Genomic DNA, 72,089 nt, shown 5'->3' with positions numbered 1-72,089 from the left:
CCTCCCGCAGGCACGCCTGTGGGAGGTCCACCAAAGCCACGGGACCAGGGGAGCCTCCGCAGGCAAGCTACAGAAGGCAGCCTGCCTGCTGCCCTCGTGGTGCCGGCAAAGCGCCCCCCGCGGCTTGCCGCCCCAGGCATGGGCTTGGTATGATGGGGCCTGGAGCCGCCCCGGTCTGATTCTTCTCTCACTTATGTGAGCCCTGATTCAGCAAATCACTTGCTTATTTTTAAGGATGTGCTTAAGTCCCATTCAGTGTGATGTAAGCACACGCCTAAATGCAATGCTGAATCTGGGTCTGACACTGGTGGATGTGAGGAGTGGCTCAAAGGAAGTCAATGGAGCACCTCCACTGACACGCTGCCTTTACATCCTATAGTCAAACCCCACCTTTTCAATCAACACACCAGCACTGAAATGTATCATATTAAGCAGCAAAAGGGCATGATCAGGGTAAGCTAAGGTTTGATTCACAACACAGAGTGTCCAGCTGCTACACTGGTGAAAGACATCAAAACTGTCCACACTGCCCACTTTTCAAAGGAGAACTTTTCTAAAAAAGGATTTTTTTTGTTTACAGTGAGATCTAAAGGCTCATAAACTTCTCTGTACTCATGAGATGCTATTGCCTTGGTGTGAGATCATCTGCATCCAGAGCAGCATGAATTGCAGCAACAGTTAATGAGGTGATGAGGGTCCTTTCTCTCTGTCTAAAGAAGAAACCTAGGCCCCAGTTCTCCTCTGGCTGAGACTGAAGTCACTCATTTGAATTCAGGTGAGTCATGACCATTAAAAAATGGGAGTACGTGATGGAAAAATCAGGCTTAATACTCCTTTAAAACTCATAAGAGCTGTGTCTTCTACTTCCAGCAATAGAGGCTGATGTTTAAGATTCCCAGCTTTGATCTCTGTTGCTGATGATGTGCCCAACGTGACATCTGCAGTAGATTTTTATTTTCTAAGTATACTTGGTCCTGCAGCAGGGCAATGGACAAGTTGACCTCCTGCGGTTCCTTCCAGCCCCATATTTTTAGGATTCTATGATTATCCACATCCTTTTGCTTCCTAAAAACTGAGCAAAATGATTTGAGTTTGAAAGGATCTCAGCCTGATCTAAAACTCACTGAAGTAAAGGAGAAATCTCCCCACTGGCTGTGTCTCAGGCTTTGCCTCATCTTAGTATATCCCAGTGCTGAGAAACCACAATTCTTCTGGGATCTAGAGAAAAAAAGTCATTCTTTTAAGGAAGCATTGTTTTGTGCCAAGGAAATCCATTCCTTTCCTATCATTTCCTTTATTGCAGCTGCATTAATTACTGGGTTAACCTTCACAGTTCCTTTGTTTACTAGAAAGAAAAGGCAATCAAAGGAGCAGCGAAGCCTCTAAAACATTGAAAAGGAGGCTGATCAGTATGACTCAGGAATGAAGTATGAATAGGGATGTATCCTAGACCTTTACAGAAATTAGACACTAAAGCAATTTCTAGCTTATAGTGAAATTCCTAGGCTTGTACCCTAATCACTAAACCCTCCTTCTGCGTTTGTCAGGGGGGCAGTGGAGGAAGCTCTTGACTAGATGATAGAGGCGGGGCTGGGCCAAATTTATATAAGTGATGATGTGACCCTGTGAGTCAAGTCAAACACCGCTTACTCAAATATGCCGGGCCCACCCTGCCCCGTGTCATGAAGGAGGGGCAGGTGGGCCAAGCTTCGGTGAGTAGCTTTGTGACCTGGTGCATGGATTTGTCATGTAACTCAAAATTGGAGCAGCCAGACAGGTAACCTCTGCCTCCTCCTTAGCAAAATTCTGGCAGTGGCCTTACCCCTTCCGTTAAGCTAGTATTAAGGAAGGTCTGAAAATAGGGGAAATATCTCACATGGTGATATGTGAAGGTGTGGGCTTACCTGGTGTTCGCTAATACATGATAACTAACATGAGGAAAATCCTAGTGAAGACAAGGCAGTTTGTAGTTCTGACACAAGTTAGTAGGTCAATGGTAAAGACTGTGGGAGAGCTTAGGGTTTACCTCAACCTGTTAACTTGTGCAAAAACTACCCTAGGGTTTTATCTCATGTTAGTTACATAGGACTGGATGGGACCTCTTGGGTCACGAAGTCCAGCCCCTTGCAGCTGCAGGCAACCCTGTTATGTAATCCTGTAAACTGATGTGAAGTATGAACACACATTTTGCTTAATGAAGCAAGGCCAAGCTCAGGGCTCATCAGTGCTTCCATTTCACTGCCAGAGATCTGCTGTTTGTAAGAAAGCTGGAGGTGCTGCTTGTTTCAGAGTGAGAAGAGCAAAATATTCACGGGGACACCCACCCTTCCTAAACCCCTCTGCAGCGCTTCATTTGTAATGAAAGAGGTGCCAGGACTCAAGACATTTTTTTACTTTCATAACTGATGCAGCAAGCCCAGAGATGATGGGGCGATGAACTCCTGGGCTTATAGGTGCCGGGGCTCAGCCTTGGCAAGTCCTGGCATAAATTAAGCACTGCGCCTCAAAAGTATTCCAGTGCTTAACTCCCATTAATTTCATTAGGAGCTAGGCACCTTTGAGGATCTAGGCTTCTGTGTCTAGAAATGAACAAGTTCTGGCTGAAATGGCTGAGTCCAACTCTAGTAACTAACAATAATAAAATTTCTATAATAAACATCTCCTTCCTAGAGGTTCTGATAAGCATTTCCATTTTTAGTTTGGGGGCAAACAAACTCTTTTGCCTCTTTTTGTTGCTGTTGCAGCTAAAGAAGGAGCAAAAGCCGATTTTTTAACTTTTCCTGTAAATAGCGCGTTAATGAAGACAGATGGGTCAGCAGTATAAACAAAACCTCTATCTCAGGCTGGTTTTTGTTCTGGCTTTTTTTCCCAACATAGTAAGCAACCCAGCATCAACACAGTTCCCATCCTATTAACCATGCTTGCTCCCCAAATGCTGAACTGGGTCCTAAGGAAGTTTAAATTAACATTGGGCTGTAGTTTTTCAAACACTTGGAGTAGATGTTATAAGTGCCAGAAAATCATTTTTTATGAAGGGCATAGCGAGGATTTGACTTAGTGTTGTGTACAGAAAATGCTTCATTGTATCTTTTCTTTTATTGGTGGCTAAGGCTGGATTTTTCAAAGGGGCATGGGGAAATTAGCATCCAACCCCTACTGATTTTCATGGCTCCTTTGAAAATTCCAGCTTAAATCCCCTCTTTCACATAGGCAGAGCTCTCAGCTGGATCTCTGTTCACCCTGAGAAGTGTTGTTTAGTGCTGGAAGCAGGAGTCAGGGCTCCGGGGTTCTACTTCTGTCTCTGCCTTCTGAGTGCATGACTTTGGGCAAATCACTGAGGAACAACATTTTGAAAAGGCCTCAGTTTTTGGATGACCCACTAAAGAAACATAAGACTTGATCAGCAGAGGGTCTGAACACCCACGACTTCCCGCTGACATCAGTAGATCTCAGTTTGGGCCCCTAGAATTAGAAGCTGCCAGGTTTGAAATGTTTGGGCCTTAGCTTCTCTGTGCCTCATTTTGCCTGTCTGCAAAACAGAGGCAATTATATTAGTTATCAGCCCAGAGTGTGGTGAAGGCCAGTGAGTCCCTGTTTGTGAAGTGCTACCCAGGGCGCTGTAAAAGTGCAACGTGTCCTTACCTGAAGTCATCTGCTGTTTTTCCTTCAGATCTGAGTGTCAGAGAGCTGGCTGTGTGAGGGGTTTTCAGAGGCAAACTCCCCTTGTCCGGGCTCACATCTCCAACCAACAGCTAATCCCAAATCTGGGTACAGTTACCTCATGGCCACCTCTTGCTTCACAGATGGCTGCTGCAGGCCAGATTCCTTAATTCCACTCTTCCTGGGGGCATCCCGACCTCCCCGCACAGGCAGCCACATCAAGGACCTAAAACTGGAGTAACTGGCTCTCTCTCTGCCTCAGATTTAAAAAGAGCCATGAGGGGTTTCAAAGATGAACCAGGGCACCACAGAGACTAGATTTAGGGGCAGGCAACTCAGGCAACCACCTGGGGTGAGGGGCTTGGTGGCGCTGGACTCAGGGGGCTGTTTTTGTGGTTAGCTACAAAAGGGAAAATAGAACTTTTGCAGTCACATGTTTCAGCTATTCCGTGTGTGGATTCATTTTTCACTAACCACCTAGAATGTTCTGGGCCTTTGTAGAATCTTGTGGAACCTTCCAGACTTTCTGAGAACTATGTTTTCCTCAAACCTAGAATGCCCTCACAGGTATATAAGGGCTGAGGTGTCGCCAGTCAGTCAGTGAGGTAGAAGTACAGATTAACAGATCCTAGCATGCAAATTCATTGTCTTATATGACAGGGATAAATCATGCATGCAAATCATGCATGAAATAAAAATTAAGGTATTCAAACATTTAACGAATGGAGGGGGAGGGGTGCTGAAGACACCCCTCACCTGCTGCGCCATTTTGTCTAAGGCCAGCCCTGGCAGTGCAGGGAAGGTGATGACCAGGAATAAGGGGATGTGATTTGCTGGGAGCCAGAGCCCAGTTCATAGATGCCGACTTTCTAATTTCTGCAGGGGTGCTTGACCCCTCCTCTGCTCCAGGCCCCGCTCCCTCCACCTCCTTTGCCCCGAGGACCCACCCGGCCCTGCCTCTTCCCACCCCGTTCTGCCCCTCCTCTGAGTGCGCCCTGCCCTCACTCCGTCCTTCCCCCGCACCCTCTGCTGAACAGCTGATCGCAGTGGGCAGGAGGCGCTGAGGTGGGGAGGGGAAAGAGCTGATCAGCGGGGCCGATTTTTTTTTTCCCTGTGGGTACTCCAGCCCTGGAGCACCCACGGAGTCAGCACCTATGGCCAGGTTCCTCTTACACAACAACCAGCCACAGCTAGGGAGAGAGAGTGCTCTGATCTGCTGCCAGTTCATCGTGTGGTTTTCTCATGCAGCTCTGCCTGCCCTACTGGCTCAGCAAACCACTTCAGACTGCTCACAATCTCAGGGGCTAGGGTTATATAGAGCTGAGGGCAGCGGTGCAGGAGAAGAAGATTCTGAGCTACCAAGTTAGGCTACAGTTCCAGAGCCTGGGGATGACCAGATCTGCAAAGTGCCAAGAAACCATGAGATGGACTGTGATCTAGTGGAGAGAGCATGGAACCATGAATTAGGACTCCTGGGTTCTGTTATCTTCAGCCAGGCCTAGAAGGGGTAGTGCAAGAAAACCACATGGGAAAGTTTATTTTGGGGCCAATTTCTAGTCCAGTTTTGCAGATCCAAGAGATGTAGATAGTTTAGAGAAACATCAAAACTTTTAGAGGCCTATCTGAGCTGACCACAAATGCTGAATCTTTTCCCCAGGGGAGAATAAAACTCTCAGAGGTTCAAATTCACTCAGAACCATGTATGTTGATGTGAGAGCAGAACTCTGCAACCCTCGATTGCATCAGCGAGCCTTACTAACACGTGATTTACACTCTATTCCATGCTGTGTGACTTTGGACTTCAGTGCTTCTGTTTCCCCTCCCATCCTTCGTCTGTCTTGTCTACTTAGGTTGCAAGTTCTTCAGGGCAAGGATTGTCTGCCACTATATGTTTGTAGAAGTACCTAGCACAAAGGGGACCTAAAATTGCTTGGGACCTCAAGGCTATGTCTACATCACTGGAACTATAGCGGCATAGCTACAGTGCTGTAGCTACTCCAGCATAAACCTGTAGTGTAGATGCATCCTATAGCGATGGAAGGGGTTTTTCTGTTGCTGTAGAAACACTGCCTTCTCGAGTGACGGTAGCTATGTCGACAACAGCTTTCTTCTGTTGACCTAGCTGCATCTACCCCAGGGATTATCTTGACATAGCTATGGCACTCAGTGGTGTGGATTATTCCAACCCCAAGAGTTGCAGCTATGGCGACTTAAATGTTAAGTGTAGACCAAGTGGTATGTGCTACTCTAATATAAACAATAAACAGTCAGAAGTAGGAATCCCATTGAAGTTGATAGTTTATGTGAGCAAAGGTTGCTGCAGTAGGTAGTTTGCAAAGAATATATCTTTTGGTAATGTGCAACATTTTAGGAATATTTTGCAAAATTTATTAAAAAAAGAACACTCCAAAATTGAACCTATTTTCTTAGGAATACCTTTTCTTTTTTATTTAGCTTTAAAAAATAAGAGTCAAAAGTCCATTAACATTGACATCAAGCAGGTCAGGAAAGAAAAGAAAATCAGTTTAAGCTACTAGTTAAAGTGAAAAATAAATGAGTAAAAAATGTAAGAAGCAGGAATCATAAATTATATATTTTTTCATTAATATAATTAATCTCTTCCCAGCCCTGGAAAATGTTTCAAGAGATTCATATTTGATTTATTGTTAACAGCATGTGAAACATTAAATTTTGTACTGTATTGTTTTTAGTAACTAAGGCCCTGAATCTCAAAACATTGCTATATGCTGCGATATAAAGTATGAACGCAGGGAGACAATGCCCATGCTTTAAGTTAAGCATGTACATGTTTGCAGGATTGGGCTTAATTTATTAGTTTAAAAATGGCACAAAGAAAAACTCTCTTTAAAAAAAATAGACCACATACTCCCACTGCATCATGCATGGTCATAATATCAACAATATTTATATTGTAGTTGTAATACGTGGATCAGCAAATTGTAGTTACCCAGTTATCTTTTGCACTGGATTGAAGTCATTCTATTAAAGCAAATGTCCTTTTTTTAAACAGAAACCTCACAAAGAGAGGAAATATTCTGATCAGTTAAAATCTCAGGTTATGAACAATAGAGAGCATACACAAATGCATGGTTCATGAGACATTAAAATTTTGGTTTAACAATGTTTTCCCAAAGAACATCATAATAAGGTTTTTCTTACTGATTGCCATTAGGGGGTTTATTGCACATTCCTCTGATACCTGGTTTCTGATACCTGGGTTCCTCTGACTGGCCGCAGTCAGACACAAGATGCAGCCACTACTAGCCAGGGTTAGTGCCTACAAAGCCTAGTAGCTGAAGTGCCTTCAGCATTTGCCTCTTAAATGTGGCAAACCTGCACTCTACTAGTATCTTAGCCATTTGTTGTACTGCAGTATAAAGGTTAATTAATAATAGACTGGATGACCCACTGTGCTAATTTGACTTGGTTCCTATGTTCCTATGTACTGAACTTGTAAATGCTGAACATGTAATTTCGCTTACAGGTAAAATTACTCCTGTGCAGAAATGTTTGCAGAATTGATCCCTACATTCTATTTTATTTTTTTTTACTCATACCATGGACCTTATCCTGCATGTATACCATAGGCAATGGGACTTTTCTTACTCTTTTTACAATAATGTAACAAATCTATGACAATTTATTATTTTACCACATGGCTCCCTTATGGTGACAAGTGCAGGAACAGAACAAATGTCCTTTTGTAGCCTCCAACTACCTGAGCTCAAGCTAAAGGAGATTCTTCACTAGCCGTTAACAGTATAGGTCATAGGCTATGCGGTTGAGCCTTTCTGATGCTATTCAGTAGAGGAAAGGGGTACAAACATACACAAGCCTGTTGCAGAAAAGAGATGATAAAATAAATGATGGATTATTGCAAAAAATAATCGTTATGCCACTGACACGGTGAATGGTTTGTACGAGCTTCATATGAACTGCAGATACTTTGGGCATGCCATATTAAAAGGTATTTGTAGGGTTCTCACTTAAAATGATTCATGTTAGTGTATTAAGAAGATTTCATATCTATTACATGTTTTTAACCTGCCATTTATGCAAGGTTAAGATTATGAAGTTGCAAAGCGGAATGGTCCATAAGGAAATGACAGTCATTTTCCCGGCTGATCTAAATCAATGTAGCTCCATTGATTGAGCCTGCTAGTTGGAAATGTACCACCTACTCTGCACTACTTTACAGTAGACTACATAGCTAGAGCACTTAAAGCAATTATATCCTTGATAGAGCTTGTATCTATCAGACAAGACTGTGCATTCTCCAAGATGCTTTCTTAAATCACTGTGATGGATTGTCTGAAGGCAGGAAAGATGATAATAATGTACTATATTTACAAAGATCTATACCAAAAACAAAACAAAACAAAACAAAAACCTAACCCACTTTGGAGCAATGCTCAACAGAAGGCCTCAAAATATAAGTTGTTCAGTACAAGGTTTTATCGGAGTGGGAATACATATGAGCACAAAAATAAAACATTTTGTATTCTACATTATATTACAAAGGCAAACAGTCAATAAATAGATCAATAAATAATGGGAAGCACAGAAGGGTTTGCGTGGATGGCGGTGAAACTGGTTTCAGTTGGTGCTCGATAAAGTCTTTTGTGTTCATTCCCATGAGGTGTCAGAGTCAGTTCTTTCAAAGACAAGTCTCTTATCTCTTCCAGTGAAGATAACTTTGCCTTAAAAGTGTAGAACAGATGCAGGACAGTACAGTAGGCTCTGGCGGAGGCTGGGGGAGTCAACGTCACTTACACTTCCCCAAGAATCTGACAAATTTGCAGCTTAATATAAATAAAGTGAAGGGCCTATTGTTTCTCAGCTCCAACACCTTCTTATCACTATGATTTGTTGCAGAAGAGTGGCGGAAACATGGCATGTGACTCCATCATATATAGTTTAAGTGTGTGTGTGTGCAGGAGAAGTGTCTTTATGAATTGACAACTTCAACACGTACAGAAAGGAAAGATCCTCTCTGCATAGTTGGGGTGGAGGGATTTCCTTTTCTGCCTAGGTTTAAACAGACTAAGCACAGTCTTACTTGCCATTTGAGTTGGATTATATAGATTTAGTTATACACAACATATTAGCCAAATGGAGATCAGGCTCCCAGCCGGTGTAAATCAGTGTATCTTTGAGGAGTTCAATAGAAGTACTATGCAGATTTTGCCCAGCTAAAGTCCTGGCCCTTGAATTGCAACATTCATCAAATGTGGAATTTTATATCCAAAGTCAGCAGCCCTGCTATATGCAAGGGATTTGATAATAAACAAATGGTAGATTCTTGCTTTGTGTAATAGCAAAGGGGCAGTCTGCCAGAGCACTGCCCCCACCTAATATTGCAGATAGGCAGTGTTTGGTAGAGGGGTGTTAGAAGAGGGGAAATGTTCTTTCTTTTCATGGCTTCCATCCCTCCAGGGGTGGCTCTGGGCACCAGCACGCCAAGCGCATGCCTGGGGTGGCAAGCCACAGGGGGCGCTCTGCTGGTCGCCGCGAGGGCGGCAGGCGGATTGCCTTCGGCGGCATGCCTGCAGAGGGTCCCCTGGTCCCGCGGCTTCGATGGACCTCCAGCAGGCATGCCACCAAATCCGCAGGACCAGGGACCTCCCGCAGGCAAGCTGCCGAAGGCAGCCTGCCTGCCGTGCTTGGGGCAGCAAAATACCTAGAGCTGCCCCTGCATCCGTCTCTTTGGATACTGCTAAACTATCCCTGCTAAAATGGCTTTTAGAGCCAGAGTAAAATTTTCAAAAGCAACTAAATGACTTAGAAGCCTAAGTCCCACTGACTCTTAATGGGGGTGATTGCTCCAAAGAGTCAGATTGTCAAAAGTATTGAGGTACCTAAAGATCTAGATAGACACTTTTGAAAATCCCAGTAGATGCCTAAGCAATTTAGAGACTAACTCTCAGTGATTTCAATGGGAATTAGGCACCTAACTCCTTTAGGTGCTTTTGAACATCCCAGTATCTTTAGGCACCTAAGTACTTTGAAAATCTGGTCCTAAGCGGTTACATCTGTTTGGGAAATGGAGTTTAGGCACTGAACTCACTTTAAGCATCTACCCATGACGTTTGCCCTTTGAAACGTACCAGCTTTCACCAAATGGGATGATTTTGCAAAACGTTTTACTTGGTTATTTGACAAAGACTTTATCTCTCAATCTTAGCCAATTATTCAATCCAAACACTCAAGTGGGTGTTACATCAGGTTCACAGTTTCACTGACTGCAAATTTTAATGTGAACACAATCACTTCAAAACTGTTTTAACTAACTCCAAACACATCAGCAAGGAATTGTTTTCTACTGAAATGCAATGAAAAGTTAGGGCATAAATACCCAGGAACATTCCTGATAATAAAATGTTAACTTGGGCTCATGGGGGGAAGGGAGGGATGGAAATGCACCTATCAGAATATGCCATAATGTAAAGCATGTAACATATCGCTTTATTATGTTTATTCAGTCCATGTTTTAATCCCTGCAGTGAGGATGCATTTCAAACACTGTCCTTGACCACAACAATTTTTTTTTTAAGAACTAAAATCCATGAATGTTATTCCATGGCATTAAGGTTGTCTATTTTGGGGCAAAAAACCCCAACAACCCAATGATTTGGTTTTCCTTCTTTATTTTGTTTATGAAGGAAGCTTTTCTCATAAGAAGAAAAACAGCAAGAAGAAGTAAGCACTGGAACAAAATATACATTCTGTAAAATCATATGACCTGTTCGTTCCCTATGACATGAAACATACAATTATCTGTACATGCCTCATTAAATAACCTTATTAAATAGGAAATGCAAAATGTACAAATTTACAGACTGAATTATTAAATACTCCCTTGGTGCACGCATGGGGCATGCATTCCTTTCTACTATCGGCAGCCACACTCTGAAACTGCCATCCCCTCATATTTGAACTTGTAAGTAACCACTCCTGCATCTAAGTAGAGGATGGAGATGGGATCAAGCTTGGTAGGCACACAGCAGGCTTTGGAAGCTTTCTGAGGATTCTTCAGGTGAACCAAAGTCTGGACAATGGCATGTTTAGTTGGCGTGACGTGTTCAGTTAAAGGGTAGGAGCACACTCCACGGCACTCATAGGCTTCATATCCCGTCGGGGCGATGATCCAGGAATCCCAGCCAATCTCCTTGAAATCGATATAGAGTGAAGTCCTTTTGCAATAGTTGCCCTTGGCATTCCTCCGGATCCGGGCAGTGGAGTCGTAAATGATGTTGGAGCGCATCTGGAGAAGCGCCTCTTCACCTGGTCCTTTGTGGAAGTTGTCCATGCCCAGGTTCTCCAAATCCAGCAGCTGCTCATGGTCTATCATTTCATCAAGTTCCTGCTTTTCCTCCTTTTTGTCATTGCTCAGGTCATCTGAGAACACAATCAACAGAGGCACATGCTTGGCCTCGGAATTGATGTCAATATCGAGTTTCCCCTCTCCGTTTGGCTCTTCCCCTTCTCCGCTCTCTATCTGCACCTCCAGCCTGTGAGTGGTCAACTCTGACCTACGCCAGTGCCTCATGGCATCTGTGATATCAAAGGTCTCCCACTCACTGTTGGTGCCGTAGATCTGCCTGGATGCAAGTGCCACCATTTTTCTCTCCTCTCCTTCTCTCCCCGCATGGTTGTTCTCCAGTAGTTCAAAAATAGTGACTTTCCTATCCAGCCCATCATAGAGTATTCTGTCCTGCTCCACCAATGTGTAGAGCCTCAGCTCTGCCATCGTGATCTCTTCATGGTGAGGGATGGAGACATTGAAGAGAAGAGGGTATTTCCGGATTCCTGTGACACCAATAGGGTGGGAAGTCAGATCTGGAAATGGCAAAGATCAACATAAATAAACCCTTTGGAACTGCAAATATTTCCAGCAGAAATATGCATGTATGGAACTCAGCCTTGCATACCTTGTATTCCTTGGTTTCAGTGTGAACAGTTACAGGAAAATGATAATAAATAGGGATAATGGATTGTCACACAAAAATTTTATTCATGTCATCAATGAGGTGGATGGTTTGTATTGGATCTTCAAGGAAAACAAGGTCAGATCATGATAATGGCAATGATCTTGGATTTATAGCTCTCTTTCTTCCAACGTGGCTACAGAAGTGCTTTATAAAAGGTCTTTACTGATTGTACCCATTATGTTTATGGTATATAGGAATCACTTTGCCCAGCACTGAAATGAAACCACCTCTGAAGTGCAAATATAACAGCTGTTTAAGATATGAATATCAACATTGCAAGAGATTTTAGGATAGGAAGTAAAGAAGAATACTATATCCAACTGAAGACACATGGGGGATTGGAGATGGGCAGAATGACACAAAAGTAGGCTGCATTGATATCTGTTTATCTTTTTGTCTATTAAGAAGGGATCTGCCTTTCTATGGAATATCCAGTAGATCCCCTCATAAATAGTGAGATCTCCTTTACCTTCAGTTGATCCTATTTACAGAGCCACACTCCTCAGGTATATATAGTGAATTTGTATCTTCACTGGTGATCTGATACAACACATTAAAATCCCTACTGCTGATCTGCTGTTACTGATGAAGTGTTACATAGATCTCCCAATGGAAACAAATGATACCATAAGCTTCCACCAGTGTCTGAAGACTGCAACCACCAAGGAAAGAGACAAGTTGTTTAGGATGATGCAACTAGGCTTATAACTAGGAGGAATGGGAAGTTAGGTCTTGATCCAAAGCCCACTGAAGCCATGGAAATATTCCCATTTTGACATCAATAGGTTTTGGATCTGTCTTGAAAGGAGCAAAAGAAAACTGCTGTACTTAGGAGCTTTTGAGAGTATTAGTTAATCAAATGTATAACAAGCAAACAATCGAATCTAATCTATCTATGTTTACACATGCACCATCTGCATTTCTTCATACATATAGGAAATTTAGAAAAATGTTTGTTTTTATTGCTGCATTTCCCTAATATCAATAACAACCAGATTAGGAAATACAGACTTAGTGGACCTTCCTACAAGGGTGGAGGGGACGGACTGCATGGAACGTGTACATCTCTGATTTCTATGACTCTGGGATTGATATATTTATGGAAACATTTGGTTGACACAGCTACAAATATTGGCCCTAAGCTAGTAAAGCACTTCAGCACGAGTAGCCCCATTGACTTTAATGGGACTTCAGTGTTTTCTGATGTTTGCAAACCCATCTGTTGTTTAAAAAACAAAAAAAAATTGAAGAGGCCAAACATGAGAGGTCCCGTTTGTCCTCTCTTCCCATTGACTTTAGTTGGGAGTTTGAAAGCACTGCATGTCTAGTGGGCGTGACTCACTTTAAAACTGGAAGTGGCACCAGAATTTAGAGTGACCTCGAGGGCTTCCCAGGCTGCAGGATGCTGGAGAACAAGTCCACTGTCATGGGGATATGTACAGTCTTGGGGTGGGGAAAAGTCAGCTGACTGCATAGAAGATGGATATGAATAATTCATTGGAAGGGGTTAGGGACACACCCTTATGGGAAACTGGGTGTCTCACTTCCTGATTAGAGAGAAAAATAAGTCAGGATGGGCATCTGCCCACAAGACTGGCTGAGCAGGAAAACTCAAAGGGTCAAATTCCCCTCTCACTGTTACCCGTAGTTCCTCATTGGTGTCAATGAGGAGGCACTGGTGTCTGAAGGAGGAGGATTTAGCCCAGAAAAGTTTATTTAAATTTTTAAGTGATGACCACATTAGAATCATATCTGCAATGGAGCCGAATGGCTCCATGAGCTAAAACTGCTAATGAACAATCGTTATAAAGTTCTACTGCTTCCAGCCATTCAATTTCCATTATCATCTTCTACTAACACAAGCAGATGTGTAAAGATTGCATTGTGTGATCTGTTCCTTCTCTTTTATCAATATAATTGCAAGCACTTTATTTTTAACCATTCAAAGGCACATAAGACATAAAATTCAGGTTCCCTAGTTGTTATTGACTTTCTAGGCATACAAAGGAGAGAGAATTAAAATAAACTCTCTGTACTATATGTGTGCATATAGAAAGCATTTGTATTAGCATATGAGTATCTGAATCTATGCCTGTATTTCTGGACTAGAAGAAAGGACAGGAACCTGCCAAGAAAGTAGGAATTTACCCTGAGTTTGACATGGCCATTGCAGACTTCATGTAATGGTGAAAAGGATGCTTGGCATCTCTGTTGTGTTTACAAAAATGAATAGAACTGTGCATTGTTAAATTTACTAAAAATAAAGGATGACTGCTGGTTTACACTAGTAAAACACATAGGATTCCCCCCTCAGTATACTGTACTTGCCCAATTATAGTCCATTTATATTCCTGATACTTTTTCATCTTAAAATTGCAAGTGTCAGAAAAGGACAATACTCATTACTCCATATTCCTTCAGGGCCAGATTGTGAATGCCTTCTCTATTCTCATGAGCAGTCACTCATCCCGTGGTCTTCAGTACACATAAGTGGTTTGCAATCCAGCCCTCAGTCAATTAAATGTTATCTATGTGTTGAAGAAATGTACAGTTAAAGTGGATTTGAACTTTAAGGCAGAGCATTTTAAAACCAGAAACATGAGGCTGGATAAGAATGCACGTATCTGAATGAGATATAGATTAGCCCATAACTAGTCAGAGCATCTAGCTGAGTTGACAAAATTAGGTCACATATACTCAGTGTTTGCTTTGTTATCTTGCAGTTTTGGAGTTCATCAGTAAAACTGAGACTGGCATGATAGAAGAGCCATTTTTATTTGAATTATAACATGTAAAGCAGAGTTGTTAGAAAAAAATCAACTCAGTGCTACTGGCAAACAGAATGTTTCGGGGGCATAAATGATTTGTTGAAAAGCCTTTTTATATATAGCCTACATTGTTACTTATGCATAAAGCATAAAGAAATCATCATCAGCTAGTATGTGAGCCTTACATTCCTCTCATTATATAGCCATTGCAGGAAATTTTCAATGCACGATATTTGTAACTGTCTAAACTCATGATTTTATGCATTTTTTAGTAATTTTTTTTTGAAAAACAGAAATTACTTCATTTCCTCAAAAATGAACACCAAGGGTTAGCAAAAGTCATCATAGAGAGCTGCTAGCTGCAGATATTTCTATATATTCTACTGACTTTACTTCACACACCAAGCCTTGGGACCCATTAAAGACTAAATTGGGAAAATATTACTAGAGAGTCATTCACTGTTTGGTTAGGAATCCATGAAGAAATTGGGCTTCCCAAATGTGAATTTGTACCATTGTTTGGGTTGTGAGATTTTTACCATTAATTCAGTTACCATCTGACTCTCTTTGAAAATCGGATGCCTATGAAGGTAAAATATAAGTGATTCACATGCTTCCTGGGATGATGACGATTTATTTGTATTATACACCGATAATATTCAAACATAAAAGAAGACATTGCCCCTACCCTAAAGTGCTTACTGTCTCAAAGATATAATAGGCAAAGGATGGGAAGAAAGGTTACATCAGAAAAGTAATGTGAGCTGGTTGGTTATAGGTACATGTCATGTTAGTTCGTTAACTCCATCTGCATCTCTATCTAATCGCTGTAAACTCCTTTTCCCCCCAGTTCAGTCTTCATGCTCCACGCATTGTAAACATGTGTCTTGCTGGTTATAAGCAATGCCCACTCATTCTTAGTTCACTTCAAGAAGTATGGCTCTTACCTTCATTTTGGAAGCTTCTAACAATATTTGCGGATGGCATTGAGGTCCTATCAGTGGCAAACCTGTTGTACAGCTCTAACATGTATTCTGGGGCCTCCACCTTAGCTGTTTCATGCAGGGGAATATCAGAGAGATTCAATGTCTTCAGGAACTCGTTTTTCATGTTCTGAAGCAATGTGCTGAAATCAACACCGTCCTGCTCCGAAAGGAGCTCATCAAAGAGGGGCACTTCTTCCTCCAGAGAAGTCTGCTCCAAGCTCATGATGGGACTGCAAGCTGCAAGGTGCACCAACAGAGAGAGGGTTGCCCACAGCTGAATGGCAACAGTATCCATTCCTCCGCTCTAGCCTCCAACCGCACTCAACAAGATTTAGCTCTCGTGTGGGCTAAGTGGCTATTTTATCCTCTGGGTTGTGTGCAGCTTGTGTCACAGAGTTGACAAGTTTGGAAGCCCTTGCCTGAAGCTTGTGATCAGTCCTTGCTTGCGCTCTCTCCCTCCCCCCCACACCCTCCCAAACCAGGTCTCAGTAATTGGATATAACACGCTCTCTCCTATGGTAGCCTTGCCTCTCTTATCTCTTGTAGTGTAAGCTGTCCACCAGATTTTCTGTTGCTATCTCACAAACCCCCTCTCCCTTAATGAGCATTTTGTAAACATTCTGCACTTGGACCCTCTGAGATAGGCCAATTTTCTCCTTGGACTGGATCTGCCCTTCCTTTTCCCCCTTGGAGCTGACATTTTTTGGCATGCATGGCCAACTTTTATCCATGCAGCTTTGTTATGATTTCAGCTGAACATGCAAATGACACAGAGCCTAGGTCTAGGATTTTGTATTCTATACCAACAGTAAATAAAAGCCCCTTAAATATTAACAGAGTTACACCTGTGTCCTTTGTCCCCTATTCCAGAGCTAAATTGTCCAGTCCAAGTAAAGGCTTTACTTAGATGAAAAGCATTTTGAGGCAGGGACCATCTTTTTGATCTGTTTGTACAACACCTAGAACAATGGGATCCTGGTCCAGGCCTGGGGCTCTTAGGCACATTATTAATACAAATAATAAATAATAGCAACAATAATAAGATCATGGGAGGCCCTGAAGACAACGGAGCTGGTGCGATTATATTAAGCAGTAGAAGGCAGAGATTTTGCACTCACTGCAGCTGTGGGCTTGTGTTTATGCAGGGGCTGCATTGTGGAAAAAGGTTTTGGGGACAGGAGAAATGCAGGCAGGGGACAGCCTCTGGCATGGCCAGCAGATCTGTGCCTGGATCTCCTCTCCTAAATACGGACACTGGATACCTGTGCTGGCACCACCGTCTTTGGCCCTGTATGTGTAAAGGGCAATTAGCAAATGTTTTTAGCAGAGTTTGTTTTAATAAGTTGTTCTCTTTATAAACTATTGTTTCCCGTTCAACCCAAAACAGCTACACCAGCTGACTGGGGAAGAGTTCTGCTCTGATGACCTCCACAGAAATGTTTAGAAACAAAATCAGCAGGGAGCACTGAAGCCATTGCAAATGGCTCATAAAATGTTTATGCCCCTACTGCTTCTCATGTGTCTGGCTTGGCAGGTTACATTCACTGATGAGCTGTGTTACATCTAGTGTCCTCATTTCATTTCCCACCAGTGAGCTGTGTGGTAACTGGCAAGAAACGAAACTTTAAGGCCCACAAACTGCTGTAGATCAATGCACGGTGGCTGAGGGGCAGTACGTTGTGACCAGAACAAGTTGAAAACCACAGAAAAATTTTCATGGAAAATGTTCAACCTGTTTTTAGAAAAAAAAAAAATTGGGGGCAAAGGAGCGGGGATATTCAGAATTTTGAATTTTTTCCAAAATGTTTGAGTACTGCAGGCAAACAAATAAAAACAAAGGGTACAACTCTAGCTAGCTTCATTTATGTTGCACTCATTTATGCAATTTTGAATAAGGACAATTGTATTTATTCAGCTAATTTTCACAAAGAGGAATTTTCATTGATTAAGAGCATCGAGCCATACATTTATGTCACCCTTTTTTATTTTGTTTCATTCAAATACTCTCCTCTCAAACAGCTTGCCATTTTACTATGAAAGTTTAATGAAATAAGTGACCAAGCTCATTTTTATTGTTACTTATAGGCCCAACTGGAACCAGAGACTCCTTGGAAGAACATTCAGAGCGGGATCTGAATTTCATGGCTATCTATGAATCTGAACCTGAATCCCCAAACTTAGTCTGTATCTGAATTTTATGCTTTTGTGGATCTGAGCAGCCCAAAACTTAGTGAGGTTTTGGATCTGAACCCAGATCGTCATTATTTATTAATTAAAAAGTGAAAGCGCAAAGGTCCTTTCTTGAGTGATTCATCTCTAGGCTATGCTGCATGGGAGGTGGTGGGGGGATGCTGACTTTATGTCCATCATGAAATCGAGATTAAGGAAGTCACAAGTTACTGCCTACAAGTTCTTCATAGTTTTCCATCTCAGCGTGTCTGTGTCTGACCATTCCAAGAGGGAATTGTGGCATTTAGACTGTTTTGGAAAAATATGTTCTGACGGGTTGTAGATTTACCACAAGGGCTATGCTGCTAGCTGTAGACAGAGGTGGTTTCAAAAGGTCCTGTTTTTTGATTGACTGGGTTTATGCAGAACACGGGACCTTCACCTCTGCCCTTTATCTTTGGCAGTCTCTTGTTGCATTCTTAGCTTCTTGACAAGTCCTGTTTTTTGTATCAGGATTTATTTCAGATATGCCAGATGTGGTCAACACCAGGGGCCGTGCACTGAACTTGTCAAACACCTAAAGGTTGCACTGATTTTACATATAAATGTGCATACCTTTTGCAAGGAGGTGAGCATCTACTGAGAGATAGTGCATGTTCACAGCTTCCATTGAATTCAAGGGATATTGAAATTGCTCAGCAGCTTGCAGGATTGGGCCCTAACTGCCCTTATCATCAGTACATGGTCATATCTGGCTTTTCCTTGACAGATGAACAGAAATTGCTGCTAGAGTTCACCAGCAGCAAAATGCGGATCTGCATTTAAGAGCTGGGAAGTGTCTGAATCTACAATTTTGCTCTGACCCATTACAGGCAGGACTTTGCCATGAGATTCAGAGCTGGAAGCGGGTTTTGTGTGTGTTAGAATCATAGAATATCAGGGTTAGAAGGGACCTCAGGAGGTCATCTAGTCTAACTCCCTGCTTAAAGCAGGACCAATCCTCAAATGGCCCCCTCAAGGATGGAACTCACAATCCTGTGTTTAGCAGGCCAATCCTCAAACCACTGAGCACTCCTTCCTCCTTGTTTGTTTGCTTGTTTGTAACCAAGGTTTTGGTTTAGTTCTCACTCTATCGCTGTGAGTTGCATTTTATAACTCCAGGGACTATCTTTGGTCTTTGGCCACATATTGGAACAAATTCTTCTCTCAGTTAAACCCATGCTAATCCAGAGTAGCTTTAGTGGAGTCACTCCTGATTCATGCCACTGTAGATTACAATCTCTACCCTACAGTGCAAATTTGGTTTATTTGGCTATAAAATTACAAAGCATTACAGTGATTGTCACATTTTGCAGCCATCATACACCATAGACATCAGGAAAGACTGGAGTATACAAGGTAATCTGACATATATCTCGGAAACCTATAAATGTGCCATCTCTCATCAATACCTTGTTACAAGCAGAATTACAGCTCAAGCATTCTAAATCTCTTCGCATTTCCCCTCTTGTCTGATATCTTTGAACAACCCTTCTAAGGGCGACACAGCCTACTGTCTTACACAAACAAGCCGCTGCTGAATATCTTAGCTCACTTGGGTTAGCCCTTGTACAGCTGTTGGGGGGTTGCCAGATGTACAGTACCACTACATGACATCTGGAATAAAAACAGTTTCCTGTTTCCTTTGCTTTGCAGGATGAAGAATTTAAACCATGCAGCTTTCATGCTGAATTAAAAGGCTGGATTTCACAGCCTAGAAATAAGGCTGTTATGTTTCACTTTTCCACTGAAACTCATTTAAAAGAATTAGTTTTTTCTCATATATATTCACATCATATGTGTGATAGAGGTGAGTGGAAAAGGAAATGTTCTTTGAGCTAAATGCAGAAACCTATGTTAAACAGATTAAGCAGGCTAGCTGAAGAGGGAATATTACTGATCCTTGCTGTGATCATTAACTTTAAGGCATTAACAGTGTGCCTGTTTATGAGCAATAAGTGACATGACAGGTAGGCAGCATTGTAGCGAAGAGAGCTTTACTGAGCATGCAGGGAGGCCAGTGTTACATACATGGGCTTCTCCTGCAACCTGATTCTCCTTCATCTAAAATCAGATTTAATTTACCTTTTTTGTTCTTGGTAGCTAACCTGGACAAAACACTCTAATGCACCTTAGGGAAGTTCAGGTGAGGGAATAGCGCAAAAACAGAAAGATTATTTTAATAAGCACTCAAGTAGATATAGCTCTGCTCTTTTGCTGTGTTTATTTAACAGATAGTTATTTTGGGATTAAAGCAAGCCGGTGATGTCTCTTCCCTCCAACTGAAATCAATAGAAAGATACCCATTGACTTCAAAGGGCCTTGGATCAGAGTCATGGGGTGGCTAATAAGTGCCATGTAAATTTATAATGCTAGCTACATTGTATTTTTCTTATTAATGATACTGTAAATTCTCTTCTACCGTAGTGTCAGAGAACTTTCCAGAGATGTGTTTTGCGATGTGATTGACAATCTAAAGAAGGATGGGATAATTTTTGTCCCACTGATACATTTGTAGTTGTGCATGGTATGGTATAGCTAATGAAATCTCAAGCTTCCTTCTGGGCTTAAGCTGATCACAAGAAGGTCAAGGAACAATGTCTCCTCAGCACATGTAGGGTGGCTCATTTGACATTATTTAAATAATATTTTGACCTTCCCTTGAAGATACTGACCTTTGCCGGAGATGGGATGGGCCCCTGGTCCAATGTGATATCACAGTTCTTACATCCCCATGAAAATCGGGGAACCTGGAACAATCCATGGACCACAGAAAGGATTTTCCCCCTTTTATGTGCTGAGCATGTCAGGGGTGATACTGCGCACCCTTAATTCCAGTTAACATCAGTGGGAATTGAAGGAGTACAGCTCCCCGGAGCAGCTCTGTTTTTCAGAGGGTCATTCCTTAATGGAAGTGGCTCCAAAATGGAATCTGATCTTGGGTCGCCCACACCTTTTGCCTAGCAGCGGCCTCTCTGGGTTTCTTCTCTCAAGAGGCAGTGGAATTGCAGGGGTCTCTGAAGGAATGTGTGAAGCATGCTTGGTGCTGAAAGGCTAGAAAAAGAAGCAGGGCTTTTAAGAAGTGTCAAGGTCGAGGATATGTGATGATTGAAAGGGTGTGATCCTTATTTTTGCAAGAGGAAGTGGGGAAGAAGAATGTGAAGTGATTTTTAATGGGATCTGACCTTTCGTCAGTATAATTATTTTTTAAGTGACAATCATCTGTTCTCATTACCCTGCCTAGAACTGAGCCTCCCCTGGAGAAAAAGTATGATACTGTATGTGTGCTATCGAGTTCTGGATTTGAACTTGTGGGTAGTTCTTTTTCAAATCTGGTACAAAAGTTTGTTAGCTAGGTATAATAAAGTCTTGTGTCTTTCTCACCATATGAATCCAGTAAGGTAGATTTTAGATATGCAGTAACTAGTTCCGTTAGAGAATTCTAAGAATTTTTTGCATCTATATACAGAGCTGGTCAGGAAATTATTTTTTTCTTTACAAGATTTTGTTCATTTTTGTTGAAATCTATCTTTTTTGGTTATCATCAAAACACTGAAAACCAAAAGTTATTCAGTTTTCAGCAACTGTAAAGCAATTTTTTTCAGTTTTCTGACAAAAATCTGAACTATTTAAAAAAAATTGTGCAAAAATTTCTATATAATCAAAGAGGCATTTTCCAGGAAAAAAAATCCACCACCAAACAACTCAAGTCAAAACAACATTTCAATAAAATGTTTTGATCACCTCTAGTATATACCACAGCACCTTTCATCCCAGCTAAGGATGGGACGTGTTCAGGCTCAATCTAGCTCTAAACTTTCCCAGAGTATGATAGGGATTGGATCCAGTGTGTTCTCATTAGAACTTTTGTTATAGAGCTGAGGTCCAGATCCAAATCCCAAACTTCCTACAAATCCAGGGAGGTTCAGAACCAGTATCTCGTGCATACCTAGCTCGACTCCAAAGGTCTCAAAGAACTGTCGAAATATCATTTAATTAAGCCTCATACTTTTCTGTGTTATTGTTACAGCTGCTCGAATTCTTCACTGCAAACAATATTCATTGTGCGTGGAATTCATTTTAAAGCTCCTCCTTCTGTTCTGCTTACAAATTGCTCATGAACTGACCCACATTTCTATTGGTGTATCTATTATTTGTAAGTATTCACCATGTGAACAAATATTTTATATTAGTATTTACATGATAATAATGCCTAGGGGCCCCAGTTGAGACCAGCACCACATTGTGCTAGATGCTGTACGTGCAGTGAGAGGCAATCCTTGTCCTGATGAGGTTATAATCTAAATAAACATGATAGACAAAGAATGAGAGAAAGGAAATATTATTATCCCCATTATACAGATGACACTGTGAGATTGAATGACTTGCCCAAGGTCACACAGGCTATCTGTGGCAGAGCCAAAACTTGAACCCGGCTCTCTAGGACCTAGGTCCAGTGCCCTGCTTTAATCACTAGCAGACATGCTCTGTGTTCCCAGTTCTGCAGGTTATTTGCCTTTCAGTATGAAGCACATTTTGTTTGTGCATTAGGATGTAGCAGCCCTTTAAAAAACCCTCTCTTGTCTCACTTTCAAGAATGAATGCCTTTTCAATGAATAACAGAGTGCTCTAGCTCCCAGTCATGATGGGCCTTTTCCACTCAAGCAATGTAAGATTAAGGAAGGTGAAAAGTATGTATTTTCATGGGATAATGTGCATGCCTCTTACTTTCAGAGTCAGCATGTGCAATATTTCAAGGTCCATGATGCCAAATACTGCTTGTCCTTATAAATGCACTAAAAAATCTCCTTCTGAAAAATACACACATTTTATCCACTGCAGGATAAAGGCAGAGAGAGGATGCTACAATAACATTCTATAACAGTGTTTGGGTCAGATCTCAAAATTCACATTCAATATACAGGAGGTTCCTTAGCCCAGCCAATATAAAGATAAGACCCATTCAAAAAATTTAAATCTGGCAGATTTTGTACATTTACTTAAACCTGAGGGTGCTCAAATGCAAGGATTCTGGTTCAAGGTCCCTCTCTAATTGGAATGACAACACTCGTGCATGTGCTAACTGGGGAAGTGATGGAGCAATGCGACCCATGCTGGTCTAGTGAGGGCAGTGATGTGGTAGGATGTTTTCCAAAATATGGGCAGGAAATTATTAGGAAAATTCCCTACAATGGTCTCCATCAGAAGATGGCTCTGGCATGAGGTAACTGTTGGATGTGATATGGGAGATAAAAAGCGTGTGACACTGACAGTGTGATGAGCTTTCAGTGGAATAACTAAAATTAGTTTTCAATCCCATATCTCGCTAAGTCCATCTGTCTTGGTTCATGGCTGTTCTTGGGTTCCTTTCCATAAATGGACTGTTCCCAGCTGATTTCTGATGTCATTGGAAATGCGTAAGATGGTGTTAAAAAAAAGACGTCCGGAGGGAGAGAATGTACAATGCCTTAGATATTAAGGATATGCTTTAGCCATATGCACGTCACTGGGCTCAATGCAGGGGTAATTGGGTGAAATTCTATGGTCTGTGTTATACCGCAGGTCAGACTAAATGATCTGATGATCCTGTCTGGCCTTAAACTCTGTGACCCTATGAAACAGAAACACAAGATATCACGAACCCTCCAACCCAGGGAGAAGAAGGAAAGCTGTTGTGTGGCCATATTGGCAGAGAGGAACTGGTGCAGCATGCTGTATAACATGATCTTGTGAAAAGAACATTGAAATATCCATCACTAGCTTTATGTGGGAAGTCTGTGGCACATCTTCATTTTCAGCTGAGTTCTATTCCTCCCTCTACCACTTAGCTGCATGACCTTGGCCAACTCATTTCACCTCTCTGTTTAGACTAAACTCTTCAAGCAGGGAATGTCTCTCACTATGTGTTTGTGGAGCAACGGAGTCTTGATCTTAGCATGAGACACTAGTTGCTACTACAGTACAAATAAACAATAATAACAAATCCTCACCCTAGCATAGAGACTGAGCAAATGGGTTATAGGTACTATGGGCATGAAAGGAAATTCTAAAGGAGATAGTTACATTAAATGGGTTGTTGCACGGAGATGAGGCTGGGGGATTTTGCTCTGATGACAGGGCACCAATGGAGACTCCATTGCTTCTGTGATCCCATAGGTCCCCTGATTGCTATGTCCATAGTAGATTGTAGGCATTCGTGGGATATAGATCCGTTGTGTAGGTTCCTGAAAGCATACTGGTTGTATCAAATTCACGGTGTTTGGCAGCTGCAGAGAGTGAGGGTAGAAGTTGTCCCACACCGCTGATCATGGTGAAGTTTTAAAGTGCCGTGCAGTTATTAATAAATATAAAAGATAAATATTAATATTTATCAGAGTTTGTAAACGAACAGAAGAAATGAGATGAACTGAGAAGCCCAGATTGTGGAATGGCATAGAGGATATTTTAAATTGGTTTGGTGACATGCTCTCAGTGTCACTTGCAGAGCATTCAGTGCAAACATGTTGCTTAGCTGTTATACACAGAGTCCCAGGTAGCTCCCAGGTTGCTTGTTTCCATCATAGTTATCTGGAAGAGCAGCTGTTTTCTAGTCTGCTTGGTTCTTTTTTATTACTGTCAATAAAAGGCAACATCTTCTAACGCTGCTCCATTATGCATTACAGAAATCAGCCTCCCAGTGGGATAATGGTGCAGCAAGCATCAAAGCACAGTGCTTGAAATATACAAACAAATCAATGTGACCTTATAGAAGAATGACAAAGCAGATCTATGCAATGTCACTCACTTCTGTAAGTTCCAGCATTCATTTTTCTCCTTCTTTGACTCTTTAGTCCTTTCTTGGGCCCTAATAAGGCAAAACATTTGCATATGTGCTGCACTTTAAGCATGTGAGTATTCCAAATGAAGTCAAGTTAAATGGGCATGTATGGGAGCCCTCGGAGGGTCAGGTGGTCCAGTGGCAGCGCACCCAGTATCCCCTCTCAGAGTAAAAACCTTTCAGTCCAGTTCCTCTCCAGAGGATGGGGTTAGCTTCACCTCAGGTTGAAATGACCTTGCCTGCTTCTTAGCAGAGGAGGATGAAGACTGGAATGCGCCTCCTGCAGCGAGAGCAGTTAGGAGGGGAGCCCAGGCCCTCCCAATCCACTGGGGTCCAACCCGGGCCCTATGAGAGTCAACCACGTCTGGCACCGTGGAGCACCCTCAAAAATACTCTCCCTGGGTCGTTTCCTACCATCTGCCTCTCCCCCATGGCTCCAAGTCCAATATAATGTAACCAAAGAAGAAGAAAAGACACCTAAACTTTCAGTCCCAGCTGGGCTCAGAGTGCAGTCCTGAGCCTTCTTTGGCTCCTTTGTCCAGGAGCCCTCAGGGTAGGTCTCTCCTCCTCTGCAGCTTCTCCCTGACTCAGCTGGGTAGCTCCCTTTTAATCTTCCTCTCCAGATGGAGCATGATTTGCAGGTCTGGAGGTGCAGGGCTACATGGGCCCAGTATTGTCCTTTAACCTCTATGGGCCCAGTGTGGGGTTTGTCCACCTTGTCATAGGGTGCTGAAGTTAATTGCCAAACTGAAGGCTTCCTCAAGAAATCAAATAATTACCCTCAAACTCCTGTCGTGTGTATGTGTGCGTGTGCATAGATGCTTATCCCAAGGGAAAAAACATCATTTAAAATGTAGTACCTGCAAACCCTGAAAAAGTTCACAGACCCATGTCTTTCAGCTGGGGGTCCTTTTCTATTTTGGTAAGGGAGGCAGTGTGGACATAGGGCTTAGAGCAAAACTATTGTTGCTACATGCAATATGTTGTGTGGCTATGGGAACGTCACTTGAGTCCTGACTTCTGTAACATAGATCTAATAATGTCTCCATCAGGACATTGTCAGGTTTAATCAATTAAAGTTAGTAAAGTGCTTTGATATCTTCAGCTAAAAGGTGGCAGCTTACTATACAAAATTAACTCACATAGCACAGGGGGCATGTTATTTAATACAACTTCCTCTTCACTTCCCTGGGTCAGCACAAAGCCCCAAAACAAAAGGAACGGTGGGAAGTTCTCACTGGAAATGTTTGGAATTTTTTCCCTCATCATCGAGGTCTTTTGTTTTAACTGTTGGGTGTTGCAGCAGACAAGTTCTTGGGGAGCTGCTGTGACATTGACAAAAGCAAGAAGACTGACCAAAGTCTTTTCACAAATTTCCAACTTTGTTCCAGACTCCTGTTCCTCTATCTTCCTCAGCTGTGTCCTGGGGGCTATTTCAAGATTTGCATACTTTTCCTTAATGAGAATTCCATTTAAATACTATGTGAACCCTAAAAGGACAAAATTCCAAGGAGCAATTACTTAATGTATCCTGTCCTTTCTTAGACAGCTGTGGATGAAAAGGCATGGTTGAAAGAAAACATAAGAGACTAAAGGTCTAATAAAGAAATTATTTAGTTGATAACTATAATCCTCTGAAGTTATTTAATTGATGACTTTGATACTAACCCAGGGCTTGATCCGGTTCCTACTGAAATCAATCAATGGCACTGGATTTGGCCACAAAACAATTGTATTAAAGTTAATGTTTAAAGTCAAATTTACACAAGTTAAATGGGAAGGTACTGTACATCTGGGGTCAGGCTTGGGTTATGAGGGATTACAGGTATCAGTTACAAGATTACAAGAAGTGCACAGGGTTCATAGAGTCGTATGGTGAAATCCTCACCCCTACTCCAGTCATTTTATGCTGGGCAAAAACGCTATGTAGCACAAAGGGTCCCAAAAGCCTTGCCTGTGGCCAGAGGATTCCCCTGTGGCCCAGGCACTGCAGAAACAGCATCACAAGCGCTAGCGAAGGAGGTGTGCAGGGATGGGACTGCACCGGGAAGGGCATGTCGGGGGTAAGGATGCAGCACTGTGGAGATTTCAAGCTAAAGCCATCACAGGTCCCCAGGCTGCAAGCTCTGTACTGCTTAACAGCCCACAAGCAACTCAATGAAACTAGAATAAGCAAAAGTAGACAAATTTGTCTAATCTTTATTTTGATTATATATTATATATTTTATTTGATGTTGGGATTGGGAGGAAAAAACACAGGAGAAGTACTGTAAATTGTATGGGCTGAAGTAATACATTGATCAAATGTACACAGTAGCCATGCAAGTGCAGCTGCAAGAAGCTCTAACATCTGAAGATATAAAGCTTATCATGCCTAAGGGTTTGTCTCTATGGACATTTAGTTCATGATAAGCTGGGGTGTAAATCTACCGTGCACACAGTAAATGTCTGTGTGGACCCTGGTGTAATCCACTGGCAAGTGTTATAGGTCTCCCAGACAGCCAACATACAAGGACTGAACCAGGGCCCTTCAGCGCTGAAAGCATAAGCTGTGATATATTGAGCTAAAGCACCACAGCCCGAGGCTTTACCAACTTGCATCCTCTGTAGCTCAGCACAGAGAGGGACGTCTAACACACTCACCAGCGGGTTACACCAGCTCTTAGATGCACTGCACAGAATCATGCCCAAAGGAATTAAGACCACAACGAACTGTTATGATGGACCATTTTCATTACCACTACAAACAGTTCTTTTTCTCTCCTACTGATAATAGCTCACCTTAACTGATCACTCTCCTCATAGTGTGTATGGTAACACCCATTGTTTCATGTTCTCCATGTATATATATATCTTCCTACTGTATTTTGCACTACATGCATCCAATGAAGTAGGCTGTAGCCCACGAAAGCTTATGCTCAAATAAATTTGTTAGTCTCTAAGATGCCACATGTACTCCTATTCTTTTTACCCTGACTTGTTTAACACAAGCTGGAGAATCTCACCCAGTAATTCTTGCACTGACGTCCTTATCTAGCAGATCGTCTCAGCCCTGTATCTTAAGTCAGCAAAGCATTTAGAGATGTGCATCATTTTAGACAAAAACGTGCAAGTGTCTTGCTGACTCAGGCTGGATCTGAGCCCCTAATGGTAGCCAGTGAGTTTTTCAATCTCGTGCTGTGTTCTAGCTTTCCCCTAAAGAAACGTCCATGCTTTAGAAATTTGCTCTGAGCCCGTTTTGAGGTGTTTGACAGTAACACATTAAGTGAGGTCCCTGGGGGCATTACATTGAGAGCTAAGCCAGGGCACTCTGCCACTAGCTGCAGATAAGTGAGCCCTTTAACACCAGAGACTGCTAGGGGCTTGTTCCATGCTCTCAGTAAGATAAGCTGCCATCCACGCCTCATATAAGACACTCCTATCTGCCAAGCGACTTTGAGAAAAATGAGGAGATGTGCAGGCTGATGGAAAGCACATCACAGATTTGCCCAGTCTATAGCTTTTGGACTCTGCTGGTGTCACTAATTAAATGGGGTGAAACTGGGGAAGGCCTTCAAATACAGAATTTGTTCAGTGTATGTTATACATGTTAAATAACTGTATTAGTAATTATTATAATTCATAATAAATGTTGGTGAAGAGAATGGAGGAGATTCTTAATGCACTAGTGTATGACCAGCCAAGTGACCCAATAACTCAGGAATGCTGACCCATATATAGTCTTTGTGATCACCATCAGTTCCATTGTTAAAGTGGGACCCCACTTTGGCTAGCTTCCAGGACAGAAAATAAGCCTTGTGCTATGAGGAAATGATTTTTTCCCTTCTGAATTTTTTTTGGCAAAAACAAAACAAAAAAAATTTTTGTCGGTATTTTTCATTGGGGTATAGACAAGAAAAATGACACTCCCTAAACTGAATATTTTTTCCATTTTTAGCAACCAAGCGTTTTCAGTTAGAAAGTTTTTCTGGAGGGTTATGACCATGCAGTCTTTGACAAAATAAAAATATTTCCATTTTGACAAAAAGCCATTCTTTACTGAAAAAAGTTTCAGTGTAGATTTTTCAACCACCTTCACATGCAGTTTTATGAGAAAAGCAGCAAACCCAGCTCATTCATTCATTTGCAATATATTAACTAACCCATTTCACTTTCAGTGATAATAAACATAACTCCACACTAGATCTTTTGTCCCGTTTTGGACAGAGACATAAGAAGGAAAGGAAACAACATGGTGAACCTAAGATGGATAAAAAGTTCAGAATAACATCTGAAGCCTTTATGAAAGTTCAGAGTAACATCTGAATCAACTTCTGTTATTTAAGCCAGAGATAAGTCAAATTCTCTACAACATTTCTATCTAGGAAGACGAGAAAGGGGAAATTTGAAATTAGCTTGCGTGATAGACAAGAGTAACAGAGAATTGGCAGTTTGCTGTCCTAATTTTTCTCTGTTATGTAATCTGAAGCATCAGTTTCCAGAATCTCAGGGCTTGTCTGTATGAACACTTAGCTCTCACTTAGCTCATGGCAAGCTTGTGTACAAATATGCCCTACACTAGCCTGCTGCACACTAAATGTTCCCTAATGTGCTTTAATCTACTCCCATTTCAGACTGAGATAGATCAAAGTGCACTATCAGTGTGTGGCACCAGGGTCCACACAGACATTTAGTGTGTGCACGGTAGATTTACACCCCAGCTTATCATGAACTAAATGTCCATAGAGACAAACCCTTAAGCATGATAAGCTTTAAATCTTCAGATGTTAGAGCTTCTTGCAGCTGCACTTGCATGGCTACTGTGTACATTTGAGCAATGTATTACATCAGCCCATACAATTTACAGTACTTCTCCTGTGTTTTTTCCTCCCAATCCCAACATCAAATAAAATATATAATATATAATCAAAATAAAGATTAGACAAATTTGTCTACTTTTGCTTATTCTAGTTTCATTGAGTTGCTTGTGGGCTGTTAAGCAGTACAGAGCTTGCAGCCTGGGGACCTGTGATGGCTTTAGCTTGAAATCTCCACAGTGCTGCATCCTTAACATGTCCCTCCTTGTGCAGTTCCACCCCTGCAACACCTCCTTCGCTAGTGCTTGTGATGCTGTTTCTGCAGTGCCTGGGCCACAGGGGAATCCTCTGGCCACAGGCAAGGCTTTTGCGACCCTTTGTGCTACATAGCGTTTTTGCCCAGCATAAAATGACTGGAGCAGGGGTGAGGATTTCACCATACAACTCTATGAACCCTGTGCACTTCTCTTTTATTGGGAGTGCATGAAAACAGAGCTTTCCACTGAAATTGGAGTTGCTGAGTTGACTGGCAGCCATGTTACTAGAAGTGAGGAGTTTGGAGCTGGAGGACTAGAGGAAAGGAATGGAAGGACTGGAAGAAAGGAGACGGCAGGGGATGAATGAGGGCATGACCATGAAGAATCCTAAGGCTTTTCTGCAATGGATAAAGAAGCAGGGGGGCATGTAGCGTGTGTGATGTAATGGATTTATTTGTCTAGTTTCTTTTTCTTCCACATGTCAGTGGTTAGAAGATAACTAATTTGAGGCCCTGTGGACAGAGCAAATATCTGGGATGTTCCTTTCATCTGTTCTATTTCCATCTCTGGTATTGCAATGTGTTTCACCTGGGAGAAAGTCACTTACTCTCTCCCTGCCTCACTGTACCCTTTTATAAAATGGAAATGATCCAATTTACTTTACAGAGATGTTATGAATTTTAATTAGTTATATTCCTAAAGCACTTTGACATCTTTTGGTAATAAGCCCTGGGTAAATGTAAAGCTTTATTGCAGGATAATTGTTAATGGTTATTTATTACAATACAGAAGTGGCAATTGTCCAGGGGTTGAAAAAATTGGGCGGGGGGATTAATTGAATTGAGCACTTTTCACTTTAAAACAAACATCTCAACTGTATGGAAATAAAAAATAATAATTTTGATACTCTGCATCCTGACCTATGTTTTACTTCTTGATTCATGTGTCTCAAGTTGATCAGATAATGAGGTTGTTTTTTTTAAATTAAGTTATGGATTTCATCTAACTTAGTTTTTCACCTAACCCAATAAGAGCAACACACCAGCACTAACTAACAATAATAACACTGAACTTGGAAGTACATTGAGGAGCATCACTGCTTTGATTACTGTAATCATTTGCCATCTAGTGGTCAATGAAAATTACATCAGTAGTTAGTTCTTGCTCCTGGCCCAGACTATGTGCTGTGGAAAGTTCATTTCAAATGACACTGGAGAGCATATGTTTCTTTAAACCTGTAACCTAGCAAAGCCTAACTCACCTTCATCTGAGCCAATACATTCAAACTTGGGTGCCTACATCTCGGCACCTATATTCAAATTTGGTAAATGTCTCCACTCTCTCTGGAAAGTTCATCCTTTTCTCATGAACATAGTTCTTGCATAGAGTTTAAGCACAGATGAGACCACCAGACCAGACAGTCTGACCACCTGTATATCACAAGCTACTAACACCACCCAGCCACCAGCGCACTAAACCCAACAACCGAAATTAGATCAAAGTATTACAGCCCGCAGGAGATTAGACTGTCATGTGCCACAGGCAGAGAACAGGAGGTACTGACATGCACCAATGTTCAAGGTTCCTGCAATGGCTGGGAATTAAATACATGAGATATACCCAGATGATCCTGGCAAGTGGCCCAGGTCATGTCATTTGTGCCTTCATTGTCTCAAGGCTAGACTGTAGCAAATTGCTGTTCACTGAGCTTTATGCAAGCATAGCAACCCATTCAAAATTTGGTCCTCTATGTTTTCCCCCCTAAAGCTTAAGTGTTTGGTATTCTCTGCTGGCTTGGATTTGTGTAATCATTTAACGCTTTTGCAAAGTGAGTATAAAATGCTATCAAATCCCAATGGTTGTGATTCACAACCACTTTGTCCAGGTGTAAATGACTTCAAAAGGTGCAGGGAAGTGGTGAATTAGATCCAATATTTTAATTATTAAGTATAACCTATTGAATTTGATTCACCACGCTGCCTGAGTTCTGTCTACAGTGAGCTTTATACTGGTGGAGATAATTCACATGCAGGGGAAATTCCCCGATGCAAATATCCAGCTACTTTAATTGCGTAGTACAAAGTGTATTCGGAAGATTGGAGAATCTGGCCCATGCATCGGATGAGATAGGCCCAAACCTGCAGTCTTTACTCACTTGACTAGTCCCATTAATTTAAATGGTGTTTTTCACAGGAGTAAGGACTTCAGGATCAGCCCCCTGTTCTTAAAATGATTACAGTTGCCCAACATGTTATTTATAGCACAGTGTTTCATATATTGTCCCATATATTTTTATAAACATAAAAGCAATACGTTGAATTCCACATGATGCATGAGAGATATATGGAAACTGAAGGGGGGAGTTGTTGTGTGGGATGGGATGAATACTAAAAAGAGCCTGGATTTCTGCATGACGTGTGTGTGATTAGATAAATACTTGTGCTTGGCAGTGGATGACCATAGACCTTTACTGCCCCACTGATGAGCATGGGGATTGACAAAGGTTAAATGTAGCAGAGCTTGAGAGATGAGACTGGAATTTGTGCTAGTTCCCACCATGGAATACTTGACATATTTTAACTGCTTGTCAATGTGCATTGAATGATACCAGCTCTGGGATCCCAGACAAGCTTTTAATCACCATTCTGGTTTTAATAAGACGGAAATCCATTCTCAGTATTATGCTGATATCTTGGTCTGGGATTAACACCCTCATTAATTAGACTAGTAAAAGCTGCTTGAAAACACTCCTGATGGGCATATTCACATACATACACACTCCCTCTCTCCTCTATTATAAAATAAGTTCCCAAAGCTCTGACATAGCATAGAACTGGATCAGAGCCAAATTAAATTTAACTCCCTATTGCACTTTGACGGAAGTCAGCAGTTGGTAGGGTTCTTTAAGATAACTTGCAAAGAGTAACAACCCTGCCCTGTTATCTTCTTATCCTTGCTTTTCTTCCCAGATTCCTTCCCCAAACTCCTCTTAGGGTAGGTCTACACTACGTGCCAGATCGGCGGGCAGTGATTGATCCAGCAGGGGTCAATATATCATGTCTAGTCTAGATGTGATAAATTGACTCCCGAGCTCTCTCTCGTCCACTCCTGTATTCCACCTCTGCAAGAGGTGCAGGTGGAGTTATTCACGTAGCTGAAGTTGCGTAACTTAGATCGAACCCACCCCCACCCCCAGTGTAGACCAGACCTTAGTGTTTCTACCTATATGCAATTGCTCACTCCTGCTGTTTTCAGTCTGCCCTGGATACAGGTTCAAATCCTGGTCCAACAGACGCAACCCTTCATCCTTTCTGATGTAGCTATATGAACTACCATGCAGTTTTCATTGTGCAGGTCTTCTCATTGTGGCTAACAAACCCTCGTATCCTGTGTGCTCAGTGCATTGTTTACATTGACAATCCTCTGGAAATTTGGGTAAGAGTAAGTGATCTCCTTTGTCGAGTCTGAACAAAACTTCCCTCACTCCACCGTTGTGCTGTCTGCCATTTGCTGGTTGCCAGCTGTCCTCCATCCAAAAGGGAGCTGTACACTGTTGGTGGTCTTGGGACCCAATTCTTCTCCCACTGATGTAAATGGTTCTCTTTCCATCAACTTAAGAGGAGCTGGTTAAGGTTCTACATATAATTGGTGACACTGTGAGGTCCTGCAGTATGAAGGGTTCTGGATACCACTAATATTATTGTTACATCATAAGATATGCAACATTAAATGCTTTTTGTATCTCATATTGTGAAGTTAAGTCATACGTAAATGGAGAGAGATAAATTTCTTTAAGGTAATCATCGTTGCTATCAGGCTGTTGTTTCAGACGGCAAAAACACTGTCAGATTAGAGTCATTCAAGTCTACATGTGAGCCACCTTTCCAGAGGACAACCCCTCTATTGTTCCCTTGATTTATCTCCCAAGCCTTTCCCTTTAGCCCAACAACTGGACCTAGTGGAATCTATATATTTTGGATGTTTTGATATATTTTCCTGCCTGTTCCTAGGCAGGAAATGACAATAATCAACAATAATATCAACTTGATACGCTATCAAAACTATTCTACGTATTTAAGTATTTGCAAGTCTGCTTTTGTTTTACACTGCAGCTGGGTGTGCACTTGTATTTGTCTAGCTTTTGGTTCTCCTCAGCTTTGCTCTGCAGCCATTTTGGGCCTGATCCTTGCTCCCCTTTGAAGTCAATGGGAATTCTGCTAATGGCAACAGGATTAGGCCTGAAGTTTGTATGTAGGGTGAGACTGCTTGTTAATTGAGAGTTCTCAGGAAGACATGCCAGGGGATCATGATCAGCTTACCCTGCTCATATTACTAAATAGTTTTGGAGTCCCATCTCTGTGGAAGAGGGGTTTGGGGGGACCTGGCATGGGAAAGGTTCAGAGCCATTAATGATGTATGATGATTAAATGGATTTACAATCATTCTTTGTCTGAAACAAATGCCTAGCATGCTTAACTTTACCTGCGGAGATGCAGTTCTACTCTATGCCCTCGTGAGGTCAAATGCCTCACTAAGGATAAGTGAGCTTTAACTCCTCAGACACAATTCAGCTACACGAGAGGGAGCTGGATTCTATTCTGGCTCATATATCATCAGCAAATTGTTAGTTAAGTTCTGATTGCAGAATCTTTCTGACTGCTATTTGGGTAAGAGGCAGAAATAGCCCAGCTGGAGTTTCAAGGCCGGAATCTTAAACAGGTGTAAATCTGTATTACTCCATTGACTTCAACAGAACTACACTGATTTTCCCCTGCTCAGGGCCTGCCCCTCAGCTTGCTGGTGAAATTTGCAGCACTGGTTATTAGAAAAATCATCTTTTGACTAGTAACCTCAGCCAATTCAATTGGGAAGTGGCAGAAATGGATAAATATGACTCTGCAACATCATTTTTCAGACAATAACACACTTGACAACAAACCCAAATACCTTAAAATAAGACTTAAAATAAATTAAATTAAGCTTAAAATAAGAGATCAAGAAAAGTTGGATCAAATTCCTTCCATGTTTGAGTACAAAAGGGGCAGAACTCAGAACACTTTATCTTCCCTCTCTCAAGCCAAACCAAATGGTAGCATGATAATGTATCTAGGAGCTTTTCACTGAAGCTCTTTGTTTCACCATTGGCTTGCATTCCAAACACAAATCTACAGAATATACAGCACAGCCTTCAAAACTAATAGACAATGTACACTAAAGGCTTGTTAATATTTGATTGGGGAGTATTGCTTTCTCAGAGGACAAAGCCCCCTACTTTTGAGTTTGCCATTTTTATGAAGAAAAGTACATTTAATGTAGAAAGGAGAGCTTGTCTTGTTAAGGCACTAGTTGAGGGCTCAGCAGATTTAGATTGAGTCCATAGCTCTGTCACAGACTTGCCATCAATCTCAGTGGCCTATACCCTCAAAGGTTCTTGGTTTAAATGGGAACTAGGTACCTAACTACCTTTGAGACTCTGTGCCACTGTTCCCCCTCTGCAAAAATGGGATGATAATGCTTCCTTCTATTTAGTTTTGTCCCCAGGATCAGGGGAGTGCAAAGGTAAGTTTGATGCCATCTTTGCATGTGTACTCTGACTAGCTCTGTCTGTTCCTTGACTATAACGGAAGGCCTGCTCCTCTATAGCCCAATATAGCTATATGTATGTCATGGGCTGATTTAGGCCCTACTCCTAAACTCCATATTCAGGCAAAACTCCCAATAACAGGAGAAAGGAAAGCAGGACCAAGCCCTTTGGGAATATGTATCTGCTATCTGGTGGACACATGTGAATTGCAGCATATGTTATATAGGTCAGTTATTCAGATGTGCAGTGTGATTGTGCACACATTATAGGCTGTGCTGTAAATCCATTTTTTTAAAACAAAATCAATAACATTTCATGTTAAAATTGAAACAACAGATTTGCACTATTTCAGTTTCTTGCTCTGTCTCTTATAATCCCACTATCACTTGCATTGTTTCCTCAGGACAATAGACAAAGAGCCGTCGTCAGTTGCCGTGAGATTAGCCCAGGTCTTACTGTCTTGAACCCTGATTCTGCACCAGGGATCTGCAGGCAGAGATGACACCTAGAGGCAGTCTGGTCAAGTCTTGGCTGTGACAATATGCAGACTGCACAGCAATTCTGACTACTCTGTGAAAGACCCTGCTAGGCATTCAGATGGGGCAGAGATGAGTACACTATTAAAACACAGGTAGGCAGAGCCCAGTCTAGTGTCTGACCAGTAATTAACAGCTATGGTGAGTCAAATTCACCCCTGGGATAACCAGGCAGAGCTCAATTGAACCAAATTCAGCCCAGGTGTCAGAAGGAACAACTTCCACTGATCAACATCTACAGGCAACTGAGGAGCATAAATACTTTTGCGGATATGGACCTCAAACACTAAATTTGGCTCCCCTGCCTTTACTAGAGGTGTGACCACATAGGCAGCAGTGATTCATGCCCCACTCACTTCAGTCATGCTGCTTGCACTGTAGCCGATGGAGAATTTGGCCTTGCACCTTTAAAAGCAATGTCATTGATACTGCTTGCTGTAATTTTAAAGTTCAGAAGAAATAACCTAAAGAGTAATGAACAAAGCCACGCTTAGTGGACAGGGGAATTGACACAAGCGAGATAGCTGGGGAGCAGAGGTCAGGCTCTTCTCTCACTACAATGTTCCAGAAAGAGGCGATAGTGCTTGTTAACAATCTCCCCACCTTGTTCCTTCACATCTCTTCTGATCCAGCAGATATATGCTGAAAGGAAACACTCTTCCAGCCATTCCATTTCCACCCTGATATTCCCCAGGTCGGCCCATTGCTGTCAGGCCTTTCAGCACCGCACACACTCTAGACATTCTTTCTGAGCACTACAAAAATCTTGCCTCCATCTGTGCGAACAAAAAAGTTCAGCCTGAAGCTTAGAGCAGATCCATCCAGCAAAGCATCTCAGGACACAGTATATATGAACAATGTTGCATTGTACTGCCTGCATGTCCTTGCACAGCACTGCATTGGTTTATTTATAATTGGAAGCTATTCATCTGTGTCTCCCATTCATGATTCTGTGATGGGCACTTCTAAAAAGGTGGGGGTTGCAGCTCGGTATCCCTCCCACCATGAAAATGTGTCCCTTTTCTTTTTAGTATGATTAGATGGAGAAATTTAAGACAGAGAGAACAGGAGTACTTGTGGCACCTTAGAGGCTAACAAATTTATTTCAGTATAAGCTTTCATGGACTACAGCTCTCTTCTTTGGATGTGCTTATGCTGAAATAAATTTGTTAGTCTCTAAGGTGCCACAAGTACTCCTGTTCTTTTTGTGAATACAGAGTAACACAGCTGCTACTCTGAAGCCAGAGAGAAAGAGTTATGGTGTATTGGGCTGAAAATAGAACTAGGAACTCCTGAGTTTTAATCCCAGCTCTGACACCGACTTCCTCTGAAGACTTGGTGAAATCACTTAATCTTCTTTCCTCAGTTTTCCCATTGCATAGATGGGGATAACTGTCTTCACTTATATGAATCCCGTGGGTGCTGTAAGGACAGATTTAAAGCCTATCCCTTGCTAAGTAAACCTACTTTCCCCAAAACATAGAACTAATATGAAATTTGTTGCCATTGCAGTGTTTGCTCTGCTTGTGTATTCTATTCCTTTGCCCCACACTGTGGCCATGTTTGTCTGTTTAGATTGTAAGCTCTTTGGGGCAGGGACCAGGTGTTCAAGGTCTAAATCAATGGGCCTGAATCGGTCCTTATGCACTGCCATAATAAATTATGATCATCATCAACATCGTTCGGGAAGCATTTTGAAGATGAAAAGCGCTATATAGGCCTGAACTTGCAAAGTACGGACTGACTCCTGCAAAGTGCTACATACCCTCTGCTCCCATTAGAGTCAATAGGCCTCATCCTTATTCAGACCACTAATTTCTATCAGAGATTTGCCTATGTAAGAGACTTCAAGATTTGGCCCAGTGGGAAATCAAGGGTGTTGCAAAGGGCAAGACTCCATAAGACATAATGACTGTGAGCTCCCTGCAGGTATGTGAATTTCAGCCAAAAAGAGAGTAGTTTTGACATCGTCACATTCTCAGTCTTTTTTCTGTTTTAAACAGATCCCCTAGGTGGCTATCTCAGAGCACTGCACCATGGGCAAATAATACTCAATACATTAAGCTGAGTCATTTTTTTTTTATTTATTTTTTTTGGCGCTAGAGATGGAGGAGGCTGACTTTAAAACCGGTCATTAATTAGTCCATGTAAGACAAAAGATTAGATTGTTCATCAGGAATGCTCACTGAGATAGAGAAAGAACTTTAATCATTCTAGGGTGCTGAAGATTTCCTATCTCCATACACCTCCTAGCTGCTGATAAGAGAAGTATATATATAGTTATATATGCAGTGAACTTGAGGCATTTTCTAGCTGTTTCTTTGAGTATCACCCTGAGGACAAAATGAAGAACCTAGTAAGTATATTTTCTACCTTTAGTGTGATGGATATTAGGTTACTCATGGGTGCATTCTATCTTCAATATGATGCTTATTAAATTATTACTGTAAAGGAATTGCTCTGCTTTTTTATGGCATTACAATGCTGGGCATCTAGCTCAAACCAGACAGAGGGATTTTAAAGTCTGTTTTATTAAAGTCTATTTGCAGTAAATTTAAAAGGTGCAACCCTGAGAGTGCTAGCAGAGATTGAAGTCATCTGGTTATCTCTAGAGCAGGTACAGAAGCAATGGAAGCTTCCCCTCCATTGTCCTCCCAATGGGCCTCAAATGTAACTGGGAATGATCATCTGAGATGGGTAGTTAGTGTCTCCGGACCATCAAGGGCAAATTGCTCAGCCCCCTGGAGCATTCAGTACTTAGGTGCTATGTTGACACTTCCAGTAAAGGTTCCCGCGGTAGCAGCTGTGGTGGTTATTTATGCAATATAGAAGCCTGTTTTCTAGGAATTGGACTGTCAGCTGATTTCACATAGAACCACGAAGCAAGACTAGATTTGAACTGGTAATGGCAGGTCCTACAATATTTAGAGTGATGAGTAATTCTCATTCATAAAGTCAATGCGATTATTCTCATGAATGATCATTACTGACCTGAGTGAAGCTGCGAAGGATCAGACCCTTTGAAGTGGAGGGTTCTGTGTTCCATTAACAATCACCTAAGCCATCCAACCCTCATCCCCTAAGACTCAGCGTGTCTGACTGATCTCCTTAATATGCATCTTGTCACTGATGTCCTGGTGGATGCATTGATCAGACATTCCAAAGTCAGAAGGGACCACGGTGATCATCTAATCTGAGCTCTTGCATAACACAGGCCATAAAACTTCCTTTCCCAAAACAATTCCTCAACAAGATTTTAGAATCTGGAGTAACTGTACTGAAGGCAGGAGAATCAGTGTGAGATCAGAGTCAGCTTTTAGATGGACATGGATTCTGTTATGAATTTATACTGCTTGGGCCACGCCCTGGTTCTACAAGAGTCAACAGGTGTTTTTCCCTCTGTTTCAGTGATAGGTACATTTGTCCATTATGCTTCCCTGGATGCCCGCATTGAATAACCACACTGTAATAATTAAGAAAACACTAATGGGATATGTACTGAGAATGAAGTGTATGTATCAGTTATTCAAATATAGTATATTCTGTATTGCAACACTATTTCAATGTTGTGAATATTGTAACATTATACTTTCTGTTTTATTTTATATTGTATTGAACATGCATATATACATATACACCATGTAAAATATACATTTTATGCTTGGGTTGCAATAATTGTTAATTCTATTATAATTATTATGTTTATGTTTGAGTCTATGTTAAAAAGAAAGAGGAACAGAAAAGAGAAAAACATGGAAATAGGGCCTGATCCTCTGATCATTTCAGGGTGAGAGATGGGAAGTAAAAGTTGCTTTATGATACCTTTGCAGCTTGCAATGCTGCCTAGGGCCAGTTTAGTCCCCAACTACTCACTTAAGCTTAGAGCAGCCTCAAGGCTGCTCTAATGTATACTAGTTGTCTATATTTTTAATGCACCATTGTGACACCTAAAGAACTCTAAAGTGGAGGGAGTTCTGGCCACATCACTCTTCCTCACCATCATCCATATGCCAGGGAATACACAGGGTTGCACAGAACTACTACCACAGCTGTACACTGCCCATGGATTCCCCTTGTTCAAGGGGAACTCCCAGACAGCTGGGTCTGCTTGCAGTTTGCATAGACAGTCTTTAGGTGAAATCCTAGCCCCTCTGACATTGATGCAAAATTCGCACTGACTTCAGTGGGGCCAGAATCTCATGCTTTGGATTCAGTGTAATTTTGCAGATATACGCTAGCTGAGGACCTGGCCTTACAAATATAGAATTGCTAAGGTTCAGTGTTTCAAAACGGGTGTCTAATTTTTAATGCGTCCCTTACTAAGACTTAAACCTTTTTGGGACAGGGACTGTTTCTCACTATAAGTCTGTGCAGCACCTAGCACACTGAGGTCATAATGTGCTACTGTAATACAAATAATAAATAATCATTTTGAATGTCCAATTTGAGCATTGGACCAGACATTAAAAAAGGGAAGCAACCAAGTTAGAGACTACTTCTGAAAATATAGCCTTACTGGTGACATAGACTCATCATAAGCTCCATGCACCACTTAAGCACTCACAATAATGCATAAATAAGATTTCAGCAATACATAGACCTTTTGCTGTCCCTCTGCACGGGGACAAATTTCACCCTTAATTATTTCTAAAAGCTGGTTATTTAGCCATGTGAATGTATATTACACTAGAACACTTCCAACATTAGAGCAAGTTTAGAGTCATTTTGAAAGAACTCCTTGCTTTGTGATGGTCTATGAGATGCTGCATATTGTGCAGAAATTCCATGACTTTACTTTGCATGATTTGTCTCTGTTTCAGATAATCGTTGGTGCTCTTCTGGGACTCTTCCTGACTCAGGCCCTGGCGGACGATGTAAGTGGATGCAAGTACTTTTCTGTGTGCATGGCTTATCGAAACAAGTAGTAAAATCAATATTTAAACAATAAAAAACATGAAATGGGCAAAGTCCACAATATACTTCTGATATAAATAAGACACGCTGGAGAGTAAAAAGGACAAATATTGATCACGGTTATGCTTGTGTAAATCTGGAGTAAACACACTGGAGTGGTGTCACTCTGGATTCACACTGGTATAAGTGAGATTAGAATCTGCCTTAAAGTACTCAGTTTGTGCAATGGGATTTAATCAGCACTGTAGTATTCAAATTGATAGCAGCTCCCTAGAGACTCTGCAGGTTTCCCGCTGTTATCTGAAGTACTTTGTATTCATTTATGGTCTGGCTTTCCTCCCCCTAAAATTACAATATGACGTGTCTGAGGCACATACTGACCTATGATTTGGCAGTGGGAGATAAATATTGCTCTCTTTTCCAGGGCCATGAAAGGCCCCTTGACAGCATCATCATCATGCTGCTGTCAAACCAAAGAGAAGAGGAAGGCACCAGGCACCAGCATGGAACATCCCCTGCCTCCTCTGCAGGGATCCCCTGCCCAGCAGAATGCAGGGGATGGAGCAGAAGGAATGCACAAAGACTGAGGATTTTATAGTGATTGTTCCTGCATGGTGGAGCGTGGGGAAATGGGTTGATCCATTGGGTCTCACAGCTACTTCATGGCTTGGGAAGAGGCTTCTTTCCCAGTCCCCTGTCCAGCAATTCAGGCATGGCTGAAGATTTGATCCTTAGTGAATGAATATAATTCCCATTCATATTAATGAGTGATACCTACAGGTTGAGCAAAGAATCTTATGCACAGCTGTCCAAATTCTTCACCCAGTTACACTGGCAAGGCCCATTCATTTCAATTTGTGACACGGGAGCATTTGACTCAATATTTACTATATAAATGAGGTCCCAAAATCCTTACCCAGACCAAATTCTTATTGAAATCTTGTTTTGCCCTGGGTGAGACTGCAGTGAAACTGTATCATTGTTATTCATGCTGTTCTGTTTCATTTAGTCTGTCAATGAAAACAACCAAGGAAACGACGGTGGAAACAGCCACCAGAACGTGAACATCAACAATCAAGACCACATTGCCAATATCAACAGCTACAATGGTTGGAAGGGTTGGGCTGCAGTCTGGGACTATAACAAGGTCAGGATACAGTAAGAACATGGGTGTTCATAATGACATGGAGTGCTTACATCACTTGTCATCCAAAGTGATCTGCAAATGGAAGGGAAATGTCACTATCCCTGTTTTATTGATGGGGAAACCTGAGGAACAGAGCGGGGAAGCGATTTGCTCAAGGTCACAAAGCAAAAGCAGTGGCAGAGCTGGGATGGACCGCAGGGGTGAAATCCTGGCTCCACTGAAGCATTTGGCAAAGCCCCCATCTACTTCAGTGGGACCTCAGATTCCTAACTCCCGGTGCATTGTCGTAGCCACTGTATCATGCTGCTCTTGATATACCACAGTTGATATATTGGAATGGACAAAGGTTTACCCCCTACTCCTCCTCCACCTATGGGAGCCACTTGTCAATTACTACACGCCAAGGAGAAATGTGTTCCTGACTCCAGATATTAATCAGTTATTGCTCTGGGGCATTACCCAAAGTCCACTGAAGTCGATGTAAACATTCTCATGGACATCAGTGGGCTCTGGATCAGGCTCCTGAAATGTAAAGATGCAGCTTGTCCTGACTCAGGGTACGTCTACACTGCACAATTATTTCGAATTAGCTTAAACCGATATTACAAAACAGATCTAATAAAATTGGTTTAGCGCGTCCACAGTGGGATCCCGAAATCGATTGTTTGCGTCCATGGTCCAAAGCTACCATCGATTTCAGGAGCGGTGCACTGTGGGTAGCTGTTCCTCAGCTATCCCATAGTTCCCACTTCCGTGTTGAGAGCACAGTGCCTGATGGGGCAGAAAACACTGCCCCGGGTGGTGCTGGGTACAGCCTCACCCCTCCCTTTGTGAAGGCAGCAGACAACCCTTTGGCGCCTTTTTCGCGGAGTGCATTGAGCAAACGCCATAGCACAGCAATCTTTCCCTTTTTTTTTTCACGTGGTGGTGGGGGGAAATAAACTGAGGAGCTGTTCCCTGAACCACGCCAGACACTGTGTTTGAACCTACAGACATTGGGAGCTCAGCCAAGAATGCAAATAATTTTCAGAGACTGCTGTGGACTGTGGGATAGCTGGAGTCCTCAGTACCCCCTCCCTCCCTTCATGAGCGTCCATTTGAGTCTCTGGCTTCCCGTTACGCTTGTCACACAGCGCTGTGTATCCTGGAGTTTTTTATTCAAACGCTTTGGCATTTCGTGTTCTGTAACGGAGCTGGATACAACAGATTTGTCTCCCCATACAGCGATCAGACCTAGTATCTCCCGTACGGTCTATGCTGGAGCTCTTTTTCGATTTCAAACTGCATCGCCAGCCGTGCTGATCAGAGCTCCACGCTGGGCAAGCAGGAAATGTAATTCAAAAGTTCGCGGGGCTTTTCCTGTTTACCTGCCCGCTGCATCCGAGTTCAGATTGCTGTCCAGAGCGGTCAGTGCTGCACTCTGGGATGCCGCCCGGAGGCCAATAACGTCGATTTCCGTCCACACGAACCCTAATCCGAGTTATCGCTATCGAATTTAGCGCTACTCCTCTCGTTTGGGAGGAGTTCCGAAATCGATTTAAGGAGCCGTTTAACTCGATATTAATGACGACGTCCTGTGAACGGATACAGCGTTAAATCGGTATATCGGCCATTAAACCGATTTAAAGTCGCAGTGTAGACCTGGCCTCAGTGTTCCATCCCGTATTTTACACATTTGTACTTTATATCCTCTGGCCAGAGGTTGATCAGCCCTTGCATGGACATGTACAGACTCTGTATAAATTGCACAGTCTAATCCAAAATTGTTTTCAGTCTGTGACTGACAGCACGTTGAACAAATGCAAGTCATGGTCAGTTGGACTTTTTGTACCAATATAACTATTTCTGTAGGGGTGTGATTTTTTTCAACCAAAATAGTTGTATCACTGCCACCTCTGTGTGGGAACAGCAAGACCAGTATAAAGGTGCCATATACTGAGATAGCTTATTCCTCTTCCTGTACACAAATAGCTGTGCTAGTATAAAGCACCTTTATATCAATATAACTTTGTCCACACAAGGATTTTATCACGTTAACTATACTGGTACAACCTTCTAAAGTAGACAAGTCGTCAACAATACATAAAAAATCTGCAAAAATATATGCCATCACAATGAATTCCTGGAGAATTGCAAGCAACTTTCAGATCATCTATAAAACTGAGGTTCTGACCGCTTGGAGTCATTAAAGATCCCATGACATTAGTTTTTATATTAAAATTCCAAGAGGGAGAATTCCCTTTTTCTTAATTTGGTTAGATGTACTATTCTTATTTGTTTCCTGTCCTAAACTGCTATTGTAGTGTTGCTATTAGCAGTTAAAGACCCGTTTTATTTTATTCTAGTGATGGATACATTTTAAAGTCAGGTGAAATAATTTCTATATAGTTGGCGTATCAATTTGGAAAGAACTTTGGAATCTTTTGGCTCCATGAAATTTGATTCATAGATAGGCATAAAGGAGCACAAAGTACAACAGAAGGAGATTAAGGCAAAAAAGATACAGCGCTTTCGTCAGTGGAGCAATGTTTTAGTTAAAAGGTGCTACACAGAATCAGATAAGTAATCATTCACTTCAATGTTATGTAATATTTATGTCAGCAGTTTTTTCTTTGTTTTTAAGGAACTTTTTGCCACCAGGCTGTTCAACAAGAGGGCTTGCATTGTTGCAAAGATGAATAAAGATGCATTCCCAAGTCTGGAGAAACTCAGCAAGTTCAAGGACCAGAAGGTGAGAGGTCAATACATATGAGGAAATGTTAGTCAAAACAAACCCTTTTAGAAATAGGGCACAATACAGCTCCTACTGAAGTCAATGGGAGTTTTGCCACTGGGATCAATGGAAGAGTCCATAGCTCTTAAATTCAGTGCAGTCACATCAGTTTAAAACTGGTGTAAAAGAGCAGAGAATCACGTCCACACTCTCTAAAATGCTCAATGGGACAGAAAAGCATGGTGATCTGGGTCTATGTGGTATTGTATTCCATATACTGAGCCTGACTCTTCTCTCACTTACATCAGTGAAAAGCAGAGTTATGCCAAAATGTACATCAGTACAAAATAGACATAACTAAGATCAGAACCTACAGGTTCACACCCATTGTATTAATACGACAGTATTAAGAAGCTGCATTATCCTCTTCAGTTTAGTTTTGTATCATTAGCATTGCTGTTTGCGTAAGTTCTGAAATGTTATTCAAATATCGCTATGTACACCATGTTAGGCTGTTCTTCAATTACATAGCACATTCTTATCTGAGATAGACATAGAATGCTGTTAACCTGGGCATGTATTCATCTTAATGCATTTTCAATCTATTTCTTTTTCATGGGCCAGATTCTCAGCTGAGCCAACAACTTACAATGAGCAGTTTATTTAGTGAATGGGACTTTCCCCCCCTTATTCACGAAATATCCACAAATGCACTGCAATTTTCATGAATTTATTCAATATTCAAAAATTATTTGATGAATGCCTTGGTGAAATTCACTCCTATGCACAGGGCCAGTCTGAGGCCTAAACACCACTTGGACTCTGTTTGAGTTATATGGGTCATAAATGGTTTCTAAGCTTCCTACTGGCTCTCTACACAAGGGTAAATTTCACCCTATTGATTGTTATATAACTACCCACTCAGAGAATCCCTTTAAGTATTTGATAAACCAGCTGTATGACTGGCTACAGTCCCATGGTTTTGGTACTATTCCCTAACTGGCTGACCTGAGACCAGCTACTCAGCTAGTGAATATCAGCACAGCTTCACTGACTTTAAGAGAGCTATGCTAATTTACACCAGCTGCGGATCTCTTAAGAATTTACTTCTGCTGGGACCCAAAATCAATGTTGTTTCCTCGCTAAATGTATTTTGTTTCAAGGTCTTTGTGTGTCATGGGGCACATGCATCACGAGAGCACCCCCCTCAGGTTAGGATGTGGCATTGCAGGGAATCTTTCCGCTCTTGCATACCCTTTATCAGCTAATCTGGTTCTGCAGTCTTCTTCTGGGTGACTCAGCCCTCTGGGCAGGTCACACTTAAAGTTCACTCCCCTTTTGAGGTAACAGAAGCCCAGCTGTAGCTGGTCAGGTCTCAAAGCTAGCTTTGCTCAGCTGGCCTCTTCAAAACCCCTTTGCCCAGCTCCTCCCTGGGCCACCAGCAAAGTCTTTCCAAATCAAACAGGACTTAACAGAATCGCACTCTTTGTTCGCAGAATACCAGGTCCCAGGGCTTCTCCCTGGGCCTCTCTGTAGAACTCAAAACTACAAGCAAAATTAAACATGACCAAAGCTTCTTCTGCCCCTCTCCAGGCCTGAGCCTCTTGGGCTGCTTTCCAGCTCCCTGTTCCTGATGTGGAACATCAGCCCCAGTACTGGCATCTTGGAGTGGGGTTCCTTGTTCCTTGTTAGTGCCACTCCTGTAGCTCAGCTCTCCAGCTACATCCCAGTGTGACGATGCTTTTCATGAAAAATTGCGTTGAGTCTAAAACTCAGTTTTCAGTCAAAAAGCAGTTTTGATCGAACATTTTCAAACCTCAGTAGTAAAGATGCTTTCCTGAGTCAAGGCGACACATCCAGGTGACACAAATGAACACTCACACATATCTTAAACATTGTATTCTTCACATTCTGCTATGGTATAGCCAGCCAAGGGTACGCCACCACCACCTTTCCTGAGATTCTCGATTACCAAGACCCTCATCAGGAATGTTGCCCAGTTCGGAACGTCCATTGACAATCTCTGTAAAGGAGTCCCTACGTACTACGCACAACAGGATCAGGGTGAGCACTTTTGCCTGAGTGTTTAGAACATGATAATGCATGAAAAAGGGGAATATAGATTATTGCATTGAATGTGGACTGGATGAGATTGATAATGGGCTAGAGAAACTTGTATTTGTAGGGCATTGTTTAGCTGCTCTCGGAAACCACTTTCTCTCTAAGCAGTATAATTAATTGATCTCTGAAGTATCTCATTATATTCTAATCATTTCTCATCTTTTCTTTTTCCCTTAAAGGAAGAGCCCTTTTGTTTGAATCTCAAGGCTGTATTGATGCTGGAATCCTGGGCCTGTTTGGCATTTACCTGTGTGGCAACATTTCAGGTTGCTAAGCTTAGCTGTTGGTTATCATTCAGGAGCCCCATTGCATTGGGTTTTTTATCCTCTGTTCACCTTATCTGTCTCTTTAGTTCTATTTTTAGAAATACACCTTTTCATACTTTCCATTGTTTGATTTCAAATCTGGCCTCCAACTGTTAAATAAAGTGCTTTCATGAAAGGGATTGTGCCTGACTTTCTTTATTTCCTCTCAGAGTTTAATAAAAAGGATATTGACTGGAAATTAAAACACCATGCTAGTGTCATGCCCCACACTGCTGCCTTATTCTGCTTTTCATTCTCTACCTTGCTTCAAAAATATTGGCCAGGAAGTATAATGACAGAGGACCTGTGTATTGATATAGACCTAAATCCAAGGACAGCCACAGACACAGGTTTGATGTCATTTTGTTAGGAGAACTGCAGCAGCCCAGAAGCTCTTTCACTTTCACAGCACTAGCATTCCAGTAGTAGTGGGTTCTCCAGTTGTAACAGCATGGGAGTCTTAAAGGAGTGCACAGGCAGTAAAAATACAAACCCAGTTATACAGTCAAATTCAGATTAAGATAACCAGATACATGCAAATTAATTATTTTAAAATACTTTTTAATTAAATAATAATCCTAGACTAATATCTGTCTATCTATCTATCTATCTATCTATCTATCTTATTTTTGTGCAACCAGCACATCTCTTAGGGGACTGTGCAGGATAGTTCCCTAAAGGCTTTTTTCAGTCTTAGCACCATAACAGATTTTAAACCAGCATCCCCTGAGCAACATAACCAGAGACTTATATAGATTGAGAATCCAGTGTAATAAAGCATAAATTAATAGAAACCAGTTTCTATGTCTGGACTGGATGGCTCAAGGAACTGGAAATATGTAGGCAGACTTTCACATCTACATTATCAGTTCAAAAACAGACTGTGTCAGTGGTGATAACCACATATAATTAACATTTGGAGGCTGTTTCATGGCCAGTATAAAACAAGTGGAAGGTCCCAGTTAGAGATGGTCAAGAATTTTCCATTGAAATATTTCTTATTAAAAAATGCCTATCTGTCAACAACAAAACTTTGTGAAACGGGGATAGTTTCGATGAATCTCCCAATTTGAAATTTTATTGGCAAAAAAAGTTTCAAAATTGTTGAAATGAAAAGTTTTGGCTTTTGAAATGAAAAGTTTCAGTTTTTCAAGTTGAAATGACTTTTCAGTTACAAATTTTAACAAATGTAGACAAGAAAGGGTTTAAAAAGTTCAAAATTGAAATAAAACCTTTAGAATGGATCTAAGCAAAATGTTTCAAGTAGGGTGACAAGTCAGCAAATGTGAAAAATTGGGACGGGGGTGAGGGGTAATAGGAGCCTATATAAGAAAAAGACCCAAAAATTGAGACTGTCCCTATAAAATCAGGACATCTGGTCACTCTAGTTTCAATTAAGCTGAACATTTTGGGTTTGTTTTTTATTGGTTTGTCAGTTCATGACAATTTTCAAGATTTTGACTTTTTGTCCTGATTTGGGGTAGGAAAATTTTTCAAAATCTTGGAAAATTATCATAGGGCGGGAAGACTATTTCTCACCCAACACTTGTCCCAGGCCAGTTTCTAAAGTACAGCTGTCCACATTAGAAATCCCTTAACTGAATAGCTCCTCTTGATGGCACCCTCAAGAGAGAGCCCAAAGACTGAGTGGAGAATGAACTACCTTCTCACCCTTCCAGCAATGTTGAGGCATTTTGGCAGGACAAGATGGGGAAGTTTTCTCAGGCTGCATCTCTTCTCTGGACCAGTAGAGGACCTTGCACTTCAAGAGTGTCAATCCTGCACTTTTCACCAGCACTGGGTTCATGGTAAACTTTATTAAATAGAAAATCCTATCTCTTGGAGACACACACACAAATATTCCTGGATTTAATTGCCAGCCTTGAACTCTCTAGATACATTTTTCTGGATCACCAAAGTCCTGAAGCCTGTTGTGAATAGGATTAATTTGTCTAACAGATTAGTTTCATCATAAGAAGATAAAATGCTCTTTTAATAAATGACAGATGATTTGATAAGCAGCCAGATTTGAAAATAACTAGGTTAGGAAATTATCCAGTTCCCCGGACTCCTAAGTATGCTCTGCTCACTGGCAGCCCTTCAAGGCTCAGTAGGCTGCATTTTCCGACTCCAAAATATACATTCCTCCCAAACACGGCAAATATTAATTCCCTCACTGAAATCTAGGAGACAGGGATGTAGCTATGCTATGCTACCTTGTGTCCTTCAGTTCCCCTTGCAGTCTGCCCTCTGGGAAAACATGTGAAGAACACTTAACAATAGGCACAGCTTTTAGAATTGGCGCTGAGGAAAGGGTTCTTTATAACCTAGGAAGTAAGGTTCTGGGGGCACATATCTTTTCATTCTGTATTTTTACAGCACCCAGCACCTGGTCCTTGACTAGGGCCCTAATTGCTACTATAACACAAACAATTATTATTATTAATAATAATGATGATAAATGATGGTGAGATTTCAAAGGGTATAAGTAAATTAGGCAGTCAATTCCAATTGATGTAGGCCCCTTTGAAAATTGCAATCTAAGTCAGTGAGGAACCTGAAATGCACTGCCAAACAAAGGGTCCCATCCAGACTTTTCCCAAGTTGGGCTGGTGTTCACATCCAGTGTCTGGGTCATATCACAATAAAAATAGGGGCTGAATGTAAACTTCCAGATCCAAACTTTCTCAAAGTTTGAGGATGTTAAGGTCTGGGTTTTTGGTTCAGACACATCTCTAAAAGTAACTTTTAAATAAAACATCCTAAAAGGAGTTCTGAAGTATTAAAGATGTGGCTGCTAGTTTGGATATCTATCTATCTATCTATCTATCTATCTATCTATCTATCTATAGCCATCACATTTGTGGAGTGCCAGTCACTGAAGTATCTAGGTGCTGACTTCACTGGGGAGTTTTGTCGGTAAAACAACCTGCAAGGTTGAGCTCATATTGTGTATGACACATTTCATGCTGAACAGATGAATGGACCAAGGACAGCTTTATTTTGCTTTGGAGGGAAGAATAAAAGCACAAATATAAGAGGCGAGGGGATTCATTTAGTTGTGTGCTGCTTGTTTTGCAAAAGAAAAACAAGGCAGTTGGAATGTTTCATTCTTTTATTAGTAGATCATAGTTTGCAGAAAGTTGGGAGAGGCTGATTATCTGGAACAATAAGATCTATACCAATTTAATAACGTTGCTCGTGACTTACAAAGTATGAGCACACCTAGAAAATAATAAGCCCATTCCAAGCAAAGGCACTGCCAGGGTTATGTCTAAATATCGATCCTTCCGCAGATTGAAATGCCCAAAATGCCCAGGATTCCTGCCTTAGCACAGCCACCAGCTCTTATGGCACCTAAACAGGAAACAAGGACACAAATATATTTTCAGTCACAATTCCTCCAAAATCAAGCAATAAAATAAAATAAAATAAAATACAAGTACAGGACCTGATTGTCAGTTAGGGTTCAGCCCAACACTCATTTAAGATTCCAGTTGATTTGCGTGGGAGTTGGATCAGACTCTTATGGTGCAACTCAAACCAGGGAGATGCAAATGCAGTTTTAAGCTACCTTTTGTGCTTCTGGTCCTGGGCCAGCCATGTGTCAAGTCAGTGCTCTGGCATAAGTTAGACCTACTATAGCCATTGGCAGGGGCTCATTTGAGAATAAAGGCATCTTGGCTCCACCGCCCTTCCCATGGTTACACCCTCTATGCCAGCAACAGGGTGTAATGGAGGAGCATCAATAGGGGCTTCAGAAAGTGCTACATTGTCTGCCTTGCAAGACAGATCCTGGGCCACCACTCCAGCAAATCCATCTCATTACTAAATTGTGGAGTGCAGAGTTGCTTTAACACAGATAAGCCCAAGCTGTCATTTTATATTCAGCAAGAGAGGGAGGACAGACCAGTGATTAGGGTATTAACTTTGGACTTAGGAGACCTGGTTTAATTCTTCGCTCTGCCAGAGACTTCTTGTGTGACCCTGGGCAAGTCACTTAAGGTAGGATGCTCAAAAGGAGTTATCCTAATTCCTTTTGAGCGTTCCACCCTTAGCCTCTCTCTGCCTTGGTTACCCATCAATAAAATGGGGGATAATAACACTGACCTAGATCCCAAGGAAATATGCGAAGGAGTATGAGGTGCTGAGGAACTATAGCTCACATCAGAACCAGAGACAGAACTAGGAAAACAGTTTCTTTATGACTCGCCACCTTCTAAAGAATTTGATTTCATTCTTGTTACTCACCTTCAACCTTGTGAACCCTGTAGACAGGCACACCTTTGCAGAGTTTCTCAATGGGTTTACCAAATATAAGCCACTCCTTGATTTCACCGATTATAGAATCACGGGGTTCATATTGCACCCACAGGTTTTTCTGTGAAAACATCTTGTTCATCATCTTAAAGGAGAAAATATTAAAATATAGTTAGCAAGACATCTTATTCCTTAATCTTATGTAACATCCTTGTGAGAAAATCCACCCACCTCTAACAAATTTTCTCTAGCCACATACAAAGCATCATCTATAGAGATAACAGATTGTCAATTACAAAGAAGGAAATAGCCACAGAGTTCACTGAAGAGTACTGGTAATTATATACACATAGCAAAAATGAACTGCATTAATAAAATACTTAATAATAATAAATAATAATATAGAGCAGCCATATAGTTTTACACTTTGGCAGCTTTCACTTTGTTTTCCATGTTCACCCTCCTAATCAGTACAGTTATTATAAATATATTAAGTAATTTTGCTATGAATCTGTTACTGTTCACCTGTCATATAAGAGGCCCAATTCTGAAATTCCCGCTCAAGCCAAATCTCTGTTGATTTCAGTGAATGTTTTGCCTGTATATAGAACTTCATGGGTTGGCCCAAGTAAACTGATGACTAGATGTTCAGAGACTCTGGCATGCTAACTAGTTATGCAATCCCTGAGCATGCTCAAATAAATTTGTTAGTCTATAAGGTGTCACAAGTACTCCTCGTTCTTTTTGCTGATACAGACTAACACGGCTACCACTCTGAAACCTGCATCACTGTAGTATCAAACTCTCTGTTTAGTTATCACTGATCTAATAAGAAAGACTCCTAAGACAAGAGAATATTCCAGATGGCAGTACCTTTTACTTCCATCACACCACCTCTCTAACGTGACTTGCTTGTATATAGTACATAATACTTCAGAGAATTACCTGTTTCTCGTAAGCAAGCCGTCCAATCTCTTTCAGCTCTGGGATATATCCTTTCTCCATTTTCAAGATAAAGCAGGCCCTCCGGGAAAACAGCCTTGTAGCAATATATCCCTGTGATATACAAGAGCAGGTTTATAATTTGAAAACAGTTACTGCCACCCAGTTGTTAATTCTCTTTGTATGCTGGGCCAAATTTTGCTCTGAGCTACAATAGTGTAAATGTAGAGTGAATTCATGAACTTCAATGGAGTTACTCTGCATTTACACCACTGTAACTGGAAACAGAATTTATATCTCCGGGTTTATGTCTATGTACAATTCTAAGGGCAAAATTTATCTTTTCTTCATTTTGTATTTCTGTTGCATTGCATAGACGTATGAAGAAATCAAAGAGATGGATGACTAAAATAGACATCGTTTAAGGATTATTCATGAGCAGGAAGAAGAGGTATCAAGCTAGTTTACTGTGTTTAAAAAAAAGAAAAAAAACATTGAGATGATTTTGAGCCAAGACAGATTCTTGGTTTCACTTACATGTTTGTAGTCAAAAATGGTATCAGAGGAGCATATCCCAGCATGGATATGGATATCAGCAATATGAAGTTCATTGCTAATAGTCACAGTTTGCTGGACATAGTCACCGTTTGTTCCTGGGAGGCTATAAATCTGAGTACAAAACACAAATATGTGATAGTCACCTTTTTCACTCATCTGAAAAGCGCAACGTAAAAGACAATATTTTACCTGTTATGATTCCAGGACTAATGAAGTCAAAGAACTAAAATGAGTCTGATTTTTATTTACGCTATGACCCTTTTGCATCACTTTGGCAATACAAGGCCCCTTCACGCTACCAGAGTGGTGTAAAGGGACCTTATTGTAAATAAGAATCAGGCCTGCTGCATCTCGCTTCACTAAGCGATGGTTAAGGAGGGAGATACTATCTATATATGACATGGTGAAATATTAAGAAAGTGGAGATATTTTTTAGAAGGGCGATAACCAGGAGCAATGGTTTATAAAGTGAACACAATTATTTAGGATGTATAAAGCAGCAATAATTTCTTCATGGCAAGATCCATTGCTTGTGGATTACTCTTGCCTAGGAAGTGTTGCACTCGCAAACATCTATACAGAAGGGAATAATCCTGAACTGATTTAGTGAGATGGAAGGAGGTGACCTCATAGGTCTTTTTCTTCTTTGGGGCCTTATCTAACAGTCCTTCCTCAAGCAAGTGTCAATGGAAGTTCTTCCTGAGCAATGACAGCAGGATTGGCTCCTTAATTTATAAGATTGTCTGATTTGGCGAAGATTATATTTTCCTTTGTGCTCAGCAATAAGCATTTTATTAACTTCCTCAGTACTTTACTTCCTGGTTATCCCATTTCTCCAAGGACCTAATGTATTGCAAATGAATACTAGGCAATACAAAGCATTGGCAGTCTACTTACTTCATATGAATAAGCTTGAGTCCAGAAGACTCCCAGCACAGCAATTACTGTAGCCTGAAAAAGAAATAACAACATTCATATGCAATAGAAACACTAAAAACCACCATGACACATGGACAGAGTTCAGGCCAAAACTCAGAGCTTGCACAATTAATGAACCAAGGGAAGCTATTTTATTCCCAAGGCTTGAAAAATTATCCAATTTGCATTGCATGCAGTTTATCTGAAAATAATTACATTTTCCAATTGTAAGTTTCTCCTGGTTACATTTCATTTTGCTTGTATCACTGTGAAACTTTATAAAAACTGCTTAATCTTAAAGGAAACCCAAAAAGGAATTAAAAAAAAAATCTACTTGTGAACTTGTTTACCTTGTTATGGTATCTATCTATCTACTTTTTGATTGTTTTGATACTTGTCTTTTTTGTCTTAGAAATATTAGGAATCCCAAACCTACTGTTGCCTAGTTTTGTTGGAGGACCTGTTGGTGGGGTCTCAAAGTATATCAGCCCTCATGCCTCAGCTGAAGGGAAGAAGGTATTTAACAGACACTTTCTTATTCCAAAATGTTAGTCATTAACATTAAATATGCGTTAGCAAAAACAAGCAAAAACTTTTAGATGGTCAGACCCAAAATCCCTGCCCCTTTCCATTGGAACTAGAAGCGTATCCAGATTTTGATCTCCCACAAAATCTGGGATATTTATATCTGGTGATTGATGATTCCCTAATTGCCCACAGCATGGTTTCTTGTACCTTCCTCTGAAAAAATCTGGTGCTGGTCACTGTCTGAGACTGGTATGACTGTAATGACCACAGGTCAGATCTAGTATGGCATTTCCTAGATTCCCATATTTGGTTGAGGCCTACTTTACTAGATAAAATATTACAAAACCCAGTCCAAAATCTAAATTTAAAAAATGAAACTTGCTAAATATTTTCTACCAGATAGTAATATTCATGTGCATATTACCATTCCTTGTCTGACTATGTCTGAGACATTTCTCACACTTTTGTGTGTGTAAAAATTTTGTAAATTCACAAAAAGAACAGGAGTACTTGTGGCACCTTAGAGACTAACAAATTTATTACAGCATAAGCTTTCGTGAGCTACAGCTCACTTCTTCGGATGCATAGAAGGGAACACACAGACAGGAGATATTTATGCATACAGAAAACATGAAAACGTGGAAGCATGCATACCAACAGGAAGAGTCTATGCATACTTCCACGTTTTCATGTTCTCTGTATGTATAAATATCTCCTGTCCATGTGTTCCGTTCTATGCATCCGAAGAAGTGAGCTGTAGCTCATGAAAGCTTATGCTGTAATAAATTTGTTAGTCTCTAAGGTGCCACAAGTACTCCTGTTCTTTTTGCGGATACAGACTAACACGGCTGCTACTCTGAAATTTGTAAATTCAGTTATCTTAATTATTTCATTCAGAAAACAACAGACAATACTTTTCCTTTTGAGAAGTTAATTTTTTCTTGCTATTCAAAAATTACATTGATTGCTTCCAAAAATATTTCTTGATTCCTCTAAAAATTAATACAAAAATTAGCAATAAAACATGCTTAAGTTTGGGCTCAATCCTGCATCCTTTGTTAATGCATGATTCCCACTGATTTCAAGGAGATTATTGCAGCACAAAGAATGCAGAACAGTACTTTCTTATTGTACCAGCAAAATGAAACATGAGACATAATTATTCTCAAAACAGTGCTAACTTCACTGAACGCTCTAGCTTCTAGTCAAAAAGAATTCACATTTTTCTATAAATACTGTAGTAGCTTTTAAAAATAATTACAACTGCAATAAAGGACAAATATACTCACAACTGTTTTCATTTTTCTTACAGATAAGAACAAGAAGTTGTGGATGAAATGGAAAAAAATTGCAGAGACCTGTAACTTTTATATCTTGCTATAGGTGTGGAAAACACTTGACAGAAATATGCATTGTGACTTCAGTAATTCCATATCTACATGCCACACCACGGTAAACTGCTTTATCTGAATTTTGGGCCTGATATGTTGAAAGCACTTTAGTCCACCCTGAAAAGATTAAAATTGTTGATTCACAAATATCTATTATTTACTAATTAACTCTCTAGAGGATACAAATGCTATTTTAATTTTTAATACACATACATAATTTTAACTTGTCAGGCCTTCTTTACTGGCAGAAATGGATATAAGGAAAGACTCTACTGTTCTTTCCTATGTTTAAATTTCCTTTTCTGTATCTTCATCCCCAAACACTCACATAGCTTAAAGATGAACCTGGACAGAAATATCCATATCATGGCAACCCACAAGTACTGGCTAAATACCAAAGAATAGGTCAACTTTCTAGGTCAAAGTCAAGGTTCCCCCAAGCCAATGTCTCCTCAGGCTGGCAGTTAATGCATATCAGTTTCCTAGCCAACAGGACATAGGGTGACCAGATGTCCCAATTTTATAGGGACAGTCCTGATATTTGGGGCTTTTTCTTATATTGGCTCCTATTATCCCCCATCTCCGTCCCAATTTTTTACACTTTCTATCTGGTCACCCTAACGGGACACCAGGGCATTATGGGGCCAGCATCACAGGTGACCACCTTTGAATGCCCTAACCTGATAGATCAGGTACCCATTTTGCAGCAGGGTAAACTGGACATGGCCATTTAGCATGAGTTATATTGAGCCAAACCCCCATACCCTGCAGGATTTTAGTTGAACACCTGAACCAATCAGCTACTGCACCTCACAGTTTTTAGCTATTGCCTCCAAAATAGCACATTAAAAACTACTGTAATTTAAATGATTTATTATTATTATTATTAATAATAATGCTTTGAATGCAAATTAGGTAAGTCTTAGTCTCCCTGATATAAAGATGTATGGGGAAACTAGCACAGACTGGATGTGTGAATTGTGTGAATTGTCACAAGATGGATCATTGGAAGAGTGTGGAATAGAATCCAAGTTACAACTGTTCTTTATTTCAGCTAGACCTCATTGCCTCCCTTACAGTGTGGTCATATTGTGAAAAATTACTCTATAAAAATGGATACGTTCCATCTGTGTTCTCTTAATAATTCCATATCAGATAGCACAAGTGAAAATAGCATCATTACCTTTTCTTTGCATTAAGGCACTAGCAGAGGCAGACAACTCCCTAAGTAAACACACAGGCCTACCATTGCCAATAATAAATATATAAGTTCAAAGGAAGGAGCCCTGTGTGTTTGTTGGTGGGTGTGGGAGAAGAAAAGGATGAGACTTTTGGACATTGTTGGTTTCACAAGATGCATGAGGGAGAGAGAGAAAATAGGCAGTTTTCCCATTTATTTAAGAAATAAATTTGACCAACTAATTATATGTGTTTTAACAGAGTTCATATTTTAAGTCCAGCAGGTTTATTCTTTGCCCAGAACTGCATTATGCTACAAGGGGCTAGTCCGATGCCCACCGAAGTCAATGGAAAAACACCAGCGGTTCCACTGGACCTAAACTATTTTTCACTGGAATCTTCATATAACTTCAGTGGGCATTGGATCAGGTCCTACACAAAGGACACATTCTGTATCTCAAAAATAATAGTCTTCAATTTTGGTCTAGTGTCTAAAACAATATTCAAAGAAAGAGTTTAAATTCCATAAAATTTTCCTTCCTAAATACTGTATTTCCTAGTTCTTTACAATAATCCATTATATTTTATTTTTATATCTTTTATGTATCATCTCTTTTACTTTCAGCATTCATTCTTTCTTTGCAGTCTCAGCAGAGAGATCGAGGACTGAATGACCAACGGAGACCGAACAGCACTATCATTTCAGTGGTGACTCCTGTATGTCGAATTTCATGTGCACAGCTCTCACTAATGTCAACTTTCATGCAGAATGAGGTTTTATATAAGGTGACCACTTCAGGTCTGAGTATCCCTCTGTGAACCTGATCTTTCAGCTGAATATTCACATGTCCCAAAGCCAGTTTCTTGCCTTGGCCGCTTTTGGTCTAAGTCAGCAGGTTGCAAACTTTTCTTTTCCACATCCCCCAAATCAGCCACTTTTTCTTAGCTGTTTCACTCAAGGTCTGGTGACAATTGGTCACATCTGCACAGAGAATATGGGAGGAAAGAATAGAGTTGGACTCAGGTGCTGGGATAAAAGAAAATGCACTGTAAATGCTTGTAAAAATAGAGAAAATCAAATTAATTTCTTGTTGCGAGGAATTGTCAATCTTTGTTATTTTCATGGGTCCATGTCTGCCCTTATTTATATCAGTGCAATACTCTTAAAGTTAATGGAGTTACTCTTGAGTTACACTGGTATAACCAAAAGGAGAATCTGGCCCATTGTTTTAGCCCCAGCACCCACTGTAGATAATTTAAATGAAGGGATCTTGAAAATAGAATCAAGGAAAAACTTGTGCAATTTCAGTTCAAGACTGATTTCCAGTCATCCAGCAAATTTAAATGCATAAGGCTAACACCACATAGGAAATCAAATTGAACAAATTAAGATAGAAAAAAAAATTGATACAAAAAACTCCCTTGTTGAATCATGGTTTCTTTGGGTGGTTTTGATAAATATTTGTTCCACCCAGAAGAGATAAGCTAACACGAGGGAAAAAGTGCCTACCACGCCTGAAAAACCAACAAACAGTACCAGGCCAGCCTTTGCATTCTTTTGTTTTTGCTTTAGCAGGACTTTATGCAAGGGCTGTAGAACAAGCTGTGTCTGGATCCCTGTACTGGCCAGGCCTGAATGAAAATTGCTACTATGGCCATGTGGAGAACAGAAGATCTATTCTGTAAAGGATTTCTACATTTGGCTTTATTCCAAACTGGGGTGGGAAAAGGGGGAAAAGCAGTGGGGGAGGGGGGAGGGGGAAAAGAACATTTCAAAATTCTCTGTGAAGGGAAATTCCAAATCAGTTTTCATTTCAGACCATTCAAAATGTTTCATTTTGACAGAACTGAAATGTATTATTTAAATTTCAAGTTTTAAAAAAGTTATATTTTATATATATATATATATATATATATATATATATATATATCATTGTAATATATAATACAAACAGTAAAATAATTCTAAATGAAAATTATTTCAAAATGAAAAATTGAAATGTTTCATTCCCATAATGTTGAAATGGGATGTTTCAACGTTGTTGGAGCTTATTTTAAATTTTTTAAAATTAAATTTGGCAAAATGGACCCAATTTCACAAAGTATTTTGATTTTGACTGAACCACATATTTCAGAGGAATATGGTTTCATCAGAGTTTTCCCAGTTACTGCTAGTTGCTTCATTTTGATCACATAGTACATAACCACATTGGTAATATCTTGATATTGGCTTACGATGTGATAACATTTGCCTACAAGAGCCTTTGTCCTGGAGTTTCATTCCCCAAGAGCAGGGGCAGGTTCAGGTTCAGGGTTCTACAAGTCGTATGGTTAGCAAAAAAATTACTTGGATTAGTCCAACCCTAATTTCACTACTTCTAGTTCTGATTCTCCTTAAAAGGATGTGGAAATATGCATGAAAAAGCAAATATATATGTATAAAATGAAAATGTCTTTGGGCCTCAGAAATAGAATCTAATTGTGATGAAGTGGGACTGTTCTTAATGTTTCCTCAGAATACTGTGTGGGTGCATCAGTTTCCCCTATGCATTTCTTAAGTCTCCAGTGTGCATAAATGGCTGACACTCTGCCTCCTGGCAACAAAAGGCAGGGGTCCTTCCCCCCTGCAAGGGGCTAGCTAAAGGTGAACAAAGAGATCAGGTGACCTCCTGGCCTGGGAAAGAGACAAAGGCCAGAAAGGAGGAGCTGGAGGGGGTTGCAGTTTGGAGCTGGCTGGAGATGGGAAGTGAGGTCAGACGGGGGTTGTCCAGCTCACTGAGGCCCAGAATAGACCCAGCTGAGGGGTCCCGTTCTCTGTACCTACAAGCTTTGTTTTAGACCGTGTTCCTGTCATCTAATAAACCTCTGTTTTACTGGCTGGTCACATCTGACCATGAAGTGGGGGTAAGTGCAGGACCCTCTGGCTTCCCCAGGACCCGGCCTGGGCGGATACCCTGTGGGAAGCACACAGAGGGGCATATGCTGAATGCTCCAAGGTCAGACCCAGGAAGGTGAAGCCATGTGAGTTTCTTGCCCTGAAGACAGTCTGCTCCAAGGGAGAGGAGGCTCCCCCAGAGCTGCCCAGAGGATTCAGGGAGATTGGGGCAAAGCAATTTCAGGTGCCCCTTCCATAAAAAAAGTTGCAATACTATAGAATACTATATTCTTGTGGGGTCCCCTGCAGGACCCAGGGCCTGGGACAAATTGCCCCACTTGCCCCCACCCCACTGGGCAGCTCTGGGCTCCCCAAGTCCTGACTGGAGCATCGCCTAGGGACTCCGTGACACTAATTCACTTTTGGTTAAAGTTGGTTCTTAACAATATGAGTTTCCTTGTTGTCTGATAACCTCTAAGGGTCTGTATATAGACATAAAATGTTTTGAGCAAAGCTTTAAAGATAATATTACAGGAAACATTGGCCAAGGAATGGGATCTTGTACAGCTGGAACGTTTCCTTCTGATTTCTACCATTCTATTTAGTTTCCATAATTTTGTCTTACAATCAATAACTCCAGCCATACAAGTTTGCCAAACAGACTATATAAACAATGAAAAGCTGATGGGGGATTTGCAGATTCAGACTTCCAAGTGAGACATATTATCTGTGATGGCCAAAATGGCTTTGGTTATTGAACTCTTGTACAAAGGAACTTTCCAAGTTGTTGCTAATGATACCACAGAGATTAGCTTAATGGCATTACATAGTTCAGTTTCCTTGATCCCTTTCTCATGATCACTACCCAATTTCTTAATGGTCCAGAAAAAAAGAGAGGAGTTGATGACATGAACAATGTACTGTTCTGTGTGTTTTGGATTCCATTGACAGCACACATATGCAGCTCCATTTGCCATCTGCAATTCAGATAGATTACAAGAACTGTAGATCATTCCACTCAGCAGTCTATTGGCCTGAGTGGTCTCTACTTTATACTTTGTGCTAAATATAGAATTTTACAGCTCCTTTGCCTTCACTTAGCACAAGTGTAAATGATAACTCAGGATACAAGACAACAGATAATGTTGCACCATCCCTTTACACATCATAATGGTTCACTTCAAAATAGCCTTAGTGTAAATGAGAATCAGGCCTGATGCTTCTATATATAATTGGCTGCTTTAAATTGTCATAACTGCATTAAGGTTAAGAAAGCACATAGATTTGCACCATGGGAAGATCTGACCCAGTTGCTTGAGTTCTTAGTTTCATGAAGGCCTCTTTATATCACTCTGGCATTGTAAAGTGGGTGTGAAGTAGAGCTGGTTGGAAAATGAGAATTTTTTAGAGAGTGTTCTAGTGAAAAATTTGTCTTTAATTTGTGTTTCAACTAGACCTAGAGCATCTCATGATTTTGTGGGGCTTGACTAATTTTTGAATGTTTGAGGCTGGCAATCTGGTATACTTTATCAATATTATGAATTATGAATATAAGATATCTGGGGTGAGGCCTTTGACATGCAGGCAAAATTTGTCACTGGGAATCTTGTTTGACTTTATGGATTAATCAATTAGGATTGATTAAGCATTGTTAAAAGAAATGTACTGTGTGTAACTTCTGCATAACAGAAAGTTATGGTAAAATATATTGAATTTACCATTACAAATGGTCTCTTATCTGCTACATGTGATTGACACTATCAGTCTGGTGACAAATTGCTTGTTAGAGCAATTACACCAGGAAATAATGTGTAATGTCATAAATGAATGGATACATGCCAAAAAGATAAGTTTATTTCAGTATTTAACCTTCTCATATTTAACTTTGGAAACTGGTATATAAAAAGTAAGAGAGTTTGTTTCATTTAGCCCAGCAGATCTTGAATTTCCTCTGCCATCAAAATGAAGCTCGCTGTGAGTACATTTACTACTTTCTTCTTATACAACAGGAATGTTGCACATGGTTGGAGCGTGACCATGCACATGCAGAACTACTGCTAACTTCATTAGAAGTTTTAGAAATTGTACTTTCAGCAAAGATTTCACTCCATAAGGAAATGGACCCATCTATGCATTAATCTATAGAATTTTAATGGAAATAGGAGACAATTTTTATCCTAGACTTGAATACATGTTGTATTGTCTACAGAGTGCCTGATCCTCATTTACAGTACCTAAGTGTAAATCAGAAGCAATTCCATGAAATTTGAGGGGGTTACGTACAACACTGGTGTATGATCACAGAAGTGCAGGGAGAATCTGATCCATAGAATCATGAAACGTGAGAATCTGGATATATGACCGGAGAGCAAAACTGTATTTAAACTCGTCCTAATTTGTTGAGGAATTAATTCTAAGAAGTTACTGAGTCACATTCAGCCCTTACCCGTGAGAAGCTCTTATGGAAGTCAGTGGGAATTGACATCTGAGGAAAGATTTCAAAATTTGTCTCTAAGACAATAATTATGTCTTGAAATGACATAATGTAAAAATTATTAAATCTTACAATAATATATATTGGCTCTGACTTAGAGTAAATAAATTAGGGAAGTTTGAATAATATTTAACCTATGTAAAAATTATGCATGTATTTAGAACAGAATAACAAAAGCGTTTAGCATTGTTGTTTTCTGCAATAAATAAGACTGCGTCAGCCCTTCCATTATTTATTTCTGTATTCAGGGGTATTGTTAACATTTTCTTTGGACTGAAACAAAGAAGTGCTACTTATGTAGTTTCAGGGTTTTTTTATGTTGTGTCTGTCTCAACTTGAAAATCAATCTCGGATGTGAACTCTTAAATTATGTCCTCTATAAATACCCAATCACTTCCAGCAAAGCATAGTCAGGTACTGAACCAGTCTGAATTTTGGTTTAGTTTGACTAGTCAATATGGGGAAGGAATTAAAGAGAATTCCCCTGCCCTGTGTGACCCACATGGGGAAGGGGTTAAGGAGCCATAAAAGCTATCCAGAAATGCACTTGGAGAAGTACAGAGATGTTACCAAGATGTTTCCTCGGGGCATGCCTCACCCTAAAGGTAGTGGAGAGGGGCAGGTTATGTATTTCTGCACTGTTCTCAGCACAAGACTGTGCTGATCAGGCATGACCGAACTCTTTATGAATACACACATAATGTAATGTTATTGCTCTGGTCAATATTCAAATTAAAAACATCAAGGGAAAAATCAACTCTCTTTTAAAACTCTCTTTTAAAGAATGAAATATTCCATCCAAAGGCTTCACCTCCTATCCAAGAGCTTGTCAGCTTGTCTCCCACATCCTGGATATTCCACTATTTTTAAATACACTTTTTTTTTGGAAGTTTTAAATACTCTCACAGTTCAGGGCAACTGCACATATATTTTCTTTCCGTAGTTGTCATAGTATTCTTTCCTCAATCTGAACCTTAGAGTCCAAAAAATGAGGTACTAGCAGAAATCCTCTAAGCTTAATTACCAGCTTAGATCTGATATGCTGCCACCAGTCAGGATTCTGAGTACCTGATAAACTCTGGTCTCCCCAAAACCTTCCCTGGGGACCCCCAAGATCCAGACCCCCTGGAGCTTTAACCACATAGGAAAGTAAAACTCTTCCCTCGCTAGTGCCTATCCAGGCTTTCCCCCCGGGTTACCCTGGAAGATACTGTGATCCAAACTCTTTGAATCTTAAACCAGAGGCTTTCCACCTCACCCAGAGGCAATACAATTTCAAGCTCCGTGAATCTAGACAAAGGATTCCCTCCTCCCTTTCTCCTTCCTCCCACAAATTCCCTGGTGAGTACAGACTTAATTCCCTTGAGCCTCAACTGGGGAAAAATCAACAGTCTTAAAAAGCAAACTTTTAATAAAAAAAAAAAAGAAAGAAGAAAAAAAGGTACAAGTTATCTCTGTAATCTAGATGATAAATATTAGAGGGTTTTTCAGCTTATAGACAATAGAGAAAGCTTTCTCCAGCAGAAATACAATTTAAATACTTTTAGCCAAATACACATTAAACATCCACCAGCCAGATACACAGTTGCAAATACAGAAAAACAATTAAAAAGACTAAACTGTCTTTCTACCTTTGTACTTACAAAATTGGAACAGAAGATTAGAGAGCCTGTAGGTATGTGTGGTCACTCTCAGAGCCTAGAGAGAACAACAGACTAAGAACAAAGGACCCACACCCAAACTTCCCTCCACCCAGATTTGAAAGTATCTTGTCTCCTGATTGGTCCTCTGGTCAGGTGTTTGGTTCCCTGTTTGTTAACCCTTTACAGGTAAAAGAGACATTAACCCTTAACTATCTGTTTATGACAATAGTCTATCAAGGACAACCATTCTACGCAGTCAGCTGGTCAACTGTCACCTCCCTTGGACAGAGACCTGCGTCTCTCTCCCTCCTGACCAGAGTTTTTCCAGACTGCACAGTTCCCTGATTATAGCTGACTGTGATATTCCCAGCAAGCCAAACTATCCAAAAAGGCCAGTGTCTATGTTTTTTCTCCTCTTGGAAGGCTCTGAATGGCTCTGATTGTCTGCACTAACAAGTTAACACACAGCAAGTATATTTATTCTTAAAGGTGAAAACATTACAGAGAAAACATATTAAAAACAATAGAATAACCTACATGCCTCTTAATAAGTTTACTAGAGATCACTCCCCAACTCCATCAAAGGCTCTGACAGGAGTCATTACTTCAAACTCCACTTAGCCTTTTTCCATGGTTACAAGTTCATAGCAGCCTTAGCTTAGAATCAGAACAACCATGAATAATTCAGTTTTTCCTTTAGACAGCTTGGCCCTTTGATCTTGGCCTCAGGTGATTGGCAGACAAAGGCTTAGGGTGGAGCTTCAAAAGGCTGGGCTTTTGCATAACTGAGGGTGGGAATTTGCATTCACCTCTTGCTAGATATTTATCAGGACATACACTTCACATGCACTGTCCCAAAAGACCCTTCTTGTTTGTCATATTGTTCAATATAGTCCTTTGATCATCCAGGCGCACAATAATACGTAACCTTTACATTTCATACAATGGACTCCAAATATATTTGAACTTAATTCAGCAAGGTCTTTCAAGGATATTGCTGGAAATTGCCAAATCTGTCACAAATACTATGAGCCAAATGTTGCTCTTCTCACCTAGGCAAAGCATCCTGCCCAGACTAAAAGGAATTTGCATCAGAAAAGGTAACAGATTTACCCATATGATATTTCAGCATATTTGAATAATCTTCAAATAGATTACAGGTTAGGATCCAGTCCAGCAAAGCACTTAAGTATGTGCTTAAATTTAAGCACAAGCCTAAGCCTATTTTTAGACAACAAAGAACTTTTAGAATGTTTTACCAAGGCAAGCACTTACATTGTTATGCTTCCAATGTTAATTTCAGATTGTGATTGCTGCTCTGCTCAGAGTCTTCCTAGCTCCAATTTTTGCTAATGATGTAAGTATAATGATCGACTCTTATCAAAATGTTTCTTTTGGGCTGTATGAGTTTTCACAGCTGAAAAATAAATTTCTGAAAAGGAATCTAAGTTTTCCTTAGTGCATTAAACTGACATAGCACAAGATTGTGTTTGCATGCTTAAGAAAATATTTAGTCTGTTTACTTACTGAGGGGGAAAACTCAATTATTGGCAGTTTAGGAAACATCAAATTATATATTGATAATAGTATAAATATTATGAAATCATTGTGGAGTGCTGGGATAATGATAGCATTGAGGATTTGATCACAGAAACACAGTACAATGATATCAATGGATGTCTCTTTGCAAATTAATGATGGGGAGAGCTGGATGGGAAATGTATTTTATTTTTCATGGAATTTGTTAGATTACTATTGTAGGCAAGCTTATCATACCATCGCCTCCGTAAACTTATCAAGATCACTTGATATTTTGCCCCCACTACTAGTCTTGGAAGGCTGTTTCAGAACTTCACTCCTCTGATGGTTAGAAACTTTTTTCTAATTTCAAGCTTAAATTTGTTGATAGCCAATTTATATCTATTTGCTCTTGTGTCAACATTGGCCCTTAACTTAAATAACTTCTCTCCCTTCCTGGTATTTATCCCTCTAATGCATTTATAGCATAATCATATTTCCCTCAGCCTTTGTTTGGTTAAACTAAACAAGTCAAGCCCCATAAGTCTCCGCTTGTAAGGTAGGCTCTCCATTCCTCTGATCATGCTAGTATCCCTTCTCTGCACCTGTTCCAGTTTAAATTCATCTTTCTTAAATATGGGAGACCAAAACTGCACATAGTATTCCATATGAGGTCTCTGGACTTGTCTAATGGTAATTCCTTATCTCTACTGGAAATACCTCACTTGATGCAGCCCAGGATTGCATTGGCCTTTTTCGCGGCTACATTACATTGGTAGTTCAGTCATCTTGTGATTGATCAATACACCCAGGTCTTTCTTTTCCTCTGTGATGTCCAACTGATATGTCCCCAGCTTATAGCAAAAATTCTTGTTGTTAGTCCCTTAATGCATGACCTTGCATTGTGCACTATTAAATTTCATCCCATTTCTATTACTCCAGTGTTCAAGGTCACCCAAATCTTCTTGTACAATATTCCGGTCCTCCTCCATATTGGCAATACCTCCCAGCTTTGTGTCATCGGCACATTTTATTAGCACACTCCCACTTTTTATACCAAGGACATTAATTAAAATATTAAATAATATCGGTCCCAAGACTGATCCTTGAGGAACTCCACTAGTAACCTCCCTCCTGAGTTCACCTTTCAGCATGACCCCTTTAACCAGTTTCTTACCCACCATTTGATTCTTCTTTTAATCTCCATCTTCTCCAATGTAACGAATAATTTCCTATGTGGAACTATATCTGTCAAATGCCTTCCTCTGCAACATGAGGCATGTGTCACTTGCTCATTTGAACTAGAGTAAACAGTAAATTCTTTGTAACTTGAAGTCTTTAAATCAAGATTTGAGGACTTCAATAACTCAGCTAGAGGTTTTGGGTCTATTATGGGAATGGGTGGGTAGGTTCTGTGGCTTGTGATCTGAAGGAGGTCAGACTAGAGGATCATGATGGCCCCTTCTGGCCTTACAGTCTATGAGTCCATGAGTCTAACAACTTTTATGCTTTGGCTCAGATAGTTTTAGCAGCATTCCAGCCACTCCCCAAAGTGTTTCTGTTATATCTCTTTAATGTGATTTTAAGGCCAATGATTTTCCATGGATTTATAGAAATAGAAACATATTGTCTTTTTATTTTTAAAAAAATAAACAGAATGTGAATAAAAACAATCAGGGAAACGATGGTGGAAACTCCCACCAGACTGTGAGCATCAACAACGATAAGCACGTGGTCAACATTGATTCAAACAACGGCTGGAATTCATGGAACTCCATCTGAGATTATGGCAATGGAAGTGGCAAATATGCATTTTTGGAGACTCCTTGAGCCAATAGCTCTGCGCATTCTGCTTCAGTGGATTGAGGCATCAATTACTAGTAAGTAACTGTGCTGAAAACAGTGGCATTACGCCAGTGTAAATGAGACTTCAATGAGTTTGATTCTCATCTCACCACCTGTGTTATGCTGATGCAAGTAACTAACTCCATTGGCTTCAGCGGAACTATTTTTGATTTATGCCTGTATAAGTGAGAGCAGAAACAGCTTGAAAAGAGAATTATTTTAGTTTTCATTAAAATTCAAAACCGGTAGAGTAGTTCTCACTGAGGCCAAGGAAAGTATGAACAAAGACCAGTTAGGTGCAAACTTTCAAACATACGCTTCACTTGCAATCTAAATCTGAATCCAGATCTTCCATGGCAAAAGAATCAAGCGTTATTAGGAAAAGATTTTCAAAAGTGCCTGAGAGTATCAATGGAACTTTTAGTCCTAAATCCTTTAATGGCTTTGAAAATGTCCTGATTAACCTTTTTACTACTTCTGGTACAATATATGTTGCATCAGTATTATCAACTGAGCATCCATTCACGTGCCTGAAACAGCAGAGCATACCAATCATATAGCCGCATTGGAATGCTCATTTGCTTCAGCCATAATAAAAATGCCCCAGTCATTATGATAATATCACTTAACAAATAAAATTCAGAAACACCATTTGCTTGCACTATAGCAAGTCTCTACTCTACACATTTCTCAATATTACTTCATGTATTTTTGAGCCCCAAGTTCCAGGGCTTATTTCACTTGTGACCAAAGAGAGGAGCTGCTTTGAAACAAAATGCCACTCTCTCTGTACTTTTATTTTGCAGGGTTACATTGCAACCAGGATACTTTCAAAGAAAGCCTGCATCATTGCTAAAATAAACAAAAATGTTATGCCTGATGTAGTAGAGCTTCCGCAGCTGATTAAAGAAAAGAAGGTAAGAAAGAGGGGGGAAAGTAGGGATGATTGGTGGGGGTGGAGCTAGGGAGTTTGCTTGTGAAAATGCATCATCTTAAAATGGTAGAAAGAGGCAAAGGCTCCAGTAGCAAAAGTCACTTTCTCGCCAAGCATGGTTTGCTCCAAGCCTTTATTCTAGAGCCTTATTGCTTCATTCTTTCTTGCTTTGCACCTACTGCAGTCATTTACAACAGAACAAGGCAGGTGTAAAATGTCACTAATCTGATCTGGTAGTGTTCTGTACTCATTTCAGACTCTCTTAGCAGTCCACTGGTGAAAGTGACTGCCCAGGGTGTGGGTTAATGGTGAACTGGACCCCTAGTTTGCATGGGTAATGATAAAAGGGAGAGGTTTTTACATGGCAGTGGAAATATTGGCAGCACTTCACTTTTCCAATGACTCTTTTCAGTGCCCTTTTGGGGTCTTCAGCCCCTAGACCTTCTTGGATTCTCCACTTGTGCCCTATGGGAGAGCTGAGCAATGGAGCTGACTCTCAGCTTGCTCCTGGTATCTTAGGCTGTACCCACATTGTCACAAGTTGTGCACTCTTAGGAATATCACAGAAAGGATCATGATTTTATTCAATGCTGTTATTCTGGCTTTGCTTACTGAGTGTTTAGGAAGCCGGCTCTCGAGGGCCTCCCCCAGAAGAACTGCAATTCACCATCTCAAAAACCACAGTCAGTGACCTGGCCCCGTATGGGAAGTCTGTTGAATCTATGTGCAAAGGAATTCCAACCTATGTTGTTTGTGAAGCTCATGGTGAGTACAGATTTAACTAACATTTCATGCTGCAAAACCATCCATTGAATTTACAATATGAAACATGGCAAGCGTGTCACTTTCCTACATGGAAATGGGCCAGAAGCAACCTGGGGTATTTAAGGCATCAGGATCTGAACCCAGATCTGGATCTGAATTTTGTAGGCAATCTCTATAAGGGGCTGAATCCAAAGTTCAGATCCCACCATGCCTGGATTTTACAGGGTTCAAAATACAGAAAAGAATTTTTCAGCTCAGGTTCTCATCTAAAATTTCAAATGAATATTCGCACAACTTTCTTTCCACTCCCCAAAGTGATGGAGAAATGCAAGGATTTCTTTATTCCCTCATCATCCTTGCAATCTCCTTGCAGAGCAAGTTTAGAGGCTGTTAGAGCTACATGTAACTTGTCCACTCTCCACTCTATTCCCTCATCTTGTAGTATCTCACCCAAAGCAATTTTGTCTGCTTTCAAGCATTGCAACCACCTTCCAATCTATTGGAGGTTTGATAGCCTCGAAATCTTTCTCTATATATCAGAATGCCAAAAATCTGAGGAAGAATATATTTGAGAGCACTAAATACCTCATTCCATTTCCCATGACAAAACTCCTATTTACTTTAATGGGGAGCAGGGTCATTTTAATTAAGGATAATGGAATTTTTCATAGAAATTTAAAGTATTTAAGGTATGTAAAATTAATATGAAGTCATGTAATGTTAGGATATTGCTTATTTCATAGCACTTGTATGGCCAAATTATTGTGATAAACTTCCTTTATTGTTTGAAACAATGCAGGGGGGGGAATGGATCAGTCTGTGGAAATTGCTAAAGCATTCATTTTCCACCACTGGCTTTTCCTTCTTTGTGCTGAAAAATTGCTCCAATAACTGATGAAGACTGACTCACGTTTGAAGTTTGGAGAAATAAGAAAATCATCACATTAAAGTAAAAAACTACTTTTTCTCTGATACACAAAGACTAGAGCAACACGGCTGCACTGAAACAAATTGTTCAAAGAAATTGTTTGCTTAAATCTGAGTTATTAGGTGGCATAATTGCCTTTGTTTTCTCTTCTGCAAATCATGGCCTGATTGCAGACGAGAAAGAGATTGGTCTTTTTATTTTGATGAAGGTAGGTCATGCTAGCTTAGGTCATGTGTGTGTATAGGAGAGAGGATAAAGGCTTATATGCCATTTAGATTCCACTTCAGCCTTTTTTAATAGTTTAAGTTGGCCTTAAGAGATGCATTGAACTCATGCTGGCTATCTCCGCAATGGTGAACTTCACCTGGATTTGTGAGGACTTAGATGGTTCAGAGGACAATGTTATGGCAGAAGTATCTCCTTTCAGCAAAGTGTGTTGAAATGCCACGGTACTGCTCTGAAAACCTCATAGTCTCCCTATTCAGTAGTGGATTTTTTTGGGATTTTTTTTACTATTTTTTAGAATACGCAGTAGCTGACAGTTTTTTATAATGTAGAAACCCAGTGTCACTTTAAGACTGGTACTAAACAAATAATGATTCTTTTTCAGAATTACTGGGCCCTATTATCCACTTTGTTATTCCAGTTTTGCACTAGTGTAATTTCACTGATTTCAGTGCAGTTGTATTGAACTAAAATTGAACCAACCCAGTGTTGAATCTGGCCCATTATTTCCTTTTGAGCTGAATCTTTGCTACGCATTGTTAGCAAAATTTTAAAGATGACTGTAATCAGTACTGAAAAATAAAATGAAAAAAAATAGAAGAGGCCTCAAGTCATGGAGGGATAAAGTATTCTCTGTTGATTGTTGACATCACAGTCACACAGATATGCCAATACTGGCAGTGTAAATATCTAAGATAGAAGAATAGATATCCAAGTACTAACGTCCAAGTGATCCTGAAACTGAACCAAAGCCCATTGAAATAATCTTTTCATTAACTTCAATGAGCTTTGGATCATGCATCAGTATATTAAAATTCTGTATGCAGGAAATGAGGTTTTTTTTTATTATAGTAACTCATTGTCATACAAAAGAATTAACTGTAGGGCAGGTGGAATTTTAATGCTCTTACTCATGAATTAATAATCCACAGATTCCCACTTCATGATAGTGCATTGAGGGCTTTTATTAGATGGCATAGACCTTGAATGGTTTGGACTGATTGGGAAATGGTTTGGAGTGTTCTTTGCAGGAGACTTATTCAGGTCTGTAATGAATGGATGACTATGATAACATCCTTAACCCTCACCTGATACTAATTTTTGTTTTTCTTTTTCCTTAGGAGACAACCTTTTATTTTATTCTGGGCAATGTTTCAAGACTAATATAATGCACACGATGACATTAAACTATTGCGATGAAACTGCATCTTTCAAATAAAATTGTTGCTGATATAATCCTGCTAACAATGCCCTCACTGATTAGAAAAATAATATTTTTGTTGTAGTTCTTTTCATGATCGTGTTATCAGATATCTAGGCTGTTACAATATCTGTCAATAAAAGTTATGACATGTTTCTAATAATTTCTGTCTTCTGTCACGGATATTGGCTCAAGATGTTATCTGAGAGATTAAACAGGTTTGGGCCTGGTTAGTACTTGGATGAGAGCCCTTAATGAAAGAGAACCTTGGGGCTGCATGCAAGGAGGCTAATGATTTAGAACGGGGGGGCCAACCTGTGGCTCCGGAGCCATGTATGGCTCTTCAGAAGTTAATATGCAGCTCCTTGTATAGGCACCAAATCCGTGGCTGGAGCTACGGGCACCAACTTTCCAATGTGCCGGGGGGTGTTCACTCCTCAACCCCTGGCTCTGCCACAGGTCCTGCCCCCACTCCACACCTTCCCGCTCCCTCTCCTGAGCCTGCCGTGGCCTCACTCCTTCCTCCATCCCCCCAGAGCCTCTTGCATGCCATGAAATAGCTGATCGGGAGATGCGGGGAGGGAGGAGGAGGCACTGATCGGCAAGGCTGCTGGTGGGTGGGAGGCATGGGGAGCAGATCAAGGGAGTGCTAGGGGGCTGCTGACATATTATTGTGGCTCTTTGGCAATGTACATTGGTAAATTCTGGCTCCTTCTCAGGCTCAGGCTGGCCACCGCTGATTTAGAAGCTTGCAGTCTCCCATGTCAGTAATGAACCAATTTCTCTGTGTGATGTTAAGGAACACTCTGGTGCTTTCCATTAGTTGAAACTGAGATCCTGAACATGAGGGCCTTAAAGAAATCATGATTCTTTTTGCAAGAATAGGGTTGATAGTTGTGTACTTGCCAAATTCCAATTAGGGCAAATAAATATGATTATATAAAATTTCCCACTGCAGTTTTAATTGGCTGTAGTACACTGATTCATTTCCTGAATTAAACTCTTACTGAACACAGTTAAACAATAGCTGCATTCCACTATAAGGTAGCTGTATTTCAATA

At 40.6% G+C, this 72,089-nt stretch overlaps 4 protein-coding genes across 4 annotated transcripts; 2 read left to right on the top strand and 2 right to left on the bottom strand.

Annotated features, from left to right (window-relative positions):
* Positions 1-10,573: 10,573 nt before the first annotated feature.
* On the bottom strand, positions 10,574-15,721 carry BMP10 (bone morphogenetic protein 10). Its single transcript, XM_032786817.1, has 2 exons — positions 15,388-15,721; positions 10,574-11,520 (listed from the first exon to the last, which is right to left on the bottom strand). The coding sequence occupies exons 1-2, from the start codon at positions 15,719-15,721 to the stop codon at positions 10,574-10,576; spliced, it is 1,281 nt and encodes a 426-aa protein (XP_032642708.1).
* Positions 15,722-37,532: 21,811 nt separating this feature from the next.
* LOC116828311 (gastrokine-1-like) lies at positions 37,533-46,924 on the top strand. Its single transcript, XM_032786454.2, has 6 exons — positions 37,533-37,553; positions 40,445-40,498; positions 41,548-41,685; positions 44,309-44,416; positions 46,324-46,462; positions 46,699-46,924. The coding sequence occupies exons 1-6, from the start codon at positions 37,533-37,535 to the stop codon at positions 46,791-46,793; spliced, it is 555 nt and encodes a 184-aa protein (XP_032642345.1). The 3' UTR covers positions 46,794-46,924.
* A 3,174-nt stretch (positions 46,925-50,098) lies between these two features.
* Positions 50,099-54,705, bottom strand: GKN2 (gastrokine 2). The gene is made up of 6 exons (XM_032786446.1): positions 54,685-54,705; positions 53,482-53,535; positions 52,564-52,695; positions 52,030-52,140; positions 51,076-51,229; positions 50,099-50,181 (listed from the first exon to the last, which is right to left on the bottom strand). Exons 1-6 carry the CDS (start codon positions 54,703-54,705, stop codon positions 50,099-50,101), a joined length of 555 nt encoding a protein of 184 aa, XP_032642337.1.
* Positions 54,706-61,138: 6,433 nt separating this feature from the next.
* LOC116828420 (gastrokine-1-like) lies at positions 61,139-71,099 on the top strand. The gene is given in 6 exon segments (XM_032786647.1): positions 61,139-61,449; positions 64,916-64,969; positions 66,787-66,924; positions 67,782-67,892; positions 68,533-68,674; positions 70,949-71,099. Coding segments are annotated over 6 exon segments (555 nt in total). The 5' UTR covers positions 61,139-61,437; the 3' UTR covers positions 71,047-71,099.
* The last annotated feature ends 990 nt before the right edge of the window (positions 71,100-72,089 follow it).

This window comes from Chelonoidis abingdonii, chromosome 2 (genome assembly GCF_003597395.2).
Source record: "Chelonoidis abingdonii isolate Lonesome George chromosome 2, CheloAbing_2.0, whole genome shotgun sequence".
In the NCBI taxonomy this organism is placed as follows: domain Eukaryota; kingdom Metazoa; phylum Chordata; order Testudines; family Testudinidae; genus Chelonoidis; species Chelonoidis abingdonii.
This window is presented reverse-complemented; position numbering and strand designations above follow the sequence as displayed.

Excerpts from the sequence above, each read along its gene's own strand:
- BMP10 (XM_032786817.1), bottom strand. The coding sequence starts at position 15,721 with ATGGATACTGTTGCCATTCAGCTGTGGGCAACCCTCTCTCTGTTGGTG. Across the intron at positions 11,521-15,387 it reads TAGAAGCTTCCAAAATGAAG|ATCTGACTTCCCACCCTATT; the intron begins GTAAGAGCCATA and ends TGCCATTTCCAG.
- LOC116828311 (XM_032786454.2), top strand. The coding sequence starts at position 37,533 with ATGACTGTGAGCTCCCTGCAG. Across the intron at positions 41,686-44,308 it reads CAGTCTGGGACTATAACAAG|GAACTTTTTGCCACCAGGCT; the intron begins GTCAGGATACAG and ends TTTGTTTTTAAG. Across the intron at positions 44,417-46,323 it reads GCAAGTTCAAGGACCAGAAG|CCAGCCAAGGGTACGCCACC; the intron begins GTGAGAGGTCAA and ends GCTATGGTATAG.
- GKN2 (XM_032786446.1), bottom strand. The coding sequence starts at position 54,705 with ATGCATAGACTCTTCCTGTTG. Across the intron at positions 51,230-52,029 it reads GGCTTGCTTACGAGAAACAG|ATGATGAACAAGATGTTTTC; the intron begins GTAATTCTCTGA and ends TTCTCCTTTAAG. Across the intron at positions 50,182-51,075 it reads CAGGGTTCACAAGGTTGAAG|GTGCCATAAGAGCTGGTGGC; the intron begins GTGAGTAACAAG and ends TTTCCTGTTTAG.